General features: G+C 41.5%; 4 protein-coding genes and 2 pseudogenes across 4 annotated transcripts; 4 read left to right on the top strand and 2 right to left on the bottom strand.

Annotated features, from left to right (window-relative positions):
- Positions 1–11,879: 11,879 nt before the first annotated feature.
- Positions 11,880–12,863, bottom strand: LOC128331123 (olfactory receptor 6C74-like). The gene has a single exon (XM_053264477.1). It carries the CDS (start codon positions 12,861–12,863, stop codon positions 11,880–11,882), a length of 984 nt encoding a protein of 327 aa, XP_053120452.1.
- A 5,121-nt stretch (positions 12,864–17,984) lies between these two features.
- On the bottom strand, positions 17,985–18,926 carry LOC128331122 (olfactory receptor 6M1-like). The gene has a single exon (XM_053264476.1). It carries the CDS (start codon positions 18,924–18,926, stop codon positions 17,985–17,987), a length of 942 nt encoding a protein of 313 aa, XP_053120451.1.
- Positions 18,927–30,519: 11,593 nt separating this feature from the next.
- On the top strand, positions 30,520–31,467 carry LOC128331121 (olfactory receptor 6M1-like). Its single transcript, XM_053264475.1, has one exon. It carries the CDS (start codon positions 30,520–30,522, stop codon positions 31,465–31,467), a length of 948 nt encoding a protein of 315 aa, XP_053120450.1.
- An 8,490-nt stretch (positions 31,468–39,957) lies between these two features.
- LOC128331120 (olfactory receptor 2G3-like) lies at positions 39,958–40,899 on the top strand. The gene has a single exon (XM_053264474.1). The coding sequence runs from the start codon at positions 39,958–39,960 to the stop codon at positions 40,897–40,899; it is 942 nt and encodes a 313-aa protein (XP_053120449.1).
- An 8,270-nt stretch (positions 40,900–49,169) lies between these two features.
- LOC128331119 (olfactory receptor 6M1-like) lies at positions 49,170–50,219 on the top strand (annotated as a pseudogene).
- A 9,664-nt stretch (positions 50,220–59,883) lies between these two features.
- Positions 59,884–60,824, top strand: LOC128331118 (olfactory receptor 2G3-like; annotated as a pseudogene).
- The last annotated feature ends 6,697 nt before the right edge of the window (positions 60,825–67,521 follow it).

Genomic DNA, 67,521 nt, shown 5'->3' with positions numbered 1-67,521 from the left:
GAGTTTTTTAAGCACTCCATGGTAACCTGCTTTGACTTCATTTAGGAGACAAAATGGTGAATCCCATGCTTTTGAAATAGGCTGCTTAAAAACATATTGAGAAACTCTTTACCAGAACAGTTTGCAGCTTGCTAACATACACTTAAAAATAATCAACACTTCTGTGCCTGACTTGTCTTTTAGGTCCAAGGACCAGGAGTATTTTAGACAATGGCCAAATTTGAATGTAACTTGAAACCAGAGGTCCCTTCACCTCCAGTTTCATTCACAATGGACTTGAGATTGCTTATGCAATGTGCATGTATTTGTATCTGAAAAGGACACAGCAACTTGTTTTCTCATCATTGTGTTAATCTGTTTCTAACCCTGCTGTACGAGAGGATTCACCACATTGAAGCTTCCAACTTCCCCTGGTGTATATTCCTTAAAATGTTTTCATTATCAAACATGTTGCTAGGTTGCCCCAAGCAGGGTTAGACTGGCCATGAGAAGTAGCAGGATCCTCATGGATCCCGCTGCTCCCTGCCTGCCTAACCTCCTTAATAAACCTGGCATTTAACCAAGGTTAAGGATGTTCTCACACCTTTACTCTGGCTATCGAGTATCAAGTAATACATCAGGCTGCACGCAGCCCTAGGAGTCACAGAAATGGGCACATAGATCGTGCATCTCATAGGGGAAATCCCAATGTAACATGTGTTCCATGTGTTGCATTGAGGGATGCCTTGAGGCTAGAACAAGAAGTTCCGGATCCTCCTTCCCTGTTCCATGGTTCATGGAGCTGCAGAGAGCAGGGCTGTCCATGTGGGTACACAGGAGGTGTGCTGACAATGGGCGGTTTGATCATCTGGGGGAATGTTACCCTTGCCTTCCCCCCACGGCCTCCCACCCCAACCAGGACGATCATGTGGCTTGCCCCATAGTTCAGTCTTAAGGGTACTCATGCACATAATTTGGAAGGTAGACCACTATGGTGGCCCTGGCCCCAAATCCATCTCCTCTGATGATGGCGGTTGGAGAATTCCTTAAGTGCTCCAATATCCAGTTCAACTTGTCTTTCCTCAAAGAAAATATCTTTTCTCATAAATGGGCATGGCCTAGAATTTCCATGCCTGTCCTCGGGCCCACCCTAGAGGTGTGAAGCTTTCTCCAATTGGTCAAGCGTGTCCTGAAGATGTCACATAATATCACTAGGCTGATTCTAAATGGGCTGGAAATGGCACCCTGTCAGGTTCCAATACATTCCTATCAGTGATCTTCTACCAGTTATCTCATGTGTCTAAACAGTGAAAGTTCACAGAAGGTTCACATGACTTCCAACAACTAATCTTTGAAGAGTCTGGAAAGGCTCCACAATGGGTACAATTTCCATTCACATGCTCCAAGAGAACCCAGAAAAATAGGACTAACATAAATGATCCTTATGGACATCTTTTCTGGTCAGATACAGGATGGGGGTTCTAAAGAGGGCCTTCTACTGACAAAACCATCAAGGTGGGACAGCCAGTGTTTTGACATAAAGTGAAGCTTAAAACATAGATCCCAAAAGAAAGTACTCTTCCTACCTGGAACCTACTGGAAAGCATCCTTCCTAACAAACAGGGCTTTAAGTGCTTTATGAACCTTGTTGTTTCTCAGGCTGTAGATGAAAGGGTTCAGAAATGGTGTCACCACACAGTAGAAGACTGACACCACCTTGTCTGAATCACGGATGTCCCTTGCTGAGGGTCTCAAATACATGTAAATGACTGAGCCGTAATATATTAATACGACACTAAGATGTGCTGTGCAAGTGGAAAAGGCTTTATATCTTCTTCCACTGTGTGGCATCCTCAATACAATAACAATGATGTTGACATAAGATGCAATTATTAAAAAGAAGCAGCCCAGCACCACTGAAGAAGTGAACATGAAGATGAAAAGTTCAAGGAATGATTTTTCCCCACATGGAAGAGTCAGCACTGGGGCCAGATCACAGAAAAAGTGGTTGATCTGATTGGGTCCACAGAAATTCTGCATAGACAGAACAATGGATGGAGCCATGGGTGCAAAGAACCCTCCAGCCCAACACCCAAGAATCAAATACCGGCAGACCCTAGAATTCATTATGGTGGTATAGTTCAGAGGGTTACAAATGGCTAGGTAGCGGTCATAGGCCATAAGCACCAACAGGAAGTTCTCTGTAAGCCCCAGGAAGAGGTTGCAGTACAGCTGTGTGAAGCAACCCACAACACTGATAACTTTTTTCTCCTTTAAGAAATCAACCAACATTTTAGGGATAGTGTTGCTCATATGTCCAATTTCTATCAAGGACAAATGGCTTAGGAAGAAGTACATGGGAGTGTGAAGTTCCTGGTGGAAGTGGACAATGGTGATGATGACAACATTCCCCATTATAGTCAGGATGTAGGCCAAAACAAAGAGTATAAGGAGAAATAGCTGAATCTTTGGTGGGTTAGAGAAACCAAGAAGGATGAATTCATTCACAGAAGTGTGGTTTTCTGGGGTCACTCCTTTAGGATATAAGAGAGAGAGAGAGAGAGAGAGAGAGAGAGAGAGAGAGAGAGAGAGAGAGAGAGAGAGAGAGATTTGGTGAGTTATCCATAGACAATTTTGCCTCCTAAAAGGAAGAACGTTATTCTATCTATCTATCTATTTGTTTTTACATTTTATATACCGCTCTTCCTCCAAGGAGCCCAGAGCGATGTACTACATACTTAAGTTTCTCCTCACAACAACCCTGTGAAGTAAGTTAGGCTGAGAAAGAAGTGACTGGCCCAGAGTCACCCAGCAAGTCTCATGGCTGAATGGGGATTTGAACTCGGGTCTCCCTGAGACAAAACTCCAAACAAGTATTATCTGGCTCCTTGAAGGATACAGTTAATCAAAAAGAATAGTATAATTGTGTTTTTAATGTAACAGAAACATAATGGATAAGTTATTCCAGCTTCTGCCTTCTTCCGCTGCTCTGATGTTACAGTACAGGCACAGTAGCAATGACAACAATAAAACCATAAGTACACAAATATATTTTACCTCAACAATTTTGTTGTCAGTATTTATGTCCAAGATTCTGTTTAGTGTATACTAAAAGGTTGCTTGAACACACATTCTGACAACAAGACTGTTGCAGTAAAAATTGTCCACAGCATGGTGCTACTACTTCTGGATCTTAGCATTATATTTTACTGCAACAGTACCCATACAGAAGCCATCTAATGATAAGGTGAGGAAGTAATTTGCCTAGGGAGCAAGAGGTTGTTGGTTTGAATTCCCACTGGTATGTTTCCCAGACTATGGGAAACACCTATATTGGGCAGCAGCAATATAGGAAGATGCTGAAAGGCATCATCTCATACTGCGCAGAAGATGGCAATGGTAAACCCTTCCTGTATTCTACGAAAGAAAACCACATGGCTCTGCAGTCACCAGTAATCGACATCAACTCGGTGGCACAAATTTACTTTACCCATATAGAACATAATAAGGCTGTTCTCACAAGCAGCTAAACTTAGCTTCTAAGCCCGGCTTCTATACAAGGTTAAGGGCACAAGTGCACCCTTAACCTAGCTGCTGGGATTGTGTGCAAGCTTATCTTTTGCTAGTGCAACATCATAGGAATGTAGGAAGCTGCCTTATACCAAATCAGACCACTGGTCTATCTAGCTCAGTATTGCCTACACTGACTGGTAGCAGCTTCTCCAAGATTGCAGGCAGGCTTCTCTCTCAGCGCTATCTTGGAGATGCCAGGGATGGAACTTGGAACTTTCTGCATGCAAGTGCACTTCCCAGAGTGGCTCCATCCCCTGAGGGGAATATCTTAGAGTACTCACAACATGTAGCCTCCCATTCAAATGCAAACAAGGGTGAACTCTGCTTAGCAAAGACAATTAATTCTTGTTATCACAAGTCCTGCTCTCATAATGCCATGATGATCCCTTGATGCCAGTCCACATGGTTCAAGTATATGTAAGAAAAATGCAACCAACTACTTGTATGGTACAGGGGTAATGTGCTTTTATCTATGGAATCAGCATGCTTCCTCTCAACAATATACCAATTGTAAGGCAAAGAAGTGGGTTGTAATTAACCCTCATTTTCATCAGTCACACAGAGCACAAGATGGCTGATATTCCATGAAGTGTTCTTTGGGTGTTAGGAGCCTGTCCTGCACCGCTGCCCAACCCTCAGGGACATATTTTTGTGTGCCACAGAGGGCTTCCAGTAGAAGGGGAGAGTATCAAAAACTGCCTCTTTCCAGGTGTACTGGTACAGCTAATGGGGACATTCTGTTAGGTTACCCTCTCGTCGCACTGGTGCTTCTTTGCTCTCTGTGTCAGTCAATTATTCCCAACATGACTTACTGTCCATGGTGTCATGACCAATTATGGCAAGTGGACCACCGCTACTCAGTTTTACTAAGACATCTCTTACCTTTTTGTTGATGTGGTGAATTCATGTGTTGCCCAGGTTAGTTACCATATTTTTCTGGCTTTAGCATAAATGATTGAGATCAATCCTATATACTTGATCTTCTGAGTTTTAAGACCACAGGAGAGACGGATACAACCTTTTCAGCTGCTTGCTAAATAATCTGAATGCACACACGCCTCCTGTCACAGATTTCTGAAGGCTCATTTAACTTCACCCAAGGGTTGTAAATCTGTGCAGAATACAAGATTCTTTACAATTATATAATGCTTAACAATTTTTGAGATCAACTTACATTGATCTCAAATATTATTTGGCACAATAAAATTGTATCGTAATCATGCTCAATCCAAAGAAATATTATAGGAGTCCAAATTGACCATAGGTAGAGAAATAATTAATACTGCTTCATGATGTTCTTCTATCTTCAAAAACAGACTTGATGGTGCTTCCTGTTGAAAATAATCAATGAGCCATTCTCTCAGTAGCATTTAAAAATATTTTTGATTTCCGCAGAGACCCACCATTAACTCATGGGATTCGATTTATGAGAGCTATGGAAATATTTCACAAAACTAAGATGAGGCTTGTCTGTTGTTATTACTAGGGCTGGGGAAAACTGAATTACACCAGGGATATTTTAGATCGGTGTGCCCTCATGTGTTGTATGGTCCACATCACAACTATGATGGAGTCTGTGAAAAAAACCAAACTTCACATATATATTGATGTGGGCTGAGCTGTCGGTGACTGACCAGGAGAGGGATATTGGGGTTGTGGTGGAAAGCTCATTGAAAGTGTTGACTCAGTGTGCAAAAGCTGTGAAAAAAAGGGCAAATTTCATGCTAGGGTTACTTAGGAAGGGGACTGAAAATACAACTATTAATATCATAGTGCCTTTATAGTGCAGCCATATTTGCAGTAATGTGTACATTTCCCATCACCATGTTTCAAAAAGGACATTATAGAACTAGGAAAGGTGCAGAAAAGGTCAACCAGGTCAATCAAAATGATCAGGGTTCTGGAGCATATTACTTATGAGGTAAGGTTACAATATCTGCAGCTTTTTAGTTTAGAAAAAAGGTAACTAAGGGGAGACATGATAGAAGTCTATAAAACTACGCATGCTATGGATAGAATGTAGAGAGAGAAATTTATTCCTTGCACAATGCTTGAACCAGGTATTTTCCCATGAAAAAAACTGATTTCCAGGAACTTTAGGACTGACAAAAGGAAGTACTTTTTCACACATAGCGAATAATCTGTGGAATGATATGGAATTCTCTGCCATGACATGTGGTGATGGCTACAAGCTTTGATGGCTTTAAAATAGTGATGTGTGGAACCAGTTTGAATGGAACCAGGTTCGATTCAAACTGACCCCAGTTTGTCCGGTTCCAGTTTGAACCACCCAGAGACTAAAGTTTGGGGCGGTGTACAAATCTGATGAAACAAACAAACAAACAAACAAACAAACAAACCAGTCCGGTCCCCCAAAGAGGTGTTCATATTGCTTACAAAGGGGAATCCAGTAGGGATTGCTTACAAAGGGGAAAACTTCTGTGCTGTGGAGGTGCGGATCCTCAGCATTGATGGCAGTGGATTGGGGATGGCTCCCCTAATCCCCTCTGGTGCTTCCCCCATCAGCTTGGGCCTGTGGGGGCCCAGTTTCAGCTCCCCTAGGTCCCACTGGCACTCCCTCCATCAGTGTGGGCCGGTGGTGTGTGCAGTTTCGGCCTCCATGGAAGTGCAGAAGCCAAACCAGGGCCTAGGGCCACCACTGAAGAACTGTACTGCCACTGCACATAAAATGGCCTTCAGCCCTCCCCCAGACCACCCTTTTTCAAGCTCATAGGTTTCCCCCTTTGCTTGTAAAGGGGAATCCTTACTGTATTTCCCCTTTGCAAGCATGCAGAATTGGGTGGAACAGGGCCAAACTGATTTGACCCAGTTCTAGTGCTCGAACCAAACTGCTGGCCAGTTCTAATGAGCTGGCTCACAGACTGGGTGGTTCAGTTCGAATTTCAGCCAGACCATCCGGGGCAGTTCCATGCACAGCCTTTCTTTAAAAGGGCCCCTGACAAATTCATGGAGAACAGGTCTGTCAATGGCTGCTAGTCTAAATGGCTGTAGAATACTGTTTCTAGTCACGCTCACTAATCACACATTTTGGGATGCTTCAGTGTACCTCTCACACTTAACCTTTCAGCCATTTTCCCTGCCTTTAGCCTGTTTGGAAGAGAAACGCTGGCTGCATTCCAGACAAAAGGCTGTTTGGGCCAGGCATTTTCCTAAGAAGTGCTCTCCTGCTTCATTTGCAAAGAACTGCAACAAGCCAGAGGAAATTCCTCTTTCTGATTACATTAGTGTATAGGCGGGGGGGGGGGCACAGACCGAATTGGAATTAAAGAGACAAAATGAGAAGGAATGCAAAACCTCCTCTTCATTCTGATAAGCTCAAGTTTGCCCAATCCTTTCGACCTCATTTCTTCCCTCCTGTTGTCAAAATTAAGTAAGTATATGCCAGAATGTGCCCTTCTCCAAACGTCTATTCACATTATTGCCCAGAGCAACCACTCTTTCATGACACTTCTTTTGTCCAAAGGAGCATGCAGAGGAGTCACCTGACATAATCTAATCAATAACCAATATTCATGCCTTATCAGGAGCAGGAACTCCTGCAGTCATCAAGAAATTCCTGAAAGAGAACATCTACTAGTTTCCTCTAGCCTTCATTCAATACCTCAGGTTATGCTTTTGCCTATAAAACACCCCTTCAAAAATGGGATCACGCTTTTGCTGGAGTTGCCCCCTGCAACTGCCATCATGCTTTTGCCATCCAGCCTTCTTGCAAGCCCACACTCTGTCCAGGGTACCCTCATATTTATACCTCACTATTGGGCTCTGCACCCCACACCACCCAGGTGTGCATCCAAGGAGCTCACTTTATGCTTGAGCTCCCCAGAAAGAAGGATTCCCACAGCTAGATTCAGGTAGCTTTGACAAATGCCTTTTCTCTTTCTCTCTTCTTTCACCCTCAAGCCTCTGTCCCCCTTCCCAGTAGTGTAACTTGGTAAATGTGCTGCAAGATTAACCACCCACTTTTTTCATTTCCTGTACCCCCATTATCTCTCAATAAAATACATCTTTGTTTTCAAAATCACACCTCAATTCTCTTTATTCCCCTTCCAGTCCATCAATGCTGCGGTCACAATCCTGCAGGACTTTGAAAATTTTCTTGCAGTTCACAGGTCTAGGCTAGAAGTGTGAGCGCTGTAAGATATTCCCCTTAGGGGATGAAGCCACTCTGGGAAGAGCATCTAGGCTCCAAGTTCATTCCCTGGCATCTCCAAGATAGGGTTGAGAGAGATTCCTGCCTGCAACCTTGGAGAAGCCACTGCCAGTCTGTGTAGACAATACTGAACGAGATGGATCTATGGTCTGACTCAGTATATGGCAGCTTCCTATGTCCCTATGTCTGCACCTATTTGACGCTAATTTTCCCCATTTTAAGCAAAACAGAGACATATGCCATGGCAGTAGACACGTGTCCAGCAGGCACGTGTCCAGCAGACCCTAGGAACACTACCTCCAGGCAGGATGCCTCTGAATACTAGTTGCAGGGGAGCAACAACAGAAGAGAGTGCATGCCTTCATATCTTGCCAGTGGGCTTCCCAGAGGCATTTGGTGTGCCACTATGGGAAACAGGATGCTGGACTAGATAGGCCTTGGCCCGCAAAGCTGTTCTTATGTTCTTAGTGCAAGGATGTGGTGCCAAGACCTTGCACAAAGCAATGAATATCTTTTCCAGACTAGTTCTTGTGCTAGTGGAAGATGTTGATAGACTGCATAACACATTGCACAACAGGCTGTACAACCTTGTAAGGCAGCCTTGTATATGTGTTGAAGCATGTCTTCCACTCATAGTTGTTCGGCACTGCAGAACGCCACAACTTTGTGCAGCTCCACAAACTTCTTTAAGTGTGCACACCTTCTCTCGTGCTAGCACAACACAGGTCTGGGTGTCAGCCCTGTTCCGCTGTCCTTCTCGCACAAGCACAATGCCTGTGCAAGTGCAATGAGAGCTCAAGAGATTGCATTGAACATCCATGAAGCTGCGTGATCTTCTTGCATGTGTGTAACTTTCTTCATTGTACTAGCACAGTGTTAGCCACTGTCATCTTAAAGCTGCATACATTCCAATAAATAATTTAAACATGAGAACACACACACCTATATGACTAGAGCTACAAAAATTCCCATTACATATACTATAGCATATTTTGCTTATTGATCACATTATTGGTGTTGGATGAAAGCCAGGGGCTTCCCTGGAACCTTGTTCGTCCTCCTGGTTAGGTCATTCACCGGACACCAGTATCAGAGTTTCAAACAAAGCTTTTATTACCCAGTTTGCAAACAGTTCAGGTGGCGGCCATGCCGAGATCTGGGGCTGCCTCCTTATATACCATGCAGTAAACAACTTGTTCTTGCACCTGCGCACACAAGCTCAGTTCAGGCAAGCATCCCTATATGGTTACCTTTCAGACATACAGTACAAGCTCTGATTGGCATAGGCATCTCATCTCTCTTGTACACATCCAAGTCATCTGATGCTCCTGCCCTTCCTAGAAGGCCAGTCCCATTTCTCTGCATGATCTCTGTTACTTGTATCTTAGCGTGTCAGCTAAAAACTAGCTCTTAGCAAACAGTCACATCTGGGAACAATCAGTGGTTAGCTACATCCTGTTACAGAGAGACAAGTGGGCCCCTCAAAGCAAAACGGTTTGTTTTGAAGCAAGTTACCTGCCAATATCACACAAACTTGAGCCTTGGCTGACTAATATTCCAACATTGGGTTTCAGAGAAGAATAATTCAGTCCATGCAGAGGCTGACCAGGAAAAGTGACATTGGCATAGGAACATTTTGTGATGCATTCGACCCCACCCATCTGTTAATTTTCAAAGATCCCATCCTTGTAGAGCGGATTCCTTTTTTTAAAAAAAAAAACACATACGGTTTCACAAAAACCTTTTTGGCTTGCTAGTATAAGATAGATAAAGTCTGTTTGTGGCCTAAATCTGGCTTAAATCTTTAATTTTATGTCACAGCACTGGGGCATGGACATATTAACAACAGCTTCAAAGCCCACCTTGAAGTCTTTTAAGAGGAAAAGACGTTACTCGCTAGTGGTTTAGCTGGCTGCAGTGAGGAATCCGAGCTTCTATCCTTCTGAGACCCTCAGGGTAGGATGGCCCAATGGGTACTCAACACATCAAGTCCCCCCAAAACAAAACAAAAAAACCATGTTACTTTTGGGAAAGAGGAGGAGAAAAGTGTCAGAAAGGAGGGCTCATTAGAAACAGAAGCAGGCTTCTCATTAACTTCATTCAAATATTAACCCATTTTCACCCAAATTTCCCTAATTTAGTAGAAAATGTGACATTAATACACATATTTTGAGAAAAGTTTAGGTTTGTGAATAAAATGATCGCTTTTCAGACAGCTTACATGTATTATGACTTCTCTAAAGTCGTTATTTATTCCAACAGATTGATGCTCATTAGCAGGGACACACTTAGGTAATTTTGAAGCCTGGACCTGAAGGGCTTCAGTGCCCCCCCCATCCTGTTTGAGGGCTGCTGGGGGGGGGGGTTGGGGGCAAGTCAAATCTTTTTTTTTTTCTTTTTCTTTTTACATTTTGCAGAGGCCCCAAATGGGCCAAAATGACCCGATCTGCCAATTGGGAAGCAGGTGGGCTCAGAGAAGGAGCTCTTGCTGCCTCCCTCCCCTGAGTGCCTGCACATGTGCTGGCAGCCTCCATCCCCGCCATGCCGCGGTGCTTTAAAAAAAGATTTTTAAAAAGTTTTGACTTGCCTGGTGGGCATGGGGCAACGGCGGGGCTCTGGGGAGCCCCCCCACCAGAAGACAGGAGGCCATGGACCAAATCCCCATGGTCCATGGCTAAGTACGCCTCTGCCCATTAGATGCTTTTAAAGTATTTAGGGACAGTTTAGGTTATGACACAGGAGACACAAGAAGGGACAGGAGAGTGAGAACACTTGTTTATGTATTGACAACAGAAATGGTACCTCAGAGTTGTGCAAAGCTGTGGCATAAGAGCCAAAGGGGTGAAGTAGGTCATGGTAAGAAAGAGCTAGAATTGACTCACTAATCATCCATGTATCAAGACAACACAGAGGACTCATCCACTAGCATGAGCTTATAATATGTGCCTGAGATATGGTAGAAGCTGAGCCTCACATTCAGTGGGACAGAATGTGAGGGCCACTTCACCGAGTACATTTGTTAGTGTGTACCTAACAAGATGTTCTAAGTATCTAAAAATGTAAAATGTGAACGTAATTAGCACATATTTGCAAACATATGTATCATGTTTACTCATTAGGAAGCCATAATAATCTCTGCTTCCTGTTGAGTATACTCTCGGTGATAGTCTCTAGTTTGTCTTTACATAGTGTGTGAAATGGCCCTAATCCCAAGTGTCTTTTGAAAGATCTGCCCTGCCCATTTATTTGACAGAGAATGTCAATGGATCTATGTGAGTGTATGTCCCAACATAGCAGTGCATATCTATGGGCTGGAAATATGATTCTATCTCTCAAGGGCTATATAAAATAATGTATAATGCATGCATTGACTTATACAGACTCTCACCTCCCAATTAAAGTAGCACATCTGAAATATTTGAATATCTAAAAGATAGCATGGCAATCAAATAAAATCCAGTTATTGAATGTCAACACTAAATCAAAACTGAATTAAAAATAGATAGATAGATAGATAGATAGATAGATAGATAGATAGATAGATAGATAGATAAGGAATTACAACCTCTACAGTTTCTTCTTGGGCTCTTATCCCAAGAAGAATGGTAGGAGCTTTTTTTAAATCAAAAGTGATCATGTTCGCATGCCTCAGAAATAAAGTTTTACAATTGTGTCATATATTATTTTGATATAACACTGAATTCATAAGAACATGAAAACCTTCTGTAATTCTGAATGTCCATGCTTGTATCCTTCTACATACATTGCTTAAGATCTTGCTGTGCTTTAATCTAGACATTCTGTTTTATTAGGAATACAGTTCTGTACATCATGACCTACTTAAAAAGTGGCTAGTATTCTAATACATATCATGCATTTAAAAAGTCTAGACATTAACTGGGGACAAACTGTGAACAAATTACAAGTTAATAAGCTGCAATCACTGATCAGTCACTGAGTGACTTCTATGAACCTCGGATGCAATATTTTTCTTGATAATGAGATTTTTAATTTGGTTAAACACAGATGTGAACTTGTACATGGGTGTTTAATGTAGGACAATAAAAGAAACATCTGGATATTTTTGAGTGCAGATGCTGTTAACACAAAAGCAGATATCTAAGCAAGAGAAGACTTTCAGTGCCATTCATTGTTTTCATTCATGCTGCTTCCTTGTTTTCTCCTGGAAAACCTGTATCCCAAAATTCTTATTTGAGTAAATTCCACGCTTCACCAAAATTGCCTTTACAGCATCTTTCATCTGCTGATTTCTCAGAGTGAAGATGAATGGGCTCAGCAAAGGAGTCAACACTGTATTGATCAAAGAAACCATTTTATTAATGGAAGGGTTGCTGCCTGAGGGCCGCACATACATGAAGATGCAACTGCCGTAGCCTAGACTGACAATGATGAAGTGGGAGGAACAGGTGGAGAATGCCTTGTGACGCCCAGAGGCAGATGGAATCTGGAGAATGGTTTTGACTATGTAAATGTAGGACACCACTGTGAACATTAAAGAGCCCAGCAGAGAGATTGCTGATGACAAGAAACTTACCAGCTCCACGATGCTAGTATCTGCACAAGCCAGCTTCATCAAAGCAACACTGTCACAGAAAAAGTGATCAATATGATTTGTATGGCAAAAAGGTAGGTTTGCAACCAAGATGGTGGGGATGATGGTATCCAGAAACCCAGCCATGTAAGATCCCACTACTAGCCACAGGCAGAGCTGAGTACTCATGATGGCTGCATAGTGCAGCGGTTTGCAAATGGCTATGTAACGGTCATATGACATGGCTGCCAAGAGGGCAAAGTCACTGGTTCCCAAAAAGAAGAAGAAATAGCACTGGGAAAGGCAAGCTGGGCGTGAAATGGTTTTGAAGCCTAGTAAAAGGCTAACCAGTACCTTGGGCACTACAGTGGATGTAATTAGAATTTCTAAGCAGGAAAGATTCCATAGGAAGAAGTACATGGGAGTGTGTAGATGGTGATCATGAATGACAACAATGATAATCATGATGTTCCCAGCTAAGGTGAGCAGGTAGGAGGTGAGGAGGATGATACCCATGAGATGTTCCACCTGATGTAGGTCAGGAAAATCAAGCAGGATGAAGTCAGTAATGACTGTTTGGTTCTCCATCATGGATTCAGAAGTACCTTGGAGAAAGAGGTGGATTTATTTCAGAATAATTCATTATGCATTAGGGAATAGAAAAAACGAAATGGGTCTTGTGACAGAGAGAATGCAGTCAAGGCAATACTACGAATCAAAGTTATTTGTTGTGCTGTTAAATGAGATTAAATGGATGTCTTGACCATTTTAAATGTTCAGCTATTGAATCCTCTTGCCTTTATTGGGGGAGGGAGCAGAGAATACAGGAAAAGTATAGAAAAAGCAAAAAGAGAATTGATATCCGGGAGAATGAAGAGAAATGGCAGAAAAGAATAAGGCAAATATTAGAACTGGAGAGAGAAAGAGCGGGAGAGGAAGCGAGAGAGCATGAGAGCATGATGGCCTACATGTATAAAGTTAATTGCAGTTAAATCTCTGTGAAATCAATGAGAGTTAAGTTGATCCCAAGCTATCTTACAGTTATTTCCATGGGACCTAAGCCTGATTGAATTTCTTTTGATACAATTTTGAACCAATTGACTGTGGAGGAGAAAGAGAAAGAGAGTGGAATGTGCTTTGAAAGACTGGAGGTTTACATAACTTTTCTGTTCATCTCAATAAACAGAATATTCTACCCAACTTGTATTGCTATAATAAATAATATTGGCTGACATCCAATATGAATATTAATATGAAATTCCCTAACACTTAATATGATGATTAAGATGAAATTCCTTAACAGTACTACTTTCTTTAAAATTTCTTTCATTGAGTAAATTAGTCAGGACACCAGCCATTGCTACTGATTTGTTCCTGCAGGACCCTAATATTTTAATAGACAAACTCAGAAGACAGCTTAGCCATGGTTCAAAGGAAATATTTACAAGAATACCTTCTTCTAAATGAGCCCCACTGCTTATTAAGTGGAGAGGTCCATGTATGGTTGCTAACAGCTTCTCCATAGCCACCTCGAAGCTTTCGATGCTATTCCTGTCTGGAATTAGAGCTTCAGCACCTTGGCAGCTTGCTTTTTTTTAAGGGTGGGGGAGGGAATCCCAAAACACACCTGTTCAGTTAGGCTCTTGGTGAGTTTAATGATATAAGTTTTAAAGTGCTTAAAAATATATTGCTTTTTAATTGTTTTGCTTGTTTGTAAAATTTGGTGCATTTTAATTGTGTAAACCTCCTTAAGATGTGAGTTTTGGAGATATAGAAATGTTCTAAATAAGTAAATGTACGGATAGATAGATAGATAGATAGGACTCACATGGATCATGCTTTTGCATTCAGCAGCAGTCCTCCTACAGTGAAGGCAACCATTCAGCAAACTCAGGTACATTTCCCAACCGCAGCTCCTACAGAAACATACATGTGGGTGAAACTACATACAGAATCTTGATGTGTCCAAACTTGGACTGATTGGGTTTGCAGAGCTGATCTGACTCGATTGGTTTTTGCAATCTGAAGCACTTCAGAAGCATTCTGAAGAAAATGGCTTTTATCGCTTGTTCAATACCCTCATAAATTGGTATTGAAAGTATTCTTTCAGAAGCAATTCCTGGTGCTCATTAGATAGTCAACTTGCATCATAGACAGTGTTTGCATATTCCTTTCAAAAGTTGTTTCGTCTAATGGTAACTGTTCCCATTGTCTCGCTTTGCTCAGTACAACATTCATAATACTCCTTTAAATGGATATATTATTCCATCTGAATATATAACATATGAAACGGTTTCATAGGTCCATTCTCATGAGACTTACGGAATCACTTCAGGGACTAAGCAAACAACTGTATTAAAAATATGGTATGAAGAGATGTATTTCTGTTATTTTAAGAGTAAAGGATTAAACTGTGCCTCTGGGAAGGTTCAAAGCCTACAATTTTTATCTATTTTTATTTTATTTTATTTATTTATTGTTAGATTTATACCCCGCCTTTCATTAAGAAAAGCCCAAGGCAGCTCACAATAAAATTTAAAAACAAGATTATTAAAAAGACACATTAAAAGCCCACAATCACTGCTACTGGCACTACCATTACTTATACAAATAGGACTTATTGTATTTGTAATGTTGCTGTATTTGTGTGTGCAAGATTGTGAAGCTGGTTGGAGAGGGAAATAAGGATGATGGATTGACCTAGTATTGATATGACAGTATCGGTTCTAGTAAAAATGCTGGAAGTATAAATTCTCAAGCTACTACAGTAAGGGAGCAATACAAAGTCAAGATGACAGAGAAGTCCTCCCCAGCTGAAATATGGGCTTGGAGTCCAGGGTACTTGTTAGAAGAGAATAATTTCTAGACTTTTTCTGACTCCTGGTCTCTCTGGGCAAGTTCCAATGAACTATAAAATCCATTGTTGGTCCCACAATATGGTATGGAGTTCGGCTACAGAGAAAGCAATCAATTTCAGAATCTAAGGACATATTTTTGGAAGGCACAGGGCACTTCTGGAGGTGGAGAAGATCTCTGGAAACTGGAGTGGGGAAACTCTCTCCAGTCCAGGCGTGTCTTCCAGGTGCCAGGTGCATCCATGCCGCTTTAGACTCTCTCTCTCTCTCTCTCTCTCTCTCTCACACACACACACACACACACATACACACACACACACACACACACACACACACACACACACACACAGAGTCAAGAAACTGTCTAAGAAGGTAGTAGTAGCCATTCTTCTCTTCTTCTTCTATCACTGCCACCACCATTGCTAATGCCAGCAATATCCAGAGAAGGATATACTCAGTGAATGCCCTGGGTATTTAAGAGACCATCTTGTTCACCATGGGCTCCACTGCCCACTGAGATCATCTGGAGAGGTCAGCTCATCTAATGGCTACACAGTGATGTGCTTTCTCTGTTGCTGCCCTAAGACTCTGGAATGTGCTCCCTGATGAAATGCGAGCCTACTCTTTTCTGAATTTAAAAAAAAAATAGTCTCAGAAGACTTATTTTTTTCACTCAACTTCTACTGGACAGAAATTTGGGGTGGTCTACAAATTTGAAAAATAAAAATAAAATAATGATAAATAGTATAACTTTAATTGTTTGCATTTGGGGCTATTAATTAATGCATAAAATGTATGTTCATTCTTCAAACAACTATATGTTCTAACAATTATATATGAATGAATGGAGATTTGAGATTTTTTATGGAAATGAAATGTGTGTCGTTGTCACTCTTCTTACACAGTGAGGTTCACTGGTGATTTACTTTGGAAAGACTGCACGATTTATCCTGACTATAGTTTTCCCCTTCTCTCTAAATGCAGTGACCATCATATGTAGCATTTGATCTTGCTTCCTTCCTCAAGGAACCAATGTAAGCTGAAGTGCAGGGTTGTGTCCAAAGTGCCTGCTCTAGGGTTATAATAGATTCCAAAGATCAGTATAAGAGGCTCTGTACATTTAGAAAACACTATAATGTCATGCACAAAACTAGTTAACCTGGGGAGGGCTGGTGGGGAGGAAGGCTCCTACCTGCCTCCCTGAATAAAATTCTGACATCCTCATCCCTTTGCCGCTTGCCTGCCAACATGAGCACCGGGGTGCTGAGCAGCAGAGCTGGGATCTGGAGGAGGAAGTCCTCTGGAATCCCACAAGGGACCGCATGAGGAGCATGGTGCATTGGGGGATTTTCCCGCGGTTGGGTGTGCCTTCTGCCTGGCTCTGTGGAAGGTTGGGCTGCAGGCAGCCCAAGCATCCCCATGACTGGGGGATGAGGTAGAAGGGCATGCATGCACCCTTCTACCTCACTTTTAGCTCAGGTAGAAAACCTGTGCTTCCTGGCAAAGGAGCACCAGGATTGGTCCCAATCCTTATACCTCATATAACACAGTCCACCCAAGTATGGCTGTGCTAGCCTGAGTAGACCTGGCCGTGTGAATTTATTTATTATTTATTTAACATTTTTTAATCGGTCCCATGTTGCGTGTCTAACGCTGTTGTTAGACGAGAGGTAGGTCTTATTAGACTGGAGACATGCTACTGGAGATGTATCATTCTTCACAGGGTTACAATAACGAAGGAATAACGAAGGATAGCAAACTGACAGTGGCAGTGAGCAGGGCCCATGGCTACCAGTAGCACGCATAGGTGAGCAGCAGCAGCATATAACACCAAATAATCTAGCCACAGTCCTCTACCAATGTCACTACACCACTAGCAAGCACAATTCTTGTGCAAGTGGACCAAGAACACAAAAACTGGCAGCTCTTCACATCTGCTCAGCTACATTACCTTCTGGTGTGTGCTCGCTTTTGTTCATTGCACTTGCGCAGCATTTGCCTGGATGTCAGTCACTATTTCTACTATTTGTAGTAGTAATTGTAATGGTATTGCTTTTAAACACCATTAAGTTGTCACTGGGGATGATGGGAGTTGTAGTTTAGCCACAGCTGAATAGCCAAGGTTGCCTATCCCTGTTATAGGGGTTATTTTAGAGAAGTTGTTTACCATAAACCAAGATCAGATCAGTTTGGAAACCACAACTAATATTAGTTTACTTCTAACCTAAATAAGAATTGGAACTCCTACCTCTGAACCAGCCGACAAAGAAGCATGGTTAGAATTGGGCTATTAGATTAATTTGAACTAGGGCAGTCCATTTTTCTTCTTCAGGCTTTTCCTTGATATGAAAAATACATTTCCCAATATTTTTGTTACAAATGTATGCTACCCACCATATTGTGTACCAATAAAATAAAGGAATAGCTGAGAAAGTGAGCCCAAGATGCAAGCAAAGTAGTTTGTTTTCCTTCTTACAATAGATTATACCTAATATTTCCATCTCTGTGTTTGATTTGGAGTACAAAATAAAATAAACACTTCACAAATAATGGGAAATATTTTATTGCTCTAAAGGTACAGCCTCTAAAGAACATTACAAAAACAAGAGTGTAGAAATGTGCAGTTTTAGAATCTCTCCCATATTGTTTAGTGGAGGTGCTGGTTTTGGGAGACCTGGGTTCATATCCCCACTCAGGCATGAAAGCTTGAGGGTGACATTGGACCTATTTTTTAGACTAGCTACTTCACAAGGTTGTTGTGAGTAAAAGCAGCAGCATATATAGCATCATGAGCTCCTTGGAGGGAGGAGAGGGGGAAAGGAATAAAAATAAACATCTCTCTTGTTCACCCAGCTTATTTTGTATTCCCTAAGCACTTGTGAACAGAGTCCCTGAAAACTTCTTGGACCTTCTGGTTTCTAAAGGTGAATATGATGGGGTTGAGCATGGGTGTCACTGCAGTGGTAAACAGTGAGGCAATTTTGTTGAGATTCATGGAACTGGCTTGGGAGGGTCGAACATAGATGAAGACAGATGTTCCATAGCCAATGGTCACTACCGTGAAATGGGATGCACAGGTGGAGAAAGCCTTTTGTCTCCCTGTGGCAGAAGGGATCCTAAGGATGGTGCTTATAATGTAAATGTAGGAGATGAGTGTCAGGAAAAGAGAGCCCAAAAGAATGGGAAGGGAAATGATGAAGTCAATAAACTCCACTAAGCTAATATCAGCACAAGCCAAGTGTAGCAAAGGGGCACTGTCACAGAAAAAATGATTGATCACATTAGGGCCACAGTAGGGCAAGCCCAGCTTCATCACAGTGGGGATGAGTATGGAGAAGAACCCACTCATCCAAGAGCCTACAACCAGATAGACACAAACCTTCCCACTCATGATGATGCTATAACGAAGCGGGTAGCATATGGCTATGTATCGGTCATAGGACATCATAGCCAGTAAAACGTATTCAGAGGTTCCAAACAAGAAGTAGAAGTATGATTGAGATAGACATCCATAGAAGGAGATTGTCTTCCTTTCCAGTAGGAAGTTCTGCATCATTTTGGGCACCACTGTCAGAGTTCCCAGGATTTCAATGATAGACAAGTGGAAAAGGAAGAAATACATTGGAGAATGTAGGCGGTAATCAGTGAATATCAGAGTTATGATGATGATGTTCCCAACTATTGTTGCCATCAGAATGATGAAGAATAACAGAAAAAGGAGGATTTCTATTTCCCAGGGAATAGCAAATCCAATCAAGATGAATTCCATCACATGTGTTGCATTCCCAATTTCCATGTTTCTTCATATTTACCTCTTTGTCTAGAGAACAAAAAACCTTGTTACAATTGATTGGAAACTGATTGATTGATTGATTGATTGATTAAGTGCCATACAATGCTACATATCAGTCAAAGCTTTATCAGTACAACAGAACAGCTCACTTGCAATTAATTCACCACTTTTTTGATAGCATTCTTCATTGATTTGATCCCACTGGCTGACAACCTGACTATATTTACTGGACTACGTTCTATTAAAATTAAGTAGTTCTTTAGAGTAACTTCTGAGTAATATTTTTGAATAATTTAGTCATGATATCAGCCATTGAGTTAAAATATTGATATTAGTGAAACTAAACACTGAATTCATTGGGGCAAATGAGTTTATTTGAATATCAAAGAGTTATGAGTCAGATTTACGGGGTATGCTCACATAGAATTAATCCAAGGGCTTGATTGAATTCCGTGTTGTTTTTCCTCTTTCTGGTAATCTGGAAATCTACACTATTACAGATTTAGAGTGAAAACAGACATAATTTTAAGTGTGGTGGGAATAGTTTTAAACAAATCTCCTGGAATGTGTTTCCAGTTTCCAGTATGTTTTTTAGGGCAGTGAATATGTACTCAAAACTTCTGCCATGTTGTTATAGGGCTTCTTTGACTATCCTTCTTTGACTATGTAAGGGATTACATACATACATCCCTTAAGTATGTAAGGGATTTAGAGGCAAGCAGAAAACTTCTTAAAGGGCATTTGTTGACAGTGGTGTGTAAGAAACTTTTTAAGTTGAAAAAGTTTGAAACAATTTGGAAGTTGAAATTTGCAAACTTATTGCACAGTACACACCATTGTTATTATTTGAAAAGGCACACTATCACAAATAAGCAGACTATAAATCTCATTGATTTGTTTAGATAAGCCAGACCAAATGTTCTTTCTTTTCTTGTTGTAATATGTGAGTTTGATGTGAATTGGAGAGATACTACGACAATGGTCTTATAGTATTAATATTTGTTTCTTTCTCTTCCATTGATTTGTAGATTATAAAAAGATGGTAAACTATTGTAGTATGACATAATTGCTGCATTTAGAATAGTGCCCTTTGAGTAATACCCCATCCTACAGCCTCATGCTAGGGGATGGGTCTTTGTCCCACACTCCTCAGCAGACAGCCTCTGGGAATGCCCTGATTTGTCAGGGCTTGGTGTACAGTGGGGCTTGCACACCGTTCAGGCCACTCCCCGGCTCTGCTCTTCAGTTTGTTTTCTTTGGGATCCCCCTCCCTCCTTCCCTAGGCACACAACAGGCTCTGCTGCTCATCCTTTTGGGGTCTGAGTAGGGATTTTTGGCCCTCAATGAATTGACAATTTTGGAGGCGTTTTTGCCTACTGTTTCCTAACGTTAGTTAGCATCAAGTCACAACTGGGCAGGTACAGTGCGGGCTGGGTGGAGGTGTAGAAGGGTTTGAGATTGATGAGCACCCTTGGGCAATTAAAAAGGGTGGATTGGTCAATTGGTCCTTAGAGGCTTTGGGACTTGGGGACTTTGATTCGCCATGAAACCTGCTTCAGGGCTTCACAAACCTTAAAGGCTGTGCGGCCCTTTGGGTTTGGCAATGATGTAGACAAAGCAGGTCTGCACTGCTTCTGTCCTTGAGTCAGGGTGTGTCGCCCATTCATGGCAAAGAGGAGGACATCAATTTTTAAACACACTGTTGTGGGGTGGAGTTTGTTCCACACACAGTTTGCTGATTTGATTATTTAATAAGTTGTATCCCTTTTATCCAATTTGAATGTGTCCGTGTCTTCCTTGAGGCTGGGGTGTGGGGGCAATGCAAATTTCTTCCTTCTAACAAAACAGAAGAAACTAAACTGAACACAAAAAGTGCAAAGGACAAAAAGACACAAACACAATGTATAACTTAAGCACAAACATTTCAGAATTATCCCAAAGCATTTTATTAGGACTAACTACAAGTAGAGAAGAAGCATTTGAGCTCTCCAGAACTCCTATTGAGGCTAGATGCTAAGCAACATGGGGTGGGATGGAGAGAATTGATTGATTCCAAGGCCTAAATCTTTGGTTACTACCAGCAAAAATAATTTCAAGTCTCACCAAGGCCTATTCAGCCAAACAATAATTGCTAGTATTATTGATTTTTTAAATAAAATAAAATAAAATAAAATAAAATCTAGTTGCTACTCAATTCCTCTCCAGCACTAAGAACACACATGTCCCTTATGAGGAAGAGAACAGTAAAGACATAGTTAAAGAGATAGTTCTCTCTCTCCCTCTCCCTCTCTCTCTCTCTCTCTCTCTCTATATATATATATATATATGCAAAGCAGAAGTCTGATTTTGGCTTCTGTTGACACTTTCTCTTGGTAGAGTAGATACCTCCAAGAAGTAAATCTCAGATTCACCTATGACACGTTTTGCTTACTATTATGTCAATATTTGTTATGACATTGATGATGACAATGACAATGATAAGGATAATAATGATAATGATAATGGTGGTGATATGATATTTCCTTTTTGATCTGTTGGAAATAATTCACCCCCTCCTTTATCATGTTTCTTACAACATGGCATTGACAAGGTAAGATCTTCCTATTTTAGCTGCAAAGAGAAACTGTGGCACATAGGGCTATGAACATGATGTTCAGACTGAAAGCACTTACACACACAACACACACACGCACACATCCCTCTCCAAGTCCTATGTTCTAAAGTGATGGATATGAAACAGTGGAACATACAATGATATAACTGGAAGGTTATATAAGTCCAAAACAATACTTCTACCCAAGTGCCATGGGGGAAAGGAAATATGAGAGAAAAAAGCTCATTTCATATTTAGATTGTCATGTCCTCAGGATAAGGGCATGTCTATTTCTCACTTCCTTATATTACTCTGCAAAGCACTACACATGCATTGATGAAATAATACCAGTACTTTTGCTGCTGCTCTTTTTGCTGCTGCTGCTGCTGCTGCTGCTACTACTAGTAGTAAATAAATAAACCTCTCTTCATTATTTGTGGAATTATGTGGATTTGGGTTCTTTTTGTTTGTTTGTTTGTTTGTTTGTTTGTTTGTTTAAGGCACAAGTTTTAACAGTGTGGGGGTCCCAATCACTGTGAAGTTTATGAAATAACCTTTTGTTCTTTAGTCTACACTTCATAACATCTGCATAGTGCTTTCCCCACCTAGATACATTCCCGAGCTTTCAGATCTAGGCAGTAATTAATGTTTGCTTTTGGACACTTTTGGTTACTAAAGTGTGTCCAGGAAAGGAGCTGTTTCTTAACCTCTTCCTAGCCTAACCTCTTCCTCTTTGATATCCTGCATTCTGTGTGCTCACGTACAAACACGAGGGCAACTGAAACACCACCTCCATTTAATTGGAGGCAAAATCCCTTTGGATTTTGTGGGGACTTATTTCCAACTAACTATGCATAGTATTATAGATCTCCCATCATTTTACAGAGTACGAAGAATGCAAAGGAAGAAATAATACAAACTTGCACCGTATGTTCCATGCATATTCAATCTGTGTATAGTGGAAGCATGTACAGCTCTGTAAGCACGTGTGGTTATTCACACATTATGTTACACACATGTATGGCAGTATATTGCCTATCTGTAGTTTGCATTTGAGGGTGGCTGAATGGTACCAAGGATTGTTTTTAATATGAATACATGTACAGACTCTCACACAGAAACATATGCAGTGCATGTGGACAGATGCATAATATAGTAAGGTCACGTACACAACCAGCCCCACCCGGGCTTTCACAGACCTACCCAGGTAAGGCTGGTCACGTGGAGCACCAGGATAGGTCCCAATCCTGGCACTTTGTGCCTTGATAGTCTGGGTCCCCCCTCCCCAGGATAAAAGTGAGGTGGAAAGGGGATAACCCTCCTGCCCCACTCCCTGGTTTTGTGAATGCTCAGTCTGCCTGCAGCCCGGGTGACAGAGCTGGGTGACAAGAGCACCCAGCAGCGGAGAAATCCTGCAATGCACAGTGCTCCTGGCATTGTGCACTGTGGGATGCTGGGGGACTTCCTCCTCCAGCTCCCGGCTCTGCCAGTCGCCATGGCACCCTCATGTGCTGTGTGAGCAGCAGAGCTTGCACGGGAAGGGCATTCATGTGAATGACCTTAGCATCTGAATAGGGCCAGTCGAATTCTTATCACTTATAACCTGGACATACAAAGCTGTCCTCTGCTGAGTCAGGCCACTGTTCTACACCTAGATCTGTTTTGTGTACTCTGACCAGCAGCACTTTTCTCAGCCCTGAGGCAGAACTATTTCCCTGCTCTGATACCTAAGAGCCTTTCAGCTGGAGATGCCAGGGACTGAATCACAGACCTTCTGCATGCAAATGATGTGCTGCTGAACTATTGATCATGCTCCTTTGTATTGGTATTCCTTGTATTCATATGAATTTCAGATAGATAGATAGATAGATAGATAGATAGATAGATAGATAGATAGATAGATAGATAGATCTTTTAAAAATTACTCACTTTACTGTAGACTGAGTCATCTGTATTTGATCAGCTGCATTGATTGTTGACTGTTCTGAGAGGAATCATTCATCAAACACCACTGCCATCGGTTAGAGCCAATTAGTTCTCATTAATTTATGTAACAGGAATAACCCCCAAGGGGTAAAAATGCAGAACTGGTTTCAATGTTACTGTTATTGCTACTATTATTCTTGCAAAGATACTGGAAGCAAACCAGACAATCAATAGACTGTCAATCTGTATTACAAAAGTGAGGAGGTTCTGTTATAATATCCCCACAAGCAAATTACGGACAACTAAAAGAAGACAAAAACTAAAGTAATGGGCCTTGAAAACAGTATTTCTTTTCATTGATTGTTGAAGCTGCTATTAACAATGAACAGTTGATAGTATAAATTCATGAGAGCTATGTGGAAAGGAGCACTACATTTAATTTAAAAACAATATTAATTTTAGCAAAGAACTAATCATCCAATAACTCATATGCCAAGCAATGAATCCCATTAAGAGTAAAATTGGCTCTGGTTCCTCTGTATCATCAGGGCAACAAAGCACACAGGTTATTTCAAACAATAAGGTTTTCACAGCTTTGAACATATAATCTATTTAAAATTAAGAATTAGTTTCTCAAACAACAATTAAGATCACAACCTTTGACTTTCAAATGCCCATCTTTCCTTCTGCCTCTCTATATGTACTATTAGCTTGTTTTTTTCCATCCGTACCTCCTATTCATAGAGTCCTCCAAGGCCCAGTTAGTATGAAAGTAAAGATATTCCTCTTGGGGGGCAGCAGAAAAGCTACTTCATGGTACTTTGTGGTATTCAGAGGTTATTAAAAGACTGATCAGACAGAATAAAATTTTATGAGATGTGCAAGAAAGAGGCAGGAAGGAAGGAAGGAAGGAAGGAAGAAAGAAAGAAAGAAAGAAAGAAAGAAAGAAAGAAAGAAAGAAAGAAAGGTCATTCACACAATCAAAAACTATGTTCTACCTACGTTTGGGAGTTGTGCATGCTCCCAATTTTTTGTTGTGTGGAAGCAAGGGAAAAGGGAAAACTTGGTAGCTTTTCTTCCTACCTTGGCTCTACACAATCACTTCTACCCAGGTTTTCCTCCTACATGGCTTCCACACAACTGAAATTTGGGACCACACATAGCTCCCAAACCCAGGTAGAACACAGTTTTTGATTGTGTGAATGACTTCAAAGAATGATCTCATCATGGGTCCTATAGCTTCATGGGGTTTGTATGCCACAGGTATGATGCAAGGGTGCCTTAGACCCATGAAACTATTGCAGAGTGAAATTTAATGTGCAATATCAGTTCAGTGAGACTGGCAACCAGGAAGGAAAGTAGATTTCTGTTCAGATTTCAGTTGCTCCCAGTTCTTTCCTGCAGGGAGGGTCATCATAAATTTGGTTTGCATTCCTCTTTCTTTTGTGTAAATACCAATAAAACTCATATTCAACCACTTTTAAGGCATTGTCTTAAATTTGGGTAAATTGTCACCTATTTGGGTAAATACAGTAAACGTTGGCCTTGACGACATTAAAATTGGAGATCAGATTTGTTAAGTAATGTTGTGGCCTCATCATTAAATCCATTCATTGGCTGACATCCAGGTTAATGCTTTGCTAATGCAAGCATATTGCACGACGTTGTGCAAGCTAGTTCTGACAAGATAGGAGCTTGAATTCCAGACCAGTCTTGTGCTGATATAACAACATAAAAACATAAGAACAGCCCTGCTGGATCAAGCCCAAGGCCTGTTTAGTCAAGCATCCTGTTTCACACAGTGGCCCACTAGATACCTCTGGGAAGCCAACTGGCAAGAGCTGGGATCATGCCCTCTCTCACCTATTCTTGCTCCCCAGAAACTGGTATTTAGAGAGGCATCTTGCCTCTTAGGCTGGAGGTGGCCTATAGCCCTCAGACTGTGCTTGCACAACTTGTGGCACATCTGCTGTGAAACCTCTTCCTCAGTCCATATGTATTGCAGAGAATGATGCAGGACTATCTGCTGTCCTGTTTCCACAAGCACAATCCTTGAGCAAGCAGACTGAGACCACAAGGGTCTGAAAAACTTTGAGCATCCTCCCAGTGATTCAACCTTATTACACAGTTGCACCTTTTTTATTGCACTTGTGCAGCATTAGTCTGGATGTCAGCCATTGTGTCTTCATTCTGGAAGTGTGGGGTCAGAGATCCATTAATGTAAACCCCACTAACTTGGCAAAGAAGCACCTTTTAATGTGATGATTCTCTTTATTTAGCAGAGGGAGAGTAACTGGCCCTATCCACTCCCAGCACAGTACCTCCAGTGACTGTTGCTTGAGTCTGTCTTATGTTTCTTTTTCAATTGTGAGCCCTTTGGGGACAGGGATCCATCTTATGTATTTATTATATTTCTGTGTAAACTGCCCTGAGCCATTTTTGGAAGGGCGGTATAGAAATCAATCAAACAAACAAACCACCCTGAGCCACTTTGGGAAGGGTGATATATAAATTGAATGAATGAATGAATGAATGAATTAAAATTAATATTCTTCTGCATGTATATAGTGCATGTATAGATGGCAAGAATCACTTATGTCTTTTCTGCTCAATATGTCAAGATTACCTGGCTGATAAAAATTTTGGAATATGCGGAGATGGCAAAACTCACAGTACTGATAAGAGATCAAAATTTGGAATGTTTTAAAGAAGATTTGAAACCATTTTTATTATACTTAAAGAACTATTTCTCTAATATTGATTTTACAACAGGGTTTGAAATTTAGTAATAATAGCAGGTTGAGTAGATCAAAATCGAGTTTGTAAGGTTTAAGATATATGTTTTGAATTATTATTCTAGCAAGGGTTAATTCTATAGTTGATGATTCACGAGGATGTGTGAGCGGGAAGTAAATATTTGTTTAATGTGATGTGAATTATTAAGATATTAATATTAATATCTTAATAATATTAAGATATTAATATCTTAAGATATTAAGATATTATTAAAATCAATAAAAATTTAAACATAAAAAAAATTTCAAGATGACCAGTGCTGCAGATTTCTAGGGCGAAGATATCAAATATTCTATACCATCTTTGATTACTGAACCTAACATGGGTCTCATTTAGGGAGGGGAGATAAATATGACCAAAGTCAATGTGGAAACGGACTTATCCTATTGTGGAAAATATTTTAGAACAATTCCAGTGGAGTGGGAATCTTTGCTGAAATTACTTCATCATGACTTATTCCAAGTGACTTTCTCTCAATGGCTGCATGCAGAACTACTCAATTTCTGCCTTTGGCTCATCAGAGGATTGGCCCAGAAAAACAGGCATGGGTTAATTATTACACACTAAGTCTATTCACACCAGCATGCAAAACTGAGCTAAGGGAGCCCGACCCAGTTTTGCATGCTCGTGTGAGCCACTGGGATCGGGCCAGATACTGGAGGCTACATGGCGGCAAACCCACCAAAGTAGCCTTCCAGTTAAACGAGTGCTCCCTTACTCTCATTTTTCTGATTGTGAGTCAGCAGCAGCTGCTTTCAGCCACGGCTAGCACATCGGGTGAGGGGAGGGAGGATTCTAGTAATGCACCACACACTCGTGCAGTGCATTATTTGGGCTCCAGGGGGCAGGGCAATGTGCACTAGCGTGTCCCAGCGCCCCAACCCCGAGAGCTGCAGCACCAGCAGGAGCCGCAGTTCATCTGGGCAGGCGGTCCTCCTGCCCAGGGACTCATCAGAGATCATCTGGGGGGAGGTAGGTTGAAACCTCCTTCTCTGCAGCCTGCCCACGAGCTCTTCTCATGGATTGTAAGAGCTCTACTTTTTCATGAGTACCCTAAGTTGGTGAAACCACACAAAGCTGCTCTAATGGTACCAGATCAAGGGACAGTTCCATCAGCATTAAATTTATCTAAGGAGTTCTATGATCTCATTAGCTGCAAAAATTTACAGATCATTTATTTTGCTCTGTCACTTCGCAGAGAGGTATCCACAGTTAAGATGATTAAATTACTCCCCATAAGAATTTCTTTCCAATCCCACACAGATAAGGCAAATACAGATATTTTTGGGATAGTATATCACAGTTTGTTTAAAACACACCCTTTTAAAACTCAGAAGTTAAGGAAGTGGGAATAAGAGACCAAGCATGTAGTGCATTCCTTGACTTTCTTAGACCTCCAAAGACACTCACCACTCATTTCTCATTAAAGTGTAGAAAATACAAATTAGTCTCCTGACAATAGTTCTCCTAAAATACCTATATTCATTCCTAACGTAAAACTCACTGTAAGGAAAAGAGGAGATTCTCTTGGGGAAAAGAAATTCTGAGAATTCAATTAGGGTTGTAAAGTTCCTGAGCCAAAAAGCTGGATGTCATTACTACCCATTTTTTACATTTGCCTATTTGGCCTTTAACTGATTGATTCAAGGGAAATATATATATATATATATATATATATATATATATATATATATATATATATATATATGCCCTTTCATGTAAGTTAGCATATATGTATGTGTATTTTAAGAGGAATAAATTTTATCTGCCTTTTGATGACAATCTGTGGACATATATCCAATAGACATATCCATTAATTATCTGTATATACAAGCTGCTCTATTCACTATGGACAACATTTTGATGTCAGTAACTTCTCTTCTACTCTTTTTCCCCCTGAGGTATATACAGGCCCTTTGACAACCAAGGTCCCCTGAGGGAAGAGGAGAAATTGTATAATGTATGAAACCATATAATTCAGTAGGACTTATACTAAATAGGAAGAGAGAAAGTGTTACAACTCAAAAGGAGTTGGGTTATTCTCTGTCCTTTGGATTGAAGTTGCTCTAAACTTCTATTGTATAATGTATGAAATCACATTATGCACTAGTACTGATACTACGTAGGAAGAGAGAAAGTGTTACAATTCAAAATGAGCTGGGTTATTCCGTGTCCCTTGGATTGAAGTTGGTCTAAACTTCTATTAACATTCTATAATAGTTTGTATTCTTTAATATCTACAATTAGATTGATTATTATTTGGCTTTTGGATGGATGTTTGATTCATATGGAAGTGGAGCAGTCATATCAACTGATGGCAGTGTAGATTAAATGTGTCATTCCCGAACCTACCATTTGAAGCAGATGTGCAACTGGAAATTCCTGAAATATCTTCAACAATCTTCCAAATAAAGACCACTTAGGAATGAATGAGGTAATATAATACTATTCTATGATGTAAAATTATTCTTTTTCTATGTAAACCACTTTGAGACCATTTTCATTGGAAAGTGCTGTATAAATATTATTATCATTATCATTATCACATTGATTATGTCCCCGATCTTCTGTAACAGCTCCAATATTATGTACCATATTACTGATATATAAACTTTAATGGGTAGGCATTCTAAAGAGGGCAGTCGTTTTCTAGAAAATTAGGTGAGGATGTGAAAAAATGACCTATTTTCAGGTACTCGGCAAATCTATTAGAAACACATTTTCTTTTCTACTCTTTCTAGTGATAAATTTTGAACAATTCACAAAATCAACTAAAATTGTTATTATTATGTTCTTTTTAAAATCCAGTGGGCATTCTTATCTGATCTTTCAATGTTATTTAAAGATAGGTAATTTTCATTTTCTTTGCTAGTACAGCAAATAAGCAAGTCCCAAGTTGAATTCTAAGCAGTTAAATGAATACTTAGACAACAGACTCTCCACTGTATCCTGTTGACTCACATTTCAATGAAAAAACTTCTGTTTTTGTTAATGGAGTAGAAACTGTACCTTCATCCATGTTAATGGAGTAGGAACTGTACCTTTATCCCTGGACTGTATTCTAGTAAAATGGCAATCCATGTTTTTGTAGGCAAATGTAATAAATGCAGAAGAAATGTATTGTTTTAGCATCATTTTGGATTGTATTATAGGTTTTGATTGTGTGTAAGCAAGGTAAGAGGAAAACCTGCTGGTGATTGTGTGGAAGTAATGTAGGAGGAAAAGCTAACTAAGTTTTCCTCTTACCTTGCTACCACAAAATCACTTCTACCCAGGTTTTCCTCTTACCTTACTTACACACAAACAAAAATTGGGAGCACACACAGCTCCAAAACCCGGGTAGAATATAGGTTTTTGATTGTATGAATGACCTCTACATATATTAAATACAAAGTTAAATAATGAGGCGAGTCTCACAATCAGTGAGACTCCCCTGAAGGGGGTTTGTGGGGATTGCGGGCTTAGCCCGATCTCTCCACAGATGATTGGAAGGCAGCCCTAGGCAGCCAATCGGCCACCCATATGACTGGCAGCTCCGTCATGGAACCGGCGGGGGCTGCGGGGATCAGGGGTTGTATGGCCCCAAGAAGTTCCAGGATGCCCCGCACAAGCACACGGGGCATCCTGGAGAGACCCCCAAGCCTGGGAGGCTGCTTGCAGCCTCCTGGTTGGGGGTCTACTTGTGTGTCGCCATGCATCGCGGCAACACATGTTCAAAAAGAAACAGTTAATGGAGCAGCCCCTCCGTTAACCTTGTCTTAGGGGAGGGGTATTTCTGAGGGCTAGCTGCCAGGAGCCACGCCGCTCCCGTTGCAGCACATGACCACCCCAAAGCGTGCTAGGCTCCCTTAGACCACTTTTGGGCAATCGTGAGAATTGCCTCAATGACTGCAGTGTTATATATGCTTGTTCTCTGGTCCTTAGGTAAGAACAAAAAAACGCCTAAAAAATTTCTCCCTCCTCCTCCTGTATGAGTGAATGGAATAATTTAGATGCATTGACAAAAATAGAAAATTGAGCATTTGATTTCCAAGCAACATAAAGTAAAACATACATGAGCTATTTGCTCACCATATATCATGTTTACAGAATACTGTATGTGAGTCATGTAACTGACTGGTAAGGTGAAGTAATCTTTCACCCACAACCAAAAAACAAAAACAAAAAACAGTGATATGGGGAAAGCCCTCCATTTAGCATTTCGCTTGTAACATTTCCCACCTACCCATTCTTCCTTAGATGACGTTCCATTGTTTCTTCATTTATTCTAGATGCCACGACATGGAAATAGAGAATGTGACTACTGTCACTGAGATCCTTCTCCTTGGATTTGTATGTGACCCTGATTTGGAGATCATTTTGTTTCTGGTTTTCCTTCTAGTTTATCTACTGACGGTCCTGGGGAACGCGCTCATCATTGTACTCATCTGCATCGATCATCGCCTCCACTCCCCTATGTATTTCTTCCTCAGCAACTTGTCCTTCATTGAAATATTCATGACGACCACTGTTGTGCCCAAAATGCTAGCCAATCTCCTGGCTGAAAAGAAAACCATTTCGTTTGGTGGTTGCTTTGCTCAGATGTACTTCTATTTCTTCATGGGTTCCACAGAGTTTATCCTTTTTGCTGCCATGTCCTTTGACCGCTACATGGCCATCTGCTACCCACTTAGGTATCCTATCCTCATGACTGGGATGGTCTGCATCAAGATGGTGATTGGCTCTTGGATTGGTGGGTTCTTGTCTGTGTTCTTGTCAATTGTGCTGAAAGTTAGGTTGCCTTACTGTGGACCTAATGTCATTAATCACTTTTTCTGTGACAGTGCCCCTTTCCTGCATCTTGCCTGCCAGGATATCAGCCTAATTGAGTTGGTTGACTTTGTGGGTTCTTTGATTCTACTGCTTGGTTCCCTCTCATTTACTGCTACGTCTTATGTCTACATAATCAGTACAATTCTCAAGATTCCATCTGCACAGGGCAGGAAGAAGGCCTTTGCCACCTGTGCCTCCCATTTCACAGTTGTCTCCATGGGCTATGGCATCTCCATATTTGTTTATGTCCGGCCATCCCAGAGTGACATCATGAGCATAAACAAATCATTAGCCATTTTCTCTGGCATCTTGACCCCCTTACTGAACCCTTTCATCTTCAGTCTCCGGAATGAACAAATGAAAGAGGTGTTGAGAGATGTGCTAAAGAGAATAACCTCCAAGATAAAAGATGGCTGATTGCACTATGTAAGCTTTTAGAACATATCCTTTACCCTTAAATTCACATTGTCCCTGTCACAACAAAGTGCTTTTAAGGATACAGATTGTGTAACACATTGCCAATGATTCCAGAGCTTAAACTGGAATTTTTATGGCATTCAATTATGACCTAGATAAGTGAACTATTGGGGACTGCCTGTACTTTAGCCTCAGAATATTCTTCAGGCCCAGGTTCATCATTGAACTTTGTGGTTGGCAGGCAGTTGTAAGTCGCACGAATGGCCAGACCCCTATGAATCTGGCTTTCTGCCTTTACCAGGTCAACTTGACAGTTCTCCTGACTCCATATCCCATATAAAACTCCCAGTTCCACTTCCAGTAACTGACTTCATGAATCTTAGGCTGGAGAACACACACTCTCTCTCTGTAGATATATGTATAGGCAACCCATGACCCCACCTGTCTTTGATTGGTTAGAAGAGAGGATTCTAAAGCATTGTTCTTAGCACCACAGTAACCACTTCTGGCCAGTAGAGGTATGATGAGATGTTTGAACTTTTGTGGATTTGAGACAGTACCTGCATGGCACAGTGGGGAAATAACTTGCCTAGGGAGCATTAGGTTGCTGGTTCAAATTCCCGCTGGTATTTTCCCCAGAAATACCTATATTGGGCAGCAGCAATTTACGAAGATACTATAAGGCATCATCTCATATTGCATGGGAGATAGCAATGGTAAACCCCTCCTGTATTCTACCAAAGAAACCCACATGGTGTTCGCCAGGAGTCAACACTGACTCGACGGAACAACTTTACTTTACTTTACCTGCACTGTAGGGGGTGGAGAATCCAATTCTGCTGCTCATTACTTATTTGGCTGTTCAGTATAATAAAGTTGTAGCTGTTTTCATCCATATGTGTTGCCTCATGTCTTCAGTGGTGTGTGGACAAACCCTATGCCTACTAGTATCGAGTTTGGCCTTCAAACTTCCTTAGTGCCCTTCAAGATGGTAAGTTATGGGAGGGAATAATTTGAATGAATAGAGCTGCAATGTGTATACTGTCCATCAACAATAACTACTCTCATTATTATTCTATTAAATATTTAGTACCTAAAATGGTACAGAAACTATGTGAAGGCTTATGAATAAAATCAATGGCTGACATCCAGGCTAATGAAGAAATAGTGTAGAGATGCTGCACACGCACTACAGGGGAGTGACTACTCTCATTGATCTCTTCTTTCTGAATCTGACAGTGACCTCCACAAATATGTCCCTGAGGGTCAGACATCCCTTAGGAATATATGTTCAGGAGTCACAATTGGTTTCACAGGGATGGGGAGATCAACAAAAATGGCCACGCTCCTGCAGCTTGCATAGTTAGCATTAACAACAACAGAGCTTTGTTAGTCTGGTAGTTGGACAATGTGAAATAAAACAGGGAATGAAAAGGAAGGGGAAGAGGATATCAGTTAAGGGAAAGCCAACTGAATAGTGAAGTGCTAGCTTTTTAAGAAGAAGACGCTTTTTTAAAAATGCTGTCTGGATATAATTAGGAATGAGTTCCAAGAGTAAAGTGCAGCTGCTGCAAAGGGTTAGGGTTGATGAGGAAAAGAAGGAAAAGCTTTATACATTTGTGCAACAATGTGAGTAAACAAAGTTGTTGTTTTTTTAAAATAAGAGGTGGGTTGCACTCAAAATAGGTAGACATTCCTAACTCTCTTTAAAACAACCATTTATTCAGGGGAGTCCCTTGAATCTGTGAAAACAAGCAACTAAATGGAAAAGGAGAGAAGTCCTAGCAGTTAGTGTCACTCCTATCCAGTCTCTGCTGCTGGGCCTGAAATCCTCAGAGGTTACACTGATTGAGTTGCTTAGCTAGATTCTTCTGTCTCTGATCATCAGCCACAATCTGGGGCTCATTGGCCAAAGATCCAGTTTAGTTATCAAGAATAAGTAGCAAACCTTCTAATCAATCTGAATGTGAACATTGGCTTTGATTCCCATGTAGGTTCCATTTTGCAACTTTTGCACTTGCCTTCATCCCAGCATTTTGTTTGCAAATCAGACTCCTGGAATCACATCTATCATTTTTTGGAAACCTGTTTTACTGTGGTTTTGTGGGGTATTGTTAGTTTTTTGTTATGAAACCCTATTTTACTGTGTGGTCAGCTGTTTGTTGAACTGAACATCCCTACTTCTGGAATTTAGATGTTGCTATTTGTTGGTAAGTGATCCTGACCAGGCTTGTGAAATGCAACTGGCCTGGAGTTGGTTCTTTCTGACCATGGCCTCAGTCCCAGCAGTGTACAATTGACACTTACATGTAGCTATTGAGTTATAATATGACCCCAGAAACCACCTTCTGGGCCTATCATGGAGTTCAGCCATTGTGGGTTGTTGGTAATTCTGGATCTGGATCCTGACCAGGTTTATGAATTGCAGTGGCCCTGGAGTTTAGTTCTTTCTGGCCAGGATCGCAGCCTCACCATTTCCATCTGGCTATGATGCTATGCATGGCCCCAGAAACCATCTCCCAACCTGTCCTGAGATCTACTTCATACATTCCATTTTAGCCTCCTATAATACTGTGAAAGAATAAAGCAATACCTAATGGTCAACATCCTGACTAAGATCTTAGTATAAGATCTTCTTCTTTGAATAAAGACAAGTCCTTTATTTATTTTCTAGATAGTCCTATTTATTTATCTTCCTTAGCTGTCCAACATCTTAGTACTGTGCAAAATTGCATGGCACCAAGTCCTATTGATTTGATGGAAATTTCACTTACAGATTGCATCATCTTTTCATTTGGGGTTTTTCCCTTGCAGTTACAAATTTTATTATTTTTAATATATACATTTGTACACATAGTACATCGATAGACAAGTCAATGATAAGCAAATAATAGAGAAGCTTTGCTATTTAATTTGTTTCCCATGTAAGAGTTTGTGCTTACAACAAGCCAGATGCACTGAATGCTAAGAAGATTTTGTTAGCCACAGTGCCTTGTAGATCTATTTCTTAAACGCCATAAGATAAGGTGCCTCCGTCATGTACACATGAACATGAGTAGCACACATGATTAAACTTTTGGACAATCCAAGGCCTTTCCCCTTTTTCACACTGTATCTGCATGTTCTCTGTCCAGTACACCGATAGCATTGTGGTGCCACTATGTCTGCTCTGTTCACCATATTCAAGTACTTTAGCTTTCTATAATCCTTACTTAGTGCAATGACAATACAGTCATTTATTAAAAATGAAGACAATGCCCAAAGGATCTGGCACTCCAAGAACACTGGTTAAGTTCTCAGTAGTCTAAGAAGCATTGTAAATAGACAAACTACTGATTGATTGATTGATTGATTGATTGATTGATTGATTGCCATCAAGTTGGTGTCAACTCTTAGCGATCACGTAGATAGATTCTCTCCAGGATGATCTGTCTTCAACTTGGCCTTGAAGGTCTTCAACTGAGGTCTCTCAGTGGTACATTCATTGCTGCCGTAATTGAGTCCATCCACCTTGCTGCTGGTAATCCTCTTCTCTTTCCTGCAACTTTCCCCAGCATTATGGACTTCTCAAGGGAGCTGGGTCTTTGCATAATGTGTCCAAAGTATGATAGTTTGAGCCTGGTGATTTGTGCCTTGAGTGAAAACTCTGGATTGATTTGTTCTATGATCCATTTGTTTGTTTTCCTGGCTTTCCATGGTATCTTCGAAGGTCTTCTCCAGCACCAAAGTTCAAAAGCATCAATACTTTTTCTATCTTGCTTCTTCGAAGTCAGCTTTCGCATCCATAGGGTTTCACGGGGGAAAAACATTGTCCGAACTATTCTAATCTTTGTAGGTATAGACATGTCATGGCATCTAAATATCATTTCCAAGTTATTTCTACCTATTTATCTCTACCTATTTAGGTAGAAACAACTACAATCAGACACAATGGAGCCAGTTTTGTGCAGTGTGTGTTGAAATATTGCAAATACACATGAAGAAGGCATCAGACAGTAGACAGGCAGGGGAAGGGGGTCATTCTATTTTGTTTCCAACTTTACTAGTATTTTCCTGGTGCTTCATTAATACATTCAATTTAAAAAAGGCCCACCCTGGCTACATTTATCACTGATCCAGGACTGACATATCCAGTTTTGCTATGCCCAGATTAAGCTGTATCTTATCCCCTTTGAATCACAGTTAAATAACACTCGAGTTTGACTAACCACTGTAACTCAAGCAAGAGCAAGAGAGTCGATCATCCCATTTGGAAGTAGAAGATGGGAAGACATGAACCACTTTGGCGTTTTGGAGATTATGCATTGAATATTGGGATCAAACACATGCAAGAGAACACTATTTTGGATATTAATTCCCACCTTCTTGCAAACATGAGAAACTACTATGAGGCTGGAGAACACCAAGGCACAATGTTCTGTGTTCTAGGTACAGCAGTTAACTTGAATCTAAAATTAACTTCTGATGTACTGAACTGGAATCTTGCACAGAGACTGGGGAGCTCTAGGTTTGGTGTTAAAAGTGGGACTAAGTGACCTCACACTAACCCCTTTAAGCTCCGATTGTACTCCTTTGTTTAGTGTCAAACACCAGATTTCAAGTATAGCCACAGGATCCAGACTTTCCAATAGAGTTTCCATTTCTAATACTGTTTTTCCACACCAGCATCACTGACAACTGGAAATGGGTCATTCCAGCATGGAAGCTCTCTACACCAGACCAAAAAAATCACACAGAGAATCGATCAATGGTTCATGGGCATGGCGTGGTAAAGCACCATGAGATGCATTTGATGCCAGAAAGATTAGGTAATTGTTAATTGTGTTAAGCTGTGTTCAAAAGAAGAGAGGACTTAATATTAAGCAAAAACATGTCAAAGAAAGAGACTAAACATTCATGTAAACTTTTGCAGACAGAAGAAATAACATTCTTCAGTTAGGCATTGAGCAACTACATGCTATGAAATTCTAAGCATGTCTACTCAGAAGTATGTCCAATGGCATTCAACCTGACCTACTTTTAGGTAAGTGAGCATAGGATTGTAGCAAAAATTGCTGCTGATTTCATAAACCATATTGGTAGTATTGTAGTTTTAGTCTTTGTAGTTCTATTGAGATTTGCTTTGTTAATGAATGAATGAATCAATGAATGACAATAATTGTCAAAATTATTACAGTCAAAGACCAGAACAGCTTTATTCATTGTTTTATTTTGCTTGACTCCCTCCACTCCCTGCCCCTTTAGAAACCTAAGTACAGTGGCTGACACTGAGAGCAAAGGAATGTGGATGTTCCAGGAAGATGTCTCCATGCTGTGGAGATCTGCCATACTACTGCTGCATCCACGTACACAGCAGGAGGAGCAGGGAGCAAAGTGTGCCCCCCAAGTGATACAGGGTACTTCTGGAACCAGAGCAAATTGTCAAAATTCTCTTCCCCCTGCTGTGTGCCCGAACCTGCACAGCTTGGAGAACTCTCTGCAGCATGGATGTAGCTTGCTGGCGCATCTACACTCCGTTGCTCTGGATGTCACATATTAAGTAAGTACAGGTGCAATGCTATTGAAAATAGTAATACTAATTTCCAGGTAAGTATGCATAGGGTCAGGCTGTATGTAAGCAAGTGAGTAAATAAAATGCAAGGCAATTATACAAAGGAACTAGTAGGACCACATGTGGGGTTGATATGAGTGACCACACTGTGTCCCACTGATATGGAAAGAAATTTATTATGCTGTAATTGTCTACATTTTTTTTTAAGGATATAACTCTGTGAGATAAGACATGATGGACCAGAAAATTTCTGTTCTCCTTCTCCCTTAAAACCTCTCTTAGTTGTTGTAAAGCACCTTCAATAATTGCAATCGCTTCTCAAAACAACAACAAAAAGTTATATATTTGCATTCAAATCATTAGTTACCATTTGAATTAAGTAAAATACAGAGCAACAGCAGCTATATAGGTTAATATTGGTGAGAAACTGTTTTACATCATTACTACACAGTTTTGTTTTTAAATGACACGGAATTTGCTTGTGGGCCAGCACAAGATGAATATGGAAACATATTATGCACAGCCTCCTTGAGCTTGCATTCCTTCCCTGCTGCACCCCTAGGCAAATGGATGTGGTAAAATAGCCAGAATGAAATTCTCTCTGCATAATCTAAGACAGGGGTTTACAGCCTTGGGTCCCCAAATCTTAATGGACAACTCCCAATACCTCTGGCCACAATGGCCAAAGACTGAGGGTGTGGCTTGGAATTATGGGGCTCGTAGTTCAACATCTGGGAATCAAAGTTAGAAAGCCCTGCTCTAAGAAACTTTGAGGCTATTCACACGATGAGAGAAAATTGGGCTAGCCTCTGCTAGCCCGATTTTCTCTCATTGTGAGAACCACAGGGCTTGGCTGCGAGCCTGGTAGTTCTTAAGCGGGTCACTCGCTTCATTAGCGATACCCTTAAACCAGGTTTTTCTAATCGTGTGTTGCAGTGGCGTGACTCCGCATCATGGCAACTCACAAGTAGACCCCCAACCAGGAGGCTCAAAAGCAGCCTCCCGACTTGGGGATCTCTCCAGCATGCCCTGCACACTCACACAGGGCATGCTGGAGCTTCCGGGGGCCACATGGCCCCTGAACTCCCCAGCCCCACCAGCTCCATAATGGAGCTGGCAGTCATGTGGGTGGCCGGTTCGGCCGCCCAGAGCAGACTGACTGCTCCCCCCGCAAACCCTCTCCAGGTGGCTCCCACTGATCATAGGAACCACCTCTGTATTATTCTATTGGATTCCCTATTGGTTTTTCATACTTGCATTTCTTGTTCACTGGCACCAACTTTCATCTCTACTATGGGATATCCAGGCTAGGATATTTGACCGTTTATGTCAATTGTTCATCTGATAATTCCATTAGGAACTCTTCTTTTGATGCTTTTAAAATATTTAAGAATACATGGCATGAGGGATTCAGATATGAGCCCTCCATTTTGTGTTACAGTCATGCTGTATGTTTTAAAATGGCTTCCTGATGAAAGATAAAGAGGTGATTCTCACGATCAGTGGAAAGCAGGCTAAGGGAGCTTCACCAATTTTCCACGGACTGTGGGAACCATGAGCCCAGTTTTCCCAAAGCAAGTAACCCGCTTAAATACCTCTCCCCTTAGCCCAGGTTAGTGGAGCGAGCGCTCCGCTAACCCGGGTTTTTCAATCATGAATTGCTACACCATGGCTTTGCCCTGTGGCAACACACAAGGAGACCCCCGTCAAGTGGCTGCATGCAGCCTCCTGGGCTCAGGGGTCTCTCCAGCATGCCCCGTGCGCTCACGTGGGGCATCCTGGAGCTTCCAGGGGCCACTCAGCCCCCAATCCCTGTAGCCCCTGCCAGCTCTGTGATGGAGCCAGCAGTTGTGTGGGCATCAGAGGGAATCCAAGACAGACTGGAAGAAGGAAGCTAGTGAAAGAAGAGTTGCAAGAAGAAGAAGAAAGCTGAAGGAAAAAAGATGCTGGAGAAACAGGTGAGACTGGTTAGGACAGATTAGACAAGATAGATTTATGTTGGCCTGTGACCGTAATAAAGACTGATTGATTGATTGATTGACAAGATAGGTGGATGTGTTAATCTAGTTGAATTTTCTATCCTTTGCTCATACAGTGTGTGTGTTTTAATTTTTAAAAAAAATTTCTAAGATTAGAAATTTGATTTTTCTTTTTTAAATGTAAAGACATAACTTTCTTCAAGATCCTTGTTGGTTCTGAGTTCTGCTCCTCACTGCATGCTTATTTGCCATACCTTTCAACCTCAGTTATTGTAGGAGATTCAAAGTTACTGTCAGCTGTTGGTGGAGGCAGCAAGGGAATAAAGGATGCCACTTGGTAGCAGTGGTAAACTCCAAAAGGCGAGAAGCAAAGAGTTTGGCTAGCTTGCCATTCCCCCCTCACTTACAGGGCTGGTTGATACCAGGTTGTCACATATGGTGAGGGTGTTCTTGTTGGTTTTGGATGTTTCTTTATCATTGTTTACAGAGGAGAATTATGGAAGCACATCCTTAGCAAAAATAAAAACACATACTGGAGTAAATAGCTCTGCCATATGAGCCTGAATTGACAGCAAAACAGCATGCAGCACTTCGGGTTACAATTAATGACTACAGCTTTATTTGGAGAATGTGTTAACATATACCTAGTGCAGTGATTCTCAAACTTGGGTCCTCAGGTGTTATTGGACTTCAATGCCCATAATCCCCAGCCTCAGTGGCCTTTGGTTGGGGATTATGGGAGTTGAAGTCCAATAACACCTGAGGACCCAAGTTTGAGAATAACTGACCTAGTGGAACAAGGGCCCTCCACCAAAAATGGCTAGATTTCCTTTAGTCAAGACTATCTTACATTTAGGAATTAAGGATTATATTTAGAATGACCCCTATCCATGTGGGTTCCCATTTTTTGTTTCCATCTCAGATGCTATTCTCCCATATTTCTCCCAATAGCTGGATTCCATGGGACAAAGGAATGAAACTGAAGTTTGGGAATTCATGCTTATGGGTTTTTCTAATCATCCCAGACTGGAACCCATACTCTTCATCTTCTTCTTCCTCATATATGCTGCAACCATGCTTGGTAACATTGGTATCATTGTTCTGGCCACAGCAGATCCCCACTTACACACACCCATGTACTTTTTCCTTAAACATTTAGCTTTTTTAAACCTTTGCTACACCACTGCTGTGGTCCCCAAGATGTTGTTCAACCTGATATCCTCCAGGAAAACCATATCGTACCATTTGTGCATTACACAGACTTATATCTCTCTTTTTATGGGAGCAACAGAATGTATTCTCCTGACTGTCATGGCTTTTGATCGCTACATAGCAGTATGTCACCCTCTGCGTTACACCATAATAATGAACCACCAGGTCTGTATGAGGATTGCAGCTGCATCTTGGACAATCAGCTTTTTCAGCACTGTTGTTCCACTTTTCTTAACTTTACCCTCCCTCTGTGGACCATATATCATTAATCATGTTTTCTGTGAGGCTCCTGTCCTGCTGCACATGATCTGCACTGATACCTCCTTAAACGAGCTCCTGATGTTATTGGGGGCAGCAGGCACACAAATGCTGCCCTTCATCTTGATTCTTGTGTCTTATGGCTGCATCATCAATGCTGTCATCAAAATCCGCACAACCAGTGGCAGGCAGAAAGCCTTCTCCACGTGCTCTTCTCATTTGACAGTGGTGACAATCTACTATGGGACAGGCATGTTCATGTACATGAGACCCAAATCCCTTTACTCCCCTGAAAATGACAAACTGATTTCTGTATTTTATGCTGTCATCAATCCCATGCTGAATCCCATCATATACAGTTTCAGGAATAAGGAGGTCAAGGAGTCATTAATGAAAGTCTTTGGAAGGAATGCATTGGCCAAGGTACAATAGAGACGGACTGTTCATAATGGTATGGACTGTACATCATAGCAATTCTGTTAAAATGTTGTATGTTAAATACAGTAAATAGCTAATAGCACAAATGTTTCATGGTTTGGGGTCTTGAGTTATGAAAATAAATTGTGAAATAGAAAATCAATAGTGGCTATAAAAATTAAGGAATTTGTTAAATTAGGGGATGCTTTCTAGATCTCAAAAATTCATTGGCTGCACTCCTACTTCTGGGGTAGATGGAAAGCTCTAATAAAAGAATTTGGGCCAGCTCTCATGTTCAAACTAATCATCTGAGCCTTTTTGTCTTCTGGCAGTACTAATAGGGATGTGCACAGAACTGGGCGTGGGTGGTTTGAAGGTGGGGGTTCAGACTTTACGGGTGGGGGAGGGTTCACTTACCCCTCCCTCCACTTTCCCCCAGCCAGCGCTCGGTTTTTGAAAAGTCCTTTGGGGCAGCAATGTACCTCCCTGATGCCCCATCCCCTCTTTGGCCAGAAGTGGCCGGAAGTACCTGGCACATGCACATGTTGCATTTGCACATGAGCCCTTCTGATGTGCATATGCCCATGCACTGGGTACCTCTGGCCAAAGAGGGGATGGGGCAGTAGGGAGGTAGGCTGCTGCCCCGAAGGACTTTACAAGAACCCAGCACTGGCCAGAGAAATGCAGAGGGAGGAGTAAGTGCACTTTCTCCCGCCCTTAAAATCTGGCACCCCCCTGCCTTCGAACTTTCAAACCTCCCAGTGTTCAGTCCTATTTGGAGGCCCATAAAAGGGCCTCTGAAAAGGTTCGTGCATATCCCTAAGGTCTTATGTATGTAATAATGGCCCTTTACTGTATGTTCTTTACAGTTTCAGGAATAAGGAGGTCAAGGAGTTAGGGTTGTGCATTTTGTATTTTTTCTGTTTCAATTTGTACCAATTCCAAATCAACCCCATTTTGTGTTTTGTCCGAAATTAAGCCTTCCGAATCACCCCAGTTTTGTTTTGTATCCGAATTAATCCGAATCTGAATTAATTAAGATTAAAAATGGGTCATGTGGTCAAAAGAGTGGGTGGGGGTTATAGTTGCCAGTGAGTGGAAGGTACCACAAAAATTTCAAAGTAATTGGGCAAACTGCTGATTTTTGGTTAATTTTTGAAGTTTGCGCGTATTCCAGATTTTCCCCATAGGGTATGATGGAGGTATCAGGAAAAGTATAGCTTCATGTGGGGTGGAGGGAAAGGGTGGCCCAGAGTGGAGTGGGGTTGATGGTCGTGCCCCAGTTGGTGCAAGGAAGCTACCACGATTTTTTCAGAGGAATTTGGCAAAGGGCTGATTTTTAAAGAATTAATGAAGTTACGTGTCTTTCAGATTTTCCTCGTAGGTTATAATGGAGGTTTCTGCAGTCCCATAACTCCATTTGAGGGGCACTGGGGTGGCCCAGAGCAAGTGACGGTGTAGTGCACATAGGGTGCCAACTACCCACATGGGTTGCCAACCCACAGGGGCATATCTTGCGTAGGGCAGGTAGGGCACATCCCCTGGGCACCACTTGAAGCTGGCGCCATTTAAAAAATGTTTAAAAAATGGCTATCGAAAACAAAATGGCCATCATGCATGCTCAAATGGCCTCTGTGAGGCCCTAGGCCATGCCAGGCCTCGCAGAGGCATTTGAGCATGCACAGAGGCCATTTTGTTTTCAGCAGCCATTTAAAAAAAAAAAATTAAATGGCCACTGCACATGCTCAAATGGTCTCTGCAAGGCTCTAGAGGCCAGAGAGGGGAGGGAAAACCTTTGCAGACCCCTATCCCATGGCCTTTAGGAAGCCCCCCAAAGGGGCTACAGGTAATTTTATATATATATCAATATATATATATCACTGTACACATATTCAGATTGGCACTATGTACAGAGAATCAGGACTTGTGAATACTGAGCTGAAGCTTATGAGCTAGAATTGTATTTATTTGCTCTTATTTTACTTCTTGTGATAAGTGAATTAAATGTGATGTCTTAATAATATGACTATTAATGGTGAGTTGGTCTTTGAATCAGTGTGAAATCCTTAGTATTAAGGCCCACTGGGAGTTTCTTGCTCTCTTTCTCTCATTTTAACTGTCTTTCTGAAAGACTAGAATATATTCCAAGCAGTGACACAGTTTACTCTGCATATCCTTTAATTATTTTCAGAGTATCTGGGAAAAGTCAAATGCTCCATTTATTTTTAAAACTTATGTAATAGTGATGCTACAATGCATAGTAGAGAATTAGACAGGCACTTCTGTTTCGTTTTCCAAGTACACCTCCACATAGTATTTGGGTATTTCATGAGCCCCAGCATACTGAAATGTATAGTTTTCCAGCATTTTTTGGTCTGGCTATGTCCAGTGCTAAATAGTTTTTGAAATATTAAAAGATTAATGAGCTTGATTTGTATTTTTGAGCTGATATGATGGTAAAGTTATCTGAAAGATGGGTGTCAGATGTTTGGACAGGGGGTGCAATTTCAGTGCTTGCCCTAGGTGCTATTTTCCCTAGATATGCCTCTGCCAACCCATTAAGTACAGGGTTTTGTTGTTCTAGAGGTGTTCTGAGAGTAGATTCTCTAGTAGCATATGAGAGTGGATTCATGGTTTTTCATTAAAAATCTCATTTGCTACTAGAGAATCTAAACTCAACACCTCAGAAACAACAAAGCCCAGTACCCCAATGGGTTATCCATTATCCCCTATGGGGAAAAATCTTAAAGATGTGTAAACCTCAAAAATTCCTAAGAAATCAGCCCTTTGCCCTATTTGTAATCTGGGTGCACCACCATTGGGGCACTGCCACCCAACCCACTGTTTTGCCCCTGAAACCCCACATAAACAAGTTGAAAGAGTGAAGAGAATGATGAACAACAACAACACTTAATTTTTTGGCACAGTTATTTGAGAAGCCTGTCCCTGTGGCACCAGCATAGCAGCACAACCTATATGTGGATTCAAGCAATCTTTCAATAAAAACGTTCCCTCCCCATGGAACAGTGACCACAGGTCATTTGAGATGGCAAGATAGACCAATGAGCCAGCGTGGTGTAGTGGTTAGAGTGCTGGACTAGGACCAGGGAGACCCGAGTTCAAATCCCCATTCAGCCATGATACTAGCTGGGTGACTCTGGGCCATTCACTTCTCTCAGCCTAACCTACTTCACAGGGTTGTTGTGAGGAGAAACCTAAGTATGTAGTACACTGCTCTGGGCTCCTTGGAGGAAGAGCAGGATATAAAATGTAATAAAATAAAATAAAACTGCCTTGGTACTATGGAACAGCTTCAAATGTTCATTTAACTGAAGTGGAGTGAGCCGTAGCCCAAACAAATCAGCCTACTGTTCAGAATTGTTGAGATTTATCATCACTGCATTTAAGAAAGTGCAAAACCATGGATCATGGTTACAAGAAAGAGAGAAGCAACTAAGATTCCTTGGGATGTCAATAGATTGACAGGGGTATTCCCTACCCCCCTCCTTTTGTCTCCTGTAGTCCCATGTGGATGACATGTCCCTGCAATGGCAAAAGTTGTGAACCCCTGACTTAGACATCATGTCCCACCAAATTACATTGTGGCCTAAATTACATTAGACTGCTCAACTTAGGCATCAAAACTTAGACACCACTATAACTCATAAAAATCAGAAGAAAAACAAAATAGCTCTTCAAAAGACCCGTGAACAAGTCAAGAGATTCTTTCTAAACCTTTGGAAAGAAAAACCTGTGTAATTTCAGAACTTTCCTAACCAGCTTCTCGAAAAGCTTCTCCACACAATTTATGCCATGGCTTTTAGCAAGAGCTTTGGAATTGCATTGAGCTCCTAAAGATATTTGGGTATATCTGTCTCAAAATGCTGTCTTCCAAATCCCTTTGCAAGGTCAGTTTGCATTTCAATCACACTGAATACAACACTTAACTAAACTATTCATGCTCAACTGTTTTTGCATATCTTATCTTCTGCTAATCACTCAGTGCCTCAGCTGGAGTGGAGAGAGTCAGAGAAGTCAATTCCAATTGCAATGCTTTCCCAAAGAACAAAGCATTCTGTCAGAAACACAGTCATTTTGATTTGGAAACAAAAATATCTGTTTTTTAATTTTTGATTTTGTTTAGGTTACAAAACCTCTGAATTTGCCATTTTCGGGCACAAAACCTTTTGTATCCGAATCGAAATGCACAAGCCTACAAGGAGTCATTAATGAGAGCCCTTGGAAGGAATACATTGGCCAAGGCAGATTAGAGACTGACTGTAAATAATGGAGGGACATTCTTTGGTGGTTCTGTAAACATATGTTAAATAAATTGCTAATAGCTTAAGGATTTCATTGTTTGGGATCTTTATTTATATACCAACTTCTAAAAGTAAATTGGGGTATAGAATGCCAACAGTGGCTGCAGAAATTATGGAATGTGTTAAATTATGGGATGGTTTCTTGATCTCCAAATTCCTTGTTTGCAGTATTGGTCCTTTCATGGATGTTCTTTGTTATGGTAGCATTTCCAGTAGGTTGTGGGGATACCTAGAGTTGCACCAAATGTTCACCCTTGTCAATATTGGGACAAGATAAGTGCTTTTGGAACCCCTAAAATATGTATTTAAAAGACACATAAGGCTGATAAGCTTCAATTTCTCCACTCCATTCACTTCCATTGTTCCCCAAAACTGCTATGGCTGTTTCACTGTCATTTTTTAACCTGGTTAGGGCTTCTTCATTAAGTGATTCCAGCCAATCAGAGTTCATGTACTGAATGTCATGAATTCACAACCATCTGGAGCCAATCACATTTGGGTATATGCTGGCATTATGAATAGCAGATTTCAAGTTAAGTCTTTGATTCCTGGACTAGTCACATGGATAACCCAGACAATCAGGAATATGAAGCTAAACAAAACTTTTTAAGGACATTATTTTTTTCCTTTTGCAGAAACTCTCACCTCTATATGCCTGCTTCAATTTCTACCTTTTGGCTCAGACTTAGGAGTTATAGATTACTTATAGAGAATTCTGAGCACGCCCGCCAAACAATTTTCAATATTCCCATTTTCAGGATTTATGAAGGGTGGTGGAGGTGGTAGCCTTGTGACAATGTGGTAAGAACATTAATATAACTTAATAGGATAGATATTCACTTATATACATCTGTATTTTATTTATTTATTATTCATTTATTTATTCAATTTCTATACCTCCCTTCCAAAAATTGCTCAGGGCGGTTTACACAGAGAAATCATAAACATAAGATAGACACCAGCAACAGTCACTGGAAGTACTGTGCTGGGGGTGGATAGGGCCATTTTAAGAGTTAGGGTCAAGAGCAAGGGATTTTGAAATAATGGGCTTACTCTTGAGCAATCTAATTTGTGCAAATTTTGCATCTAAGCTACCTGCACAATTTATAGAAATACAATGTTACTAGGCTGACGTACCCTTGTGCAGTATGTCAGCCATTAAATCTAGAAAATCTATATTTGTGCATCTTGTGTTTTTTAAGCATCTATTTCTTTCTGGGTAGCTGTACCTTAATTTATCCTCAGAGTATGGTTGGACGATTTCAGTAAACGCTCTTAGGTGCCTATAGAAACAGTAATTAATACCTTGGATTTGTCAAAACAAGTTATTTGAGAGAGGGGAAAGCGGCAGGTTCTTAGTACATAACTTTTATGCATTCCCAGAGGACTAAGTGTTGATTGCATAGCGCGGCATGATAGGACCTTAGTAGTATCCAGAGTCTGCAACAAGTGGCACTTCTCTGTATGAAACAGAATCCTGCATTTAAATCTACACTCTGCCTACTTTGGCAGACTTCTTCAAGGTTATTGACTCGACATGTGTTACTGGCTTAATGGACTTCTGAACGTATTCAATAAAGGTTACTGAAATCTCAAAAAATAATAATAGTAATAGTCCTTGTGAAAACAAATTACTGATAGGTAAAATATGAGATTGATTATTAACAAAATCAATAATTTTAAGAAAACATTATAAAAGAGATGGAAGTTTTATTTATTTAATGTGGACAGAAGTTTTTTTTTTAAAGCCCTGAGACTTCAAGTCTTGTGACAGTTTCTACAAGTTCATCGTTGGATATCAGAGAAGACAATTTTCAGACTGGCACCATCATGATGTTTCTTCATTTGGTTCTTAGATAGAGGGAGAACAGTTGGAAGGGATACCTAAATAGCAATTGCCATATAGAGAAATATAATTGATTGTACAATAGTAACACATTTTAAGAAGTGCCTTTTTAAAAGTACTTACAACTGAAGAAACTACTATACAGTAGATGTTACGTGTGTTAGGTTTAATTAATCAAAATTCCAAGAGTTCTGTCATAGGTTTAACAAATACATATTTGAAGCAAGATGAAGACAATTTTCAAGTTGACTCCATCGATTTCCATACTTTGATTGCTAAAGGTAAGCATTTCAAAAACATTTGCATTGTAAAGCTATTTCATATGTTTAATATGGTATTTCAGAACTTTCCAGAACTGATACTTCCTTTCCTGCACTTGGCTTTAGAAATTTGGGGCTGAACATACCATTACCAACTCCTGCCCCAGTACAGTATACCAGACCATGATGATGGGTCATCATTGCAAAGGTTTTTCCTCAATATACTTAGCTGTTTGCTGTTAAAATATATGAGGTCTAAATACTTGCCATTTTAGCATGTGCAGTACTCAATTCAGGTGCTCTTAACAGCATCATCACTTCACTCTATATCACATTGTGCATAATGGCAATCTGTGGACTTTTCCATACACTTGCCATTTGGCTAATTCTGCACATGTGTATGGACATGAGTGCTGTGAACCCCTACCATTTATGAAACACGATGAGGTCATTCAAACAGTCAAAAACTGTGTTCTACCTAGGTTTGGGAGCCTTGTGTGCTCTCAATTTTTGATTGTATAGTAGCAAGATAGGAGGAGAACCTGGGTAGAAGTGATTGTGTGGAAGCAAGGTAGGAAAAAAACCTGGGTAGCTTTTCCTCCTACCTTGCTTCCACACAATCACTTCTACCCAGGATTTCCGCTTACATTGCTTCCACATAATTGAAAATTGGGAGCACATACAGATTCCAAACCTGGGTAATGTTTGAATGTGTGAATGATCTCACTGTGTGATGTTGGATGTACACTTCAAAATGTACATATGTCCAGTCCTCACAACAACCCTCATGTTGCTTTTCTGAGGTAGGAGGATCATGAATTTGTGCATAAGCATTAACATGCACATATGCCCCACATCATACACAGAGTGAAGCATAGGGATGGAGAGAAACCATAGCTGACATCCTGATTAATGAAGTGCCAGTGCTTTGTGAGATGCACCAGTCCTGCAGACATGATTGAGTAATTTTAGAAGATATTATTCTAGCATGACCTTTCTCTCAATGTGCTAATTCCCTCATTCTCAGTGAAAACCCTCATTCTCGATGAAATCCATCTGCAGGAATATGCAGATGGATATTCTAATTCTTCCATTATGTCCAGGACTTTAGTCTCATTACCTTTTTTGTCCACCTCTCCTATGAATATTTTCATTCCATATTATCTTCAACGTATATTAAAAACAAAGTTAGGTGATGGCTGCAATCTTATATGTGGTTGTTCTCTGGTCCTCAGATAATTATAAACCCCAATAAATAAATAAATTCTCTCTCCTCCTTGTAGAATCCAAGGGAAAGATTTGTGGTATGCAAGGGCAAGGCAGTGGAGTAGAATCAGGAATATTAATAGTTTAATGAAATAGATAGTATGTACAGAGAGAGAAGTGCAGACTGCTTTTCTGTGTTCTTGCTGCTGGCTGTTAGGACCACATCTATCCCAGGATTGGAATACAAGTAACTAAAGGCCAATTCAAAAGCTGGCCTGGATCAAGGAATCAATTAACCAAATACAACACTCCCCTTTCCTTTTGCTCACTCATGTATATACATTCACAGAAACAGAACAATGAGCACTAGATTTCCAAACAGTATCAAGAAAAGCATACATGAGTTCTTTGCTCACTATCTAGCATGTTTGCAGAATATGTGAGTCATATAAAAGGCTGGTAAGGTTATCCCCAACAACAAAAAAAGTCCATCCCCAACAGAAAAGGTCATTCCCAACAACAACAAAACAGTGATATTGGGAAAACTTTACCTTTTATTTCAGCTCAGTTTAGCATTCAGCCACTTCCCACCCACCTGTTCTTCCTTAGATGACATTCCATTTCTTCTTGATTAATTCTAGATGCCACGACATGGAAATAGAGAATGTGACCACTGTCACTGAGTTCCTTCTCCTTGGATTTGTATGTGGCCCTGATTTGGAGATCATTCTGTTTCTGGTTTTCCTTCTAGTTTATCTACTGACAGTCCTGGGGAATGCACTCATCATTGTACTCATCTGCATCGATCATCGCCTCCACTCCCCTATGTATTTCTTCCTCAGCAACTTGTCCTTCATTGAAATATTCATGACAACCACTGTTGTGCCCAAAATGCTAGCCAATCTCCTGGCTGAAAAGAAAACCATTTCGTTTGGTGGTTGCTTTGCCCAGTCATATTTCTATTTCTTCATGGGTTCCACAGAGTTTATCCTTTTTGCTGCCATGTCCTTTGACCGCTACATGGCAATCTGCTACCCACTTAGGTACCCCACCCTCATGACTGGGATGGTCTGCATCAAGATGGTGATTGGCTCTTGGATTGGTGGGTTCTTGTCTGTGTTCTTGTCAATGGTGCTGAAAGTTAGGTTGCCTTACTGTGGACCTAATGTCATTAATCACTTTTTCTGTGACAGTGCCCCTTTGCTGCATCTTGCCTGCCAGGATATTAGCCTAATTGAGTTGGTTGACTTTGTGGGTTCTTTGATTCTACTGCTTGGTTCCCTCTCATTTACTGCTACGTCTTATGTCTACATAATCAGTACAATTCTCAAGATCCCATCTGCACAGGGCAGGAAGAAGGCCTTTGCCACCTGTGCCTCCCATTTCACAGTTGTCTCCATGGGCTATGGCATCTCTATATTTGTTTATGTCCGGCCATCCCAGAGTGACATCATGAGCATGAACAAAGCATTAGCCATTTTCTCTGGCATCTTGACCCCCTTGCTGAACCCTTTCATCTTCAGTCTCCGGAATGAACAAATGAAAGAGGTATTGAGAGATGTGCTAAAGAGAATAACCTCTATGATAAAAGATGGCTGATTGCACTGTGAAAGCTTACCAAAAAAATCTACATTTAAATTCACAGTGCCTATGCCACCACATGATCATATAACACAGAGATCATATAACAGACTTTTGTAAGGTTCCCAGGGCTTAAAATGGGAATTTTATGGTCTGAGGCTATGACCTAGAGATAAATGTACTACCTGGGACTGTTTGTCTAATGACAGAAAGGGGATGTTCATCATTGACCTTTGTGACTGGCAGTCAGTTAGGCAGTTTGTTTGTTTGTTTGTTTGTTTGTTTGTTGCTTTTATATCCTGCTTTTCCTCTGAGGAGCTCAGAGCAGTGTACATGGTTATGTTTATATTCACAACAGCCCTGTGAGGTAGGTTAGGCTGTGAGATACATGACCGGCCCAGAGACAACCTGTGTTTTTCATGGTTGAATGGGGGTTCGAACTCGGGTCTTCCAAGTTCTAGTCCAACAGCTTAACCACTATACTATGTATACAAGAGTCTTGGCCTTCTGACAGGTCAACCAGGCAGTACCTCTTGCACTACTGTGTTGAGCTCTCTCAGCTCCAGAGCCTAGATACAACCTGCAGTTCCAGTTCCAGCAACTGACCTCGGTTGGAGAATACACCCACTCTCACTGCATGTGTGTATGGGCACCTATGTCCCCAGCCTTGCTTTTATCCACACTGTAGGAGACCATTCCAGATTATGATATGCTGAGGTAAGCTATGTTAAGCATAAAGGATCCCATAACCTCACCAAAGATTTATTCTAAGAAGGTCAATGGGATATAGAAATAATAAACTTTATGTTTACTTGGCAAAAATGCGATCAACAACTAAGAGGTGTATTGCAAGAATAAGTGTTATTTAGACTAATTGCATGAGAAATGCCTTCACATGAAAATACATTATGTAAAACCTTAAGTGTATGTCTGTGTTCCAAATTCAGAGGCCCCTAATAATGTGAGGCCCTAAACTGTAACTTGCTCAGCATAAGAAATGTGAGAACTGGTTCTACCTTGAATGCGCCCACCCCCCGCCCCCGGCCGGCTCAGGGTCAGTTCAGGGATTCTATGAGCCTCATGGTGGGGTTGCTGCCAAGGTTGCGGGGTGTGTGTGTGTGTGTCTGGTGGTTCTCCCTCCCCTGCTGGCCTCCCTCCCAGTCTTGAAAGGGCTGTTTTGGCCCATCTTAGGGCCGTTTCAGCCCTTTCTGCACTGGTAGTGGCCATTTTTGAGGCTTCCACTCATTCACACTGGCTATTTGGGTGGCTGGGTCACACCTCTGCCATGCCAATTGCCAGTGCACCTGGCAGTGCACACCCCAGCATGTGCCTAAATCTGGTACTGGCAGGAGACATTTTACAACTCTTGGAGGGATAGTAATCCATAAGATGTGATTTAGCTTACTGGTCAATTTGGTGAAGCCTGTACTTATTCTGGTTTACTGAGACCTGAAAATTTATTTTAAATCTGGATTACTCATTGCAGAATACAAACTTCTGCAGCAAGGCTCTAACATATTGAGGCGGTTCTCACGCTCACCAAAAAGCAGGCTATGGGAGCCTGGCCTGCTTTTTAGAGGTCGTGTGCTGCCTCAGGAGCCGAGCGGCTCCCAGCAGCAAACCACCCAAACCACCCCTTCCCTTAGCCCAGGTTAGTGGAGAGAGAGCTCTGCTAGCCGGGGTTATCAGATTGTGTGCTGCCGCAGTGCAGCTCCGCACCACAGCAACTCATGAGGAGACCCCTGACCAGGAGACTAAAAAGCAGCCTCCCGGCTTGGGGGTCTCTCTGCTGGAACTACCGGGGGCCATGCTGTCCCCGATCTCCCGAGCCCCCACCAGCTCAATGATGGAGCTGGCAGTCCTGTGGGTGGCCACTGCAGCTGCCCAGGGATGACTGACTTCTCGTTTGCGGGGAGAGCGGGCTTAGCCCACTCTCCCCGCAAACCCCATCCAGGCTCTTCTCACTGATCGTGAGAAGAGCCTCATTATCAAGCCTGCTTGGCAGGTAAATATTGGTCGGACAAAGAACATATTACTATCATGAAAAATGCACTGAGGTTATTGACACCATCAAAAACTGTGTTCTACTCAGGTTTGGAATCTGTGTGCGCTCCCAGTTTTTGGTTGTGTGGAAACAACCAAAAGCAAAACCTGGGTAGCTTTTTCTCTTACCTTGCTTCTGCACATCGAAAATTGGGAGCACACACAATTACCAAACCCAGTTAGAACACAGTTTTGATTGTTTGAGAGACCTCACTGTCCTTTAAAGCAGAAACAATTTGATTGTTAATATTTGCTTCTATTCATATCATACAAAATACAAACCAGTATGTCAGTTGTAAATCAGATTTATGTGTAAACATGTTTTCATATTGTTTAGAACCTAAACTTCCTCAGTTTGAGTATACCTGCCTAAAATCTCACAAAATGCTTCCTCATGTTCCTGTATCAGCCAAGCATGTTGTAGTGGTTAGAAGGTTGGACTAGCAGTGGGGAGACCAAATTTCAAATCCCTGTTCAGCAATGAAACCCTCTGAGTGGCCAATCACTTATGAAGCTAACCTACCTCACAGGGTTGTTGTGAGGATAAACATAAACCATGTGCACACTGTTCTGGGCTCCTCAGAGGAAGAGCAGGATGAAAATGTAAAAATAAATAAATAGTCCTTCTATGTTTCATTCTGAATTGTCTATATTTATGGCAATGCATCATGAAATTTTTATTGTGCTGTTTTTAGAGATGAGGTGCCTCTTTGGAGAGGCGCCGAAACACTTCAGCTCCCTGGTGCAGAAACGTTTCAGTGTGGGGCATGGGGTTCACTTAAGAGGAGGCGGGTAGGTCCTACCTGCCCGTCCTCCAATCCCCCACCGATCCACTTGTGCCAGCTTGTGCCACTTGCTCTTCTAAAATGTCATGCCGCAGTGTCCCCAGCATCCCTCGTGCGGCACTGGCAACAGCATGCTGGCCCCATAAATGCAGTTGATGCACATGCCAATGCCATTTACTGGCTGATTCTGCATGAGGGATGCCAGGGATGCATCCCATCGCCATGGCATGGCATTTTAGAGGAGTAAACAGCACAAGCTTCTGCTTTCATGAAAGCTTTTCCATACCAATTGCACCGTGGTGGACCAGTGGAGGACAGGCAGTTAGGACCTGCCCACCTCCTCTTAAGAGAACCAAGCACCACCCTTGGGAGTGCACCGAAGCAATTCGGTGCACATCCTTAGTTATTTTAACTGCAAATAGAGATGTGGAAACATGGGGCTGGCATCCACCCTTTCTGTGCTTTACTTTCCTGACACATTTCTTCCACCAGGCACATTTCTTCTTTCCTGGCTTGAATACCAGAAGTGAGTGTGGAAGGGAGACAATAGGGCTATTCTCACGATCAGCAAAAATCGGGCTAGGAGATCCTAGCCCTATTTTTGGTGATCGTGAGAACCACCGCGCTGTGCTGTGAGCCTGGTGGTTCTAAAGCGGGTCACCTGCTTCTGTACCCTTCCCATTAGCCCAGTTTTATGGGGCGAGTGCTCCGCAAACCCAGGTTATCTGATCGTGAGTAGCTGCAGCACAGTTCTGTGCCATGGCTACTCATGAATAGGCCCTCAGAGGGGAGGTGAAAAGCTGCATCCCAGCTCTGGGGGTCTCCCCAGTATGCCCTGCTCACTCACGCAGGGCATACTGGAGCTTCTGGGGGCCGTGTGGCCCCCGAGCTCCCCAGCGCCCGCTGGCTCCGTCACAGAGCTGGCAATCGTGTAGGACGCCGATCCAGCCACCCAGGGCTCCATCCCCGATCATGAGTGGAGAGAGCAGGCTTAGCCCACTCTCCCCGCTCACCGTACTAAACCGGGTCTCACTGATCACGAGACCCTGCTCAATGCCTGAAACTATTAACAGCAGAGCTCCCCACAAACCCCCTTATGGCTCTTTACACTAATACTGTGAAGAGCCTCAAAGACGTCTACCCAGGTTTTCCACCTACCTTGTTTCCACACAATGAGGCTGTTCTCATGCACACTCTAATCCAAGCTAGGGAAGCCCAGTCTGAGTTAGGATGCATATGAGAACCACCAGGATTGGGCCTGATCCCATCAGGGCAGTGCCTCTTAAGCCCCACTTTGAAACAGGGCTCTTAACCAGGTTAAAGGCTTCAGCAATCCCTTAACCCAGGATTGTGTGTTTGCTGGAGCTACATTCAGCCCCAGGGACCACAGAGAGGGGTGCCTAAAACACGGAGCTGGTAGGGGCAGCAGAGATCAGGGGTCGCCCGGCCCCCGGAAGACCCAGGATGCCCCGTGTGATTGTGTGGGGCATTCTGGGGATTCTGAGGCTTGCTGTAGCTGCCTGATTGGGGGTCTACTTGCCAGTCACCGTAGTGTGCCTCAGCACCATGGCAACTTACAATTGCCAAAATGGGGTTAGCGGCATGATCACTTAAGGGGAGAGGCAATTAAGTGGGCTAGCCGCCATGCGGCTCCTGGTAGTTCACACATGTGGGGGTAACCGGGCTGGGTTCCGAGCTAGCATGGCAGTCTCCTGTAAACTCTCTGCTATTAGGCCTGAACTCCTCAGAGATTGCTCTTAGGAACTGAGTGCTTTAGCTGAAACCTTCTGTCTCTGATCATCAGGCACAATATGCTGCTTATTGGCAAGACTCCAACTTACAGACGCCGTAGAGAACAAGTAGCAGACATTCTCAAGAATCAATGAAGCCTCTGGAGTTGAACATTACCTTTGCTTACTAGGTTGGCTTCATTTTGCTTGTTTTTGCCATAACTTCTGAACCTCCCTTAATCCAAGGATTTTGTTTTCCACTAAAAATTCTGGAAGAATTTTCATCCTTTTTTTTTTTTTGGAAGCCTCCTTTACTCTTTTATTGGCTGTTTGTTGAATTGAACATTCCTGTTTCTGGAATTTAGACATGGTTGGTTGCTGGTAAGTCTGATTCTACCCAGGCTTATGAAATCCAAGATATCTAGTGTTTATTTCTTTCTGATCATGGTCCCAGTCATACCAGTGTATGGTTGACACTTACTATTAGATAATAATATGGTCCCAGAAACTAACTTCAGGGCCCATCCTGGAGTTCAGACATTGTGGGTTGATGGTAAGCCTTGGTGTGCTTATCTATGGGTGTGCACAAAACCACCTGGCCTAGTTTGTTTCAAGTTCGAAGTTTGGTTTTGGCCCCCTTCAAATGCCCCAACCCCCCAATCAGTTTGGTTCGGGGGTGTTCAACAAACATTTTCCCCCTTCTTTTTAACTTATCCCTCTGGGGGACTTCTCCAAGGTGGCGGTGGTAGTGGGGGTCCGTTAATGTTTCCCCTCCCCCTGCTGGCTTTCCTTTTCTTAAAGATTGCCTGGTTCAGGCATCTTTGACTCTTTCTTGGCCTATTTCTTGGCGTGGTGGTAATTTTCAAAAATTGTTTGTTGAACCCCCAAACTGTGTGTTTGTGTTTGGTTTGTGTTCGAGCCAAACCAGGGGGTGGTTCAGCTCGACCATGAACCTTCGAACAGAGCTGGTTTGGTGTCAAACCGGTTCGGGTTCAAACTGGTTGCACACCTCTATCCTGACCCTGCCTAGTTTTATCAAATGCAATAGCCCTGGAGTTTAGTTCTTTCTCTTCAAGATCTCAGCCTGACCAGCACACATCTGACATTTTAATCTGGCTATGAAGCTATGGCATGGTCCCAGAAACCATCTCCAAACCTATCCTAAGATCTATTTCCTACATTCCACTTTAGCCTCCTGTAATACTTGAAATTAAGAAAGCAATATCTGGTGCTCTCAACATTCTGACTAAGCTGATGCAACAGTTTTGTGTTCCATACTGTAATGTTTAGTTGTCACATCTGGTCCAAACAGTGTAGTTTATTATTTACAAAGTAGTTCACAAGAACATATAACTCACAAACTGAAGAGATAAACATACTGAGCATGTTCCGTGCATCAGACATAGAGAACTCCACTGGACATGTTCAACTACCCAAGTAAGTTAGACTACAAACTATCTAGAGGTAAGACTCCTAAACTACAAACAAACAAACAAACACATATTTAGTCTGCACCTGGCAGACTATACAGTTGGGAAGGACCATCTCTGTTCTGAAGCTGTCATATTTTTAGGTGGCTCAGGTAGCATTCAGAAGGAAGCGACATTCATGCCAGTGCAGCCCTAGTCTAGAAGGGAACATTGCTTCACTGGTACTTTCTTAGTCAAGAAGTCAGCAACTGCCCCCCCCCAAAAAACCCCACCATCAATAAAACCATAATGTACAAGGGGTTTTGCTTATCTCTTCTGAATTTATGTATTATAGACATGGACAGTATACAGTGAGGCTGTACAACTGAATCAGTGTATTTGCTTAAAACAAATCACAAAATTTTATATATATTTTCAAGCAATCAAAAATATTTTGCATGCACATGCTTGTGTGTGCGCGTGCACACACTCACACACACAACTGGTCTTGAACAGATGGGCCATTGTGGATTAATATATTGTATTAGTGTTCTTTAATACCTCAAGAGCTTAAGTAAGTCCCACTGATTTGTTGGAAATTCCAAGCAAAGGTTGCATCATCCATGCATTTGGAATAAAGTGTTTCCACACCAGTAACACCAGCAACTGGAAATGGGCCATTCTGGCATGGAACCTCCCTACACCAGACTGAAAAATTGCACAAGCAACTCTTTAGGATATGGTCATGGCATGGTAATGGGACCATGAGATGGCTTTTCAAGCAGCCTAAAATATAATGGGTAAATGGGATGAAAGTTTGATCTCAAATCTTGGAAGTTCCAATTGGAAATCACAAATTGGAAATTCCATTGGGATTTTGTGGATTTATTTTGGTGGTACAAAGAAAGTTAAGTGGTAAAATGTCAATGGCCGATCGAGTCAATGGCCCATATTTTATTAAAGTGCCCACTTTACCAGGATGCAAGGTAGCAATTAATCCATCCCTTGCTAAATAATTTCAAGGGGAAAACCGGGGATCTTCTTTTAAAGTACTTATTAGCCGACGAAGATTCAGTAATCTCCAGAACAGTTGCTAAGTACTGTTATGTGGCTTTTAAAATAAGAGTCTTAAACTCATGAGGGTATTCTTTTTTGTAAAAAAAAACCCTGCCATGTGTGTGTGTGTGTGTGTGTGTGTGTGTGTATACTCTTATTTTAAGGATTTTATGTGATTTTGAGTTATTAATGACTGTACATTTCTCTTTTGGTCACTGACCGTAAATAAATAAAGCAAGTGTGACCTCTTTGCTGTGTGGACCTGTCTTCATACCATGTCCATGTACCATTGCTCTAGACATCAGCCATTAAGTAAGTATGGGTGCAATGTCTGTACAGTTCTTGGGAGAAAAACTCCTTTCGACATAAGACTTAGTTTCAAGTAAACACTCATATGATCAGTTTGCATGTACATAACTAAGCAAATAAATGCAGGATAATTACCAAAACGTTGCTCATGCTGTAGGAGCAGATGTGGATAGATATGGGAGACCACACTATGTCACACCGATAATGTAAAATAGTTTTGTTTTGTTTTTAAGGATATAACTCTGAATGGTAAGACATGATGGACCAGAAAATTACTATTTTCCTTCCTCCAAAAAAACTCTGAGAATAGTTGTAGAACATCTTAATCAATAAATATCTTTTTACATATTTGCAAACAAATTATCAGATATAATTAGAATTAAATAAGATAAAGAGCAAAATAGCCATATAGTCAAATATCCATGAGGAAACTATTTTACGTTATTGCTACATAGCTTTATGTTTAAAGAATATGAAATTTGCTTGTGTGCCAGCCAGGGTAAGAATGGAAATACATTGCAAACTGCCTTCTTGAGCCATCAGATCCTACTGTACTCCAAGAGAGATGGAGATGCTGAGCAAGTATGGAATATGCTTTCTCCATTATGTAAGACAGGAGTTTCCAATCAATATGGGCCTTTGGCCATTGTGGCTGGGAATGATGGGAGTTTGAGTCCAATGGCATCTGGGGCACCTATGCTGAGAACCCCTAAAAAACTGCAGGATTCTATGGAATTCCCATTTTGCCATTCTGACTCCCATTTTCTTACTAATTTTTCTTGCTTCCTTCAACCTGCTTTAATTTCTACTATGGTAACCAGAACCTCTCAGGGAGAGGAGAGCTGGTCTTGTGGTAGCAAGCATGACTTGTCCCCATAGCTAAGCAGGGTCTGCCCTGGTTACATATGAATGGGAGACTTGATGTGTGAGCACTGTAAGATATCCCGCTTAGGGAATGATGGAGCTGCTCTGGGAAGAGCAGAAGGTTCCAAGTTCCCTCTCTGGCTTCTTCAAGATAGGGCTGAGAGAGAGTCCTGCCTGCAACCTTGGAGAAGCCACTGCCAGTCTGTGAAGACAATACTGAGCTAGATAGACCAATGGTCTGACTCAGTATATGGCAGTTTCCTATGTTCCTATGTTTCCTATGTTACCACATATAGGGACTTGCAAACTGATTTGGGTACAAAATGATTTGTACCCAAGTCTACCTATTTGGGGTGATTTGTCAACAAAACAAATTGCCCCTGTGCTAACTGGCCAGATTCAGTTCCAAAACAAATCGCCCGGATTTTGGACCTGAAAATTTTGTAGATTCAGTCCTCCATTTTGTGATGATCTCTCTTGCTTTCTCCATTTTGTGTCAGGAATATTTTTCTTAAAAATCCCACCCTCCTAAGCTTCAGATTGGTGACTTACAATGGGCAATGATTGGATGGCAATTCCCCCGCTTCCAGATTGGCTTGTTTCCATTCAAATCTTGTGTTGCCAGGGGTGACTGGCCCTGCATTGGCTAGGGGAAGGGTCAAAGAAGGGACAAGGGTGGGGGAGTTTGAAGGAGGGATTTTCAAATGTACTTAAAGAGGCAGGCAGCCACCGTTCTGCTTTTCTGCCTCATGCAAGAAGAAAGAGAGAGAGCCAGAGGAGCTTTGCTTTGCTTTGTTTTGCCTTGCCTGCCTGATGCCTGGAATGCATTCCCTGCTTTTTGTTCCTGCTTTCCTGATTAAGGAAAAGAGAAGAGAATTTTTTTTCCACCTCCCTTTCTGCTGCTGAGAGAATCACTTCCTGCCACTGTTATCTGTGCAAATTGATTTGGGTACAAAATGATTTGTCCCCAAATCTGTTTCGGGAGATTTATGAACAAAACAAATCGCCCCTGTGCTAGCTGTCCAGATTCGGACCCAAAACAAATTGGGGATGATTCGATTTTGGTACAAATCCAATTTTTAAAAAATTGATTCATGCATATCCCTAACCACATATACTGTATGTGGCCATATATGGCAAAAACCCATCTGATTGTGCCCTTAGGCACCCTATTTTTGGATGTTTTTTTAAAATATTTCACAATACATGCTGGGTTTCTGTTGTTGTTTTTGCTGTTTCTTTATCATCAGTGTTACTCAAGCATAACTTCCATAGTGCAAGTTTCACAAAAAATAACAAATACTGGATTAAATAATGTGACCCTGGCATGGCAGCATAATAGTCTACAGAACTTTGAGCTTTAACCAATGGCTATAGCTTTATTTGGAGAATGTATAGACATGTAATCTATTGGACAAGGAAACCTGCATCATAAAAGTCATGATTTCCTTTGTCAATGATATTTTAGCTTTAGGAATTCAGGTGAATATTTAGAATTACCACTGTCTCTGTAGTCTCTAATGCTTTGTTTCAATCTCAGATGCTATTCTACCATTTTTCTCCCAATAGTTGGATTCTATGGGACACGATGAGACAAAGGAATGAAATGGAAGTTTGGGAATTCATGCTTATGGGTTTTTCTAATCATCCCAGACTGGAACCCATACTCTTCATCATCTTCTTCCTCATATATGCTGCAATCATGCTTGGTAACATTGGTATCATTATTCTGGCCACAGCAGATCCTCACTTACACACTCCTATGTACTTTTTCCTTAAACATCTGGCTTTTTTGAACCTTTGCTACACCACTGCTGTGGTCCCCAAGATGTTGTTCAACCTGATATCCTCCAGGAAAACCATATCGTACCATTTGTGCATTACACAGACTTATATCTCACTCTTTATGGGAGCAGCAGAATGCATCCTCCTGGCTGTTATGGCTTTTGATCGCTACGTAGTAGTGTGTCACCCTCTGCGTTACACCATAATAATGAATCACCAGGTCTGTGTGAGGATCGCAGCGGCATCTTGGACAATCAGCTTTTTCAGCACTGTTGTTCCACTCTTCTTAACTTTACCCCCTCTCTGTGGACCGTATGTCATTAACCATGTTTTCTGTGAGGCCCCGTTCTGCTTCTCATGATCTGCACTGATGCCTCCTTGAATGAGCTCCTGATGTTATTAGGGGGAGCTGGAACACTAATGCTTCCCTTCATCTTGGTTCTTGTGTCTTATGGCTGCATCATCAATGCTGTCATCAAAATCCGCACAACCAGTGGCAGGCGGAAAGCCTTCTCCACGTGCTCTTCTCATTTGACAGTGGTGACAATCTACTATGGGACAGGCATGTTCATGTACATGAGACCCAAATCCCTCTATTCCCCTGAGAATGACAAACTGATTTCTGTATTTTATGCTGTCATCAATCCCATGCTGAATCCCATCATATATAGTTTCAGGAATAAGGAGGTCAAGGAGTCATTAATGAGAGCCCTTGGAAGGAATACATTGGCCAAGGCAAATTAAAGACTGACTGTAAATAATGGAGGGACATTTTTTGGTGGTTCTGTAAACACATGTTAAATAAATTGTTACTAGCTTAAAGATTTGATTGTTTGGGATCTTTAGTTATATACCAACTTCTTAAATTAAACTAGAGTGTAGAAAGCCAACTGAAAGCCAACAAATTTTAACCTGATAAGGGCATAATCATCATTATTCCAGCCAATCATGTTCATGTACTGAATGTCATGGTTTTACAATGCTCTGTAGCCAATCATATTTGAGCTTATGCTGGCACAGTGAATAGCAGATTTCAAGTGAATTCAGGGATTGCTGTACTAGTCACATGGGCATCTGAGTCAGTCAGGAATGTGTGAGTAAACACAAACCTATTCAAGGATTTTTTTCCCCCTTTTGCAGCAATCTCTCCTCACCTCCACCCCAAAATTCACTAGCTTTTGGTTCAGCCATAAGAGCTATAGATCACAAACAAAGAATTCTCAGCATCCTCACCAAACTACAATTTTTCGTGATTCCCATTTTTCAGGATTTCTTGGACTTGACATGGTAAAAATACTCGATAGGATAAATATGAACAGAGATAAATCTATATCTTAAAAGCTAAATGAAGAGCAAGGGACTTGAAGATATCTTGGTTTCCCCCCGCCATCATATTCCCTGTGAATTATTTATGAACAATGGTGTAGTACAATTTTGAAAAATGTATGCATCGTGGTTCTGGAATTTTAAAAATAAATGCTTTGCATTGTGATACTCATACCATCTTCATGGAATATAGTGCACTATACCACATGAAGATGGTGTGAGTATCACAGTGCAATAGTATTGGATTAGTAGTGCACTTCTACACAAACAAACTGCAAATGGCTATGCCAGAAGCGGTCAGTGCTGGAAGCAAGGGTGGTTAAGGAGGAGCAAAGGTGGTTATGGAGGAATATTAGAATGTGTCCTCTTGCACAGAGGGAAGCACATTACATGAAGCTTATCCAATGCTTGGAGACATCTTCAGTTCTCTCCTGCATAGGCAATGGGTCTAGTAAACAAATCAATGCAGCTGTTCTCATGAGCAAAGAAACTTGGGCTTTACTGCTCACGAGAACCACTGGGATTCACTTGGATCTCAGTGGTCTTATGGCACCAAGCCCAACACCAAAGTCCAAGGTTAAGGGTGCAAACATGCCTTCAACCTGGCTGCCAGGGTCATGTGTCAGCAGCTTGCACTGACACACAACCCTGGGCATCTAGAGTGACTGCAGGCGCTGACACAATGATGGGCACCTAGAGTACCTGTCCCCTGAGGGAATCCGCCAGTGCACTGCGATCAGTGTGCAGTACATATTGGGATACCTGGAGGCTAGGATAACAAGTCTTGGCCTCTGTTGATCCCTGCTGCCTAGAGCAGCACAGGTCATGTGGGCATGCAGATTGCACATTGCAGGGCCTAAGAGTGGTCATCTAGAGGAAGGTAGGTTGAACCCTTTCTCCTCATCCCACCCACCTGGCAATGTGCGCAGTCTTGTGAATGGCCCCAATATCTCATAAAGCTAGGCAACTCTTAGTTTATTTGTTGCTACTGGAAGACCAGTATATTTGACCTAACTAACATCAATCCTAACTAACTAACATCAGTCCAGATAAACTGTGGCACGCACACCTCAATAATCTCAGATTCCCATTAACCTAACATGGTATGAATTGTGAGAATCTGCACATTGTTAATAATGGCTATCAACCAGTCACCCACTTATCAGCCCACTTCCTGGGCCTAAAGGCCACAGGGCAGGTACATAGGATTCGCATTGAAATATAGGAAGCTGCCATATACTGAGTCAGACCATTGGTCCATCTAGCTCAGTATTGTCTTCACAGACTGGCAGCGGCTTCTCCAAGGTTGCAGGCAGGAATCTCTCTCAACCCTATCTTGGAGAAGCCAGGGAGAGAACTTGAAACCTTCTGCTCTTCCCAGAGCAACTCCAACCCCCGAGGGGAATACCTTACAGTGCTCACACTTCTAGTCTCCCATTCATATGCAACCAGGGTGGACTAAGGGGACAAGTAATGCTTGCTACCACAAGACCAGCTCTCATCTCTAGTATGTCCTCTCCTCTCTAGTAAATAGGTCTAACATGACTTCTTTCAACAACAAAAAACTGATAACAGAATCCACTGCAGAATTCTGCAAGTCTTCATAAAGACCTTCATAGGTTTTGACACACAGCCACACACATCTGCTGCTAAATTACAGGCATTTCTGGAATTTGGAGGCAACTATAAGCCTTGAAGAGTGGGTCAAGAAAGAATGTTCCATCAATCAAATTCCATTCCACTGCAGTAAAGCAACTTCAATGGATCTTATCCAAATAAAGTGGCTGACAACCTGACTAAATTACTCCTGAGCAGTCTATTGAAAATAACTAGTCCTTTAGATTAACTCTTAAGCAGAACTATTGAGAAACATCATCTGGACATCAGCCAGATAATTCTTGTTCCTCATGATTAACTTGTCTCACTTACTAAAATGGTGTTAAGTCAGGATTCATTTAATTGGAATACAATCCATGGTGCCATGGTGTTCAGCTGATCTGAAGACAATTTGAGTCAGCCAATCAGCAGTCAGGCATAGGCTGGCAAACCTAAAAGGTGATTTGTTTGAGCTCTGAATGTTCATTGTGATATAACCTCCTGTTGCCTAGTAACTCACAATGTAGTGGATGAAGGCAACTAAAGTATCACAGTTTAGGTTTATTAGCTGACATGCTGTGCAAATATGTCAGCCTAGTAAAGTTGTGTTTGCTCAAATTGCTTAAATTGTGTTACACAAACATGAGCCAATTGGAAATAATGGGCTTACTCTTATGTAATGACATTTGAGTGAATTCTGCATTTGCACAAATTATACAAGCATAGCATTACTAGGCTGATGTACTCTTGCCACTAGATCTAGTAGATCTATAATATTTATGCAACTTGTCTTTTTATCATTTCTTAATTTCTGGTTAGCTCTACCTTAATTTATCCTCAAAGGATGGTTGGGTGATTTCAGCAAAGACTTGTGGGTGCCTACAATAATTAAGAGCTTGGATTGATTACCATTTGAGGGAGGTACAAGTGCAGCTTCTGAGTATGGAACTTTTATGGAGACTCAGGCTACCACTAATTCAGGTCCGGGTTATTTAAGAGAGCACCTCCTTTGTCACGAACCCTACCACCTATTCAGATCATTTGGAGAGATCTGGTTACAGCTCCCACAGGCTCCTTTGGTGGCTACTCCGGACCAAGCCTTCTCTGTGTCTGCCCTGGACCTCTGGAATGCACTCCTTGTTAAAACCAGCATCTCTCCATCTCCAGCTATTTTTTAAATGACCCTTAAGACATACCTGTTTTCTCAGGCTTTTGATTAATTTTAATTAGTTTTATATCATAATCATTTTGTCATCTTTTTATCTTTGTTGTATTTTAACTTATGTACGCCACCTAGGGATGCACATGTTAGGCAGTATAGAAATATGACAGACAGATAGATAGATAGATAGATAATTCTAAAACAATGTGGTCTTCTTAGGAACACATGACAACAGAGCAAAGAGAAGAGGACTAAGGTATCTGTTCATTTACTTGATTCCAGTAACTGGGAATAATCCTTAAATAGTAATAGTCTTATTTAAAAAATAAAATGATGAATAATAGGTCAATTAGGAGGGATTTTTGTATTAACAAGATCAAGCAATTTAAGGGGGAGGGAGAAACAGATTGAAGTTTCATTTCTTGATTGTGAATAGAAGTTAAACAATGTGAGATTTTTAAGCTCTGTGAGAGACTGCATAAATACATAGTTGGATATCAGAAAAGGAGAAGAAAATTTCCAACTTGGCTCCATCAGAGGTGCTCTTACCCCTGAACTTCAGAGTCCAGGGCCTCCAAACCTGCTGGGGCCCCCCAAATCCCTCTTTAGTCTGTCCTGGATGGTGTGGTTGCCTGTGCCAGGTGGCTGAGTGTCATTGTGACCTGTGACGGGTGCTTTAGAGACAGATGGGGGAGTGAGGAAAGAAATATGAGGGAAGCAAATATTAATATTAATATTAAGTATTAAGACATAAGTATTAATTTGCATGTTGGAATGTTTCTGCTGATGCATATTTGCATAAATATACCTGTTTTATATCCTTTCATTCTTGCAAGTTCAGTTGCTGTTTGTGCCCTCAAAAACCCACGTGTTAAAAAGGTTTAGGCTCCAAAATTACCTAGGTGCACCTCTGGGCGCCATTATAACTTTTCTTCATTTGTTTCTTAAAGAGGGGGCCTGTTGAAAATGGAGGTTTTTAAATAATCATATTTAGCTAAAGGGGATACTGAAATAGGAATGAACCTGTTGAGAAATTTAATTGACTGCACAATAATAATACATTTTAATAAAGAAGTGCCTCTAAAAATGCTTACAACTAAAGAAAGTATACAATACATGTTGAGGTCTCTAGTTGACCCAGGCACAGTTTTTGATTGTGTGAATGACCTCACTGTGTTGTACTCAGGTTTGGAATTTTTGGATGTGTGGAAGCAAGTTAGGAGGAAGCAAGAAAGGAGGAAAACCTGGGTAGAAGTGATTGTGTGGAAGCAAGGTAGAAGGGAAAACAGGGTAGCTATTCCTCCTACCTTGCTTCCACACAATCGCTTCTACCCAGGTTTTCCTCCTACCTTGCTTCCACATAGTCAAAAATTGGGAGCACACACAACTGTGTTCTACCTGGGTTTGGGAGTTGTGTGTGCTCCCAAACTCGGGTAGAACAGTTTTTGACTTTGTGAATGACCTTGTTAAGTCTCATTCATTGAATGTATTGGATTTAATTAATCTAAATTCCCAGAGTTTTGTCAGAGGTTTAACAAATACATATTTGAATACCAGGAAAGATGAAGACCATTTTCAAGGTGATTCCATCCATTTCCATACTTTGATTGCTAAAGGTAAGCATTTTGAAAGCTTTTACATTGGAGAGCTATTTCATATATTCTATCTATGTTTATTTCTCTAAGACGTACCTGTCACTAATCCCATGCGTGCAAGCTCTTGCCAGGAGGGGCAGAGGGAAGTGGCAGCAGACAGGTATGTGGGCAGAGGGGGGAAGAAAACAGCGGTGGTGGTGACCGAGGGGGGGAGAAAATGGTGGCAGGGGAGGAAAAGGTGGTGGCGGGGGGGGGAGAAAACGGCTGTTGTGGTAGAGAAAGCAGTGGCGGCTGGGGGGGCTGAGAATGTGGGGAGAGCCGGGAAGGAGGAGGGAGAACTAGTGGCACAGATGCTCTGTGCCTGGGCCAGCTAGTTAATATGGTATTTCAGAGATATCTGTAATTGATACTTCTTTTCCTTCACTTGTTATTAGAAGCTTGTGGTTGAGTATACCATTACCAAACCCTGCCCTAGTACAGTATTTCAGACCATTATGATGGGTCTCTATTGCAAAGGTTTTTCTCAATATTTTTAGCTATTGGGTGTTAAAATATTTGGGGTGTAAAGACTTGCTATTTTGGCAGGTGCAGTACTCGATTCAGGTGCTCCTAACAGTATTATCCCGTCACTCTGTATTACATCGTGAATAATGGCAACATGTGGACCTTTCCATACAGTTACGATGTGGGTAATTCTGCACATGCATATGGACAAGAGTGCCAGGGACACAAACACAGTGTGTGGTGTTGCATGTAGATCTACCCTCACATTCCTTTTCTGAGGTGGACAGATCTTGACATTGTACATATGCATGAACAAGCACATATGCCCACATCTTGTTGTATGTTGTACAGACACTGGGATATTGAGATTGCAGAAACTGTGCCTGACCTCCTAACTAACAAAGCACTGGTGGTTCATGAGATGTACTGGTGCTATGGATATGATTGACTAATTCAACATGAAAATTTGTACAGGGGTGTGTGCATTCCTTCCCGCAGAAACTCTTTGTGTCACTCGAAAATATGTCTCTTAGAGTCACCCTTGAGGACCTATTTTGGGTGATACAGAGGACTGGGGAAGAAGAGATTGATGAAATTTTCTCCCTGCAGACAAGTCATGAACTTGTATTTGCTACTGGCACATTGTATTTGCTACTGGCACTAGCACTTAGGTCGGAATCTCAGCCCGAGTCAATACACTGATGCAAAGAACCTTGAAATTTTCTTTTGAAGGTCACTTTGGTGAAATTTTGGTTCCAAGCATAGTTTGAATTGCTGGTCTTGTGGTAGCAGTCATGGAATGTCCTCTTTGCTATGCAGGGTCTGTCCTTGTTTGCATTTGAATGGGAGACTATATGTGAGCACTGTAAGATAGGGGATGGGGCCACTCTGGGAAGAGTGTCTGCATGTTGGCATGCGGAAGGTCCCAGGTTCCTTCCCTGGCATCTCCAAGATAGGGCTGAGAGAGACTCCTGCCTGCAACCTTGGAGAAGTCTGTGTTGACAATACTGAGCTCATGGTCTGATGCTGTATAAGGCAGCTTTCTATGTTCTTATACAAGTCTTGCTCATTTTTAAAATTCTAGTGAAATGCATCCCAAAACTTTAGATGGCATTCCTTTTCCCTACCATTCTCATTGCACCAAAAAAATCAGGTACTTTTATGAGTGAATAGAACTCATGTTTCCAAAATCACATTTCAAATCAAGCTGTCTGGAAAGCAAGTTTCACTGAGGTACGTTTAAATGGGGGGACCCACA

The sequence above is a fragment of the Hemicordylus capensis genome, chromosome 6, assembly GCF_027244095.1.
Source record: "Hemicordylus capensis ecotype Gifberg chromosome 6, rHemCap1.1.pri, whole genome shotgun sequence".
NCBI lineage: Eukaryota > Metazoa > Chordata > Lepidosauria > Squamata > Cordylidae > Hemicordylus > Hemicordylus capensis.
This window is presented reverse-complemented; position numbering and strand designations above follow the sequence as displayed.

Coding starts and splice junctions, on each gene's coding strand:
- LOC128331120 (XM_053264474.1), top strand. CDS start 39,958: ATGGGACAAAGGAATGAAACTGAAGTTTGGGAATTCATGCTTATGGGT.
- LOC128331122 (XM_053264476.1), bottom strand. CDS start 18,926: ATGGAAATTGGGAATGCAACACATGTGATGGAATTCATCTTGATTGGA.
- LOC128331123 (XM_053264477.1), bottom strand. CDS start 12,863: ATGGAGAACCAAACAGTCATTACTGACTTCATCCTGCTTGATTTTCCT.
- LOC128331121 (XM_053264475.1), top strand. CDS start 30,520: ATGGAAATAGAGAATGTGACTACTGTCACTGAGATCCTTCTCCTTGGA.